The sequence below is a fragment of the Salvelinus fontinalis genome, chromosome 14 (assembly GCF_029448725.1).
Source record: "Salvelinus fontinalis isolate EN_2023a chromosome 14, ASM2944872v1, whole genome shotgun sequence".
Taxonomy (NCBI): Eukaryota; Metazoa; Chordata; class Actinopteri; order Salmoniformes; family Salmonidae; genus Salvelinus; species Salvelinus fontinalis.
Genome location: NC_074678.1, coordinates 43,813,021 through 43,884,426, shown reverse-complemented (window position 1 = coordinate 43,884,426; position 71,406 = coordinate 43,813,021). Strand labels below are relative to the sequence as shown.

The following is a 71,406-nucleotide window of genomic DNA, read 5'->3' as shown; positions in this document are numbered from 1 at the left end:
GCTCAAACTGTCTGAAACCGCCTCAGTAAATCTGACCTGCGTGCTCATCGTAGTCACCAGGGTCTTGACTTGACTGCAGTTCGACTTCAGAACCAACTTCAGTGGGCAAATGCTCACCTGGCACGCTGGAGAAGTGTGCTCTTCACGGATTAATCCCGGTTTCAACTGTACTGGGCAGATGACAGACAGCGTGTATGGAGGTTTGCTAATGTCAACGTTGTGAACAGAGTGCCCCATGGTGGAGGTGGGGTTATGGTATGGGCAGGCATAAGCTACGGACAACGAACACAAGAGCATTTTATCGATGGCAATTTGAATGCACAGAGATACTGTGACGGGATCCTGAGGCCCATTGTCGTGCCATTCATCCACCGCCATCACCTAATGTTTCAACATGATAATGCACAGCTCCATGTCGCAAGGATCTGTACACAATACCTGGAAGCTGAAAATGTCCCAGTTTTTCCGTGGCCTGCATACTCACCAGACATGTCACCAATTGAGCATGTTTGGGATGCTCTGGATCGACGTGTACGACAGCGTGTTCCAGTTCCTGCCAATATCCAGCAACTTCACACACCCATTGAAGAGGAGTGGGACAATATTCCACAGGCCTCAATCAACAGCCTGATCGACTTTATGCGAAGGAGATGTGTTGAAATTGTTATGTGTTGCGTTTTATATATTTTTTCAGTATAGATGCCACTGTTCCTGCTATACCGCTACACTTTTTTAATCCATTTTGCAGGTCTCTTGTGTTTGTTAAATAGATCACCCTCCCAAAAAAATGCAACCTTGGGTAGAAAACCAATAGATTTGGCTCATGAAGAAAATATATTGTGTGGTCACGATCACAATTCAAGCCAGTCCTGCATGAAAGCAAATCATTTTTTTGTTCTTTTACACTTAACATTTGTCCAGGAAATAGCCCATTTGTGTGTGTGATTTATTACCTTAAAAAGGGCTGGATTAGTTACTGTTAAACCATTCCTGGTGAACAAGCAGACCAGTGGTTACATCAGTTCAATGTTATGGTCTCTAATGATCTTCAATAGTAAACGTCCAAAACACACACTTTATAGTATTTTGCAGTTGTAATGGTATTGGATTGCGTTGGGTTCAATGTTGAATGTCACTAATCATAATACATGTAGAAATGTTTCCTGATCATGTTGAAAAACAGGCTGCCATGCAATTCAGTATTTTATTAGGGTTGTCACAACATTTTAATCCCTAGCCAATTTCTCCATTATACTTTTGGGCTTGTAGGAAAAGTCTTCATATGAGAATTGCATAGTTATATCCCTCTCAAAAAGCAGCCACTTGTTGGACTATTCAAGGAGAGTTGGGTTGAAGCATTAGGTTGCTATTAGTGCAAACTGGATTGCTTTAATAGAGGACTGGTTTGAATTGTGAGGATGACCACACACTTTTCGTAATGAGTCAAATCTATTAGTTTTCTACCCAAAGTTGCAAAGGAAATGTTGTGATCTATTTAATAAACACAAGAGACCAGCAACATGGATAAAATAATGTGGTGGTATAGCAGGAACAGAGGTATCTAGTGGTCAAAACCTGGTACTTTAACACTACTTTATGGTAAATAATGCAAGTGACTTCATTGACTAATTTCTCTGAACAGGGGAAAAAACCATCGCCAGATTCACAACGAATACATTTACATAGTATGGAGAAGCAAAACTCCAAGCCACAGCTTCATACTACTTGTCAAACATAGAGAACTGATACTGTATACTGGTTGTTGGGGTGGGATTGGTGTGTGTGTGGGGGGGGGGGGGGGGGGGGGGGTACCGTGGGTGGCTTTTGACCCCCCAAAAATGGATTCCTCTCACTCATTGGTAGGAAGAAGTTTAGTCCAAATCGGATGTTGAGTACTATTTTTATTAAATATCTGAATCCTATAAATTAAAATGGCCAATTTGGGTGCAATCAATTAGCTTAATTTTGCAGAGATCAAATTATATTTCAAGAAAATGTGTTTCAGGAATGCTAATTGTATCTGTTACTAATTACCGAAACGATTTCCGAACAATCTGAGATGGCGGGTGTCAAAATCCTCTTTGTTGTGCTTTTTGAAGTGGAAAGGCCCCAATGACAAGCTCATAAGCTTATTTGCTTGATTCAAAATTGCTACCTGTTTGTTGTTAGTGGCGTAGGAGAGGCCTATTCCCTGCACCCGGGGGCTGGTGTAGCCAGTGGGACAGGGGCCACAGCGGAACCCTGGAGAGGTGTTGAAGCAGCGCACACCCATGTGGCAGGGCTTCAGGACACACTACACACACAGGAGGAGAGCGGAGAGAGGGCAGTAATATACATGTTCAATATTTGAATTGGGATTTGCCATTGAGATAATCTAACAGTTGATTTAAAGAGTGACTGCCTTTTAAAAGCTACAAATCCATTTGAAAATGGCATATGTGGCAGCGATATGAGCCTGAAACAGTTATTCTAGTGTCAATATTGACTACATGGTGTAAATAGGATAATTTTTAGGAACATCTGTGCAATACAACGGATAAATGAAGGTTGTGTTTTGATTTGACGGTGTCCATTTGCCCGCTAACATGGGGTGAACAGCTGCAGTGATTGCTGTTTATCCAATAGCATAGACAGTAAGACAGACCTACCCAGCAGCTCCGACTTTGTTTACATAAGAAAACATGTTTTCTTTGCTTGAGAAATACTGCACCAAACACCTTAGTTAGATGTAAAATTGCACAACTTAAACATCCTCTGCAAAAACATCAAGATTAATTCCAGATTTCTTGAGTTATCTTAGAATTATTCTGGGGATTTTGAGGAAGTTAAATAGGCTTCCGCATTTACAGTGTGTCATGAGGGACAAACATCATTAACCAAACGTGGAATCGTCAGGAAACACACCGGCAAGACTGAAATCTAGTTTTTCAAATGAGCAACAGGAAAGCACACATGCCAATGCGGGTGTTCAGAGGCTCTTTAAAAACCAAACAATATACACAATAGTAACATGTACTGTGTAAATTATCGTATTTCAGTTTAGACCCACTACAGCAGGGTTTCCCCAGTGGCGGTGCGGGTGTTTTTATTTGGCCCCCCTGAGCAAAAACGAATAATTATGTTGTATTATTTGGGGGGAATTTTCATTGTTGGAGATAAAACACTGTAAAAACATCAGAAAATCAACTCAAAGTTGTTTTAATTTTGGAAACCTGTTCCCGAAATATTCCCACTCATAATAGAAAGACGGGATTGTATACAAATGTAAGCAAGGTTTGAAATTATTATGATTTAGTCAAATATTATATCTGTTTGGGCTTATGTTCCTGCCCCCCATCCATCCACTTAAGAAGAAAACAGCTCGCGGCTGATTCTAGTTCAGGGTTTCCCAATGTCAGTCCATGGGACCCGAAGGGGTGCACGTTTTGGTTTTTGCCCAGCAAAACACTACCACTTGTCTCCCGAGTGGCGCAGTGGTCTAGGACACTGCATCTCAGTGCAAGAGGCATCAATGCAGTACCTGGTTTGAATCCAGCTGTCATTGTAAGTAAGAATTTGTTCTTAACTGACTTGCCTAGTTAAATAAAAAATAAAAAAAATACACAGCTGTTTCAAATAAGAAACTAATCATCAAGCTTTGAATTTGAATCAGCTGTTTAGTGTTAGGGCAAAGACCAAAACATGCATCCCGAGGACCGAGTTTGGGAAACACTGATATAGTTGATGATCCCTGCACTACAGAATACTATGTGACATTTTTTGGATCCTGTCCTACCTCATCCACATGTGTGCAGTGGGTACCATTGCCCTCCATGCCCTCAGGGCAGTGGCCACACTTGATGCCCCCGGCGGTCTCAATGCACTTTACCCCCATGTGGCAGGGGTTAGGGTCACATGAGGTGCGAGGGGGACCTTGCATGCCTAGGTGGGAGAGGATGATACACCAACCATCAACCAAGTAGACCTGGAGCACTCTCCTGTAAAATGTCTCCATCTACTGCAGGTTGTGAAACATGTCATTTTCTATTTGTTTACATTTCCATTACAGATCCATTTACCATTACATATTCATATGTTTATGTATGTACTGTATATATTTAAAAAAGTACATGAGAGCACAATGGTATGATTAATGTACCATACTTACATACAATTGAGATAGCAATCATGCTGTTGATATTGATATATATGTAATGTACAGTGCCTTCAAAAAGTATTCACACCCCTTGACTTTTTCCACATTTTGTTGTGTTACAGCCTGAATTTAAAATAGATTACATTTAGATATTTTTTGTCACTGGCCTACACACAATACCCCATAATGTCAAAGTGGAATTATGTTTTTTTAATGTTTTACAAATTAATTAAAAATGAAAAGCTCAAATGTCTTGAGTCAATAAGTATTCAACCCCTTTGCTATGGAAAGGCTAAATAAGCTGAGGAGTAAAAATGTGCCTAACATTTCACGTAATTAGTTGCATGGACTCACTCTGTTTACTTAACATGATTTTTTTTATGACTACCTCATCTCTGTACCCCACACATACAATTATCTGTAAGGTCCCTCAATCGAGCAGTGAATTTCAAACAAAGATTCAACCACAAAGACCAGGGACGTTTTCCAAAGCTTCGTAAAGAAGGGCACCTATTGGTAGATGGGTAAAAAAAAAAAAGCAGACATTAAATATCCCTTTAAGCATGGTGAAGTCATTAATTACACTTTGGATGGTGTATCAATACACAGAGTCACTACAAAGATACAGGCGTCCTTCCTAACTCACATGCCATAGAGAAAGGAAACAAATCAGGGATTTCGAAATGAGGCCAATGGTGACTTTAAAAAAGTTATGGAGTTAAATGGCTGTGATAGGAGAAAACTGAGGAGGGATCAACAACATTGTAGTTACTCAACAATACTAAACTAATTGACATAGTGAAAAGAAGGAAGCTTGTACAGAATAATATTCCAAAACATGCATCCTGTCCTGGATACAAGTGTTATGTTTGGGGAAAATCCAATACAACACATTACTGAGTACAACTCTTCCTATTTTCAAGCATAGTGGTGGCTGCATCATGTTATGGGTCTGCTTGTAATGGTTAAGGACTGGGGATTTTTCAGGATAAAAAATAAACGGAAGGGAGCTAAGCACAGGCTGTAACGTCCTGACCAGAGTTCTTATGTGTTTTGCTTGTTTAGTGTTGGTCAGGACGTGAGCTGGGTGGGAATTCTATGTTGTGTGTCTAGTTTGTCTGTTTCTGTGTCCAGCCTAATATGGTTCTCAATCAGAGGCAGCTGTCAATCGTTGTCCCTGATTGAGAATCATATATAGGAGGCTTGTTTTGTGTTGGGATTTTGTGGGTTATTGTTTCCTGTCTCTGTGTTTGTGTTCTGCACCAGATAGGACTGTCTCGGCTTTCAAGGTTGTTATTTTGTTATTTGTTAATGTTCACCGTTTATCGTATTATTAAACATGTTGAACAATAACCGCGCTGCATTTTGGTCCTCTCCTTCATCCCAGGAAGAAAGCCGTTACACAGGCAAAATCCTAGAGGAAAACCTGGTTCAGTCTGCTTTCCACCAGACCCTGGGAGACCAGGCACACCTTTCAACAGGACAATAATCTAAAACACAAGGCCAAATCTTCACTAGTTGCTTACCAAGAAGACAGTGAGTGTTCCTGAGTGGCCAAGTTACAGTTTAGACTTAAATCTACTTGAAAATCTATGGCAAGATCTGAAAATGGTTGTCTAGCAATGATCAACAACCAACTTGACAGAGCTTGAAGAATTTTGAAAAAAATAATGAGCTAATGTTGCACAATCCAGGTATGGAGAGCTCTTAGAGACTTACCCAGAAAGACTCACTGCTGTAATTGCTGCCAAAGGTGTTTCTACAAAGTATTGATTCAGGGGTGTGAATAGTTACGTAAATTAGATATTTTTGTATTTCATTTTTAATAAATGTGCAAAAATGTCTAAAAACATGTTTATGATGGGTGAGAAAAAAAGCATCAAAGCAAAGGGTGGCTACTTTGAAGAATCTAAAATCTAAAATATGTTTTGATTTGTTTAGCACTGTTTTGGTTACTACATGATTCCATATGTGTTATTTCATAGTTTTGATGTCTTCACTATTATTCTACAATGTAGAAAAAAGTTAAAATAAGAAAAACCCTTGAAGGAGTAGGTGTGTCCAAACTTTTGACTGGTACTGTAATTATATATATTAAATATGTACATATTCATGTATGTACTGTTCTAAAAATACAGTAACTTTATTTTGTGCCTAAAAGAGCGCGACATTCAACTGGAATATCTACTTCTGCAGGCAGGCCAAGGCTACTCACCACAGGCTTTACACTTCATCACTGTGTTCTTCAGGAAAACAATATATTGGATCTGCATGGAGGTACAAATACACTATTAGTTCACATTATACTGTATGGGACCATTTACATCCTCAATGAAAGTTGCCCTATACGTCCAAACAGTGACTTTACCTGTTGCTTCAGCAGTTCTTTAATCTCAGCCAAGGCTTGATTCGTTCCCTTGATCTGACTAATGATTTCCCCATCTGAGTTCGAAAATGAAAAACATTTCACAACGCTTTATTAGCGATGGATGTGCACGCACAGCCATGTTTGTTTCATACATTAGCAATGGACAGATCATCTTTGAAAACATACTCCCACATGTATTCCTATTCCAGCACACTCTGTTTCAACCAAAGTCAAAGTAACTCAAGTCAGTAGACAGAATAGTAATTTCAGGTAAATGGGGTGTTATCATCATAGGTTGCCAAGATAAACTGAAACTAATGTCAACCTTCTCGTGTTGAAACTGAACGTCAGGCGGGTCACAAAGCTCCTGCTCGTACCTCATTACTCTTCCTGTGACATTGTCTTGGATGCACATCTGTGGCTGACGCAAGTCATCAGTATGCAATGTGTTGGGGATGCACTATGCAGATGTCCCTTTATAAAACAACATCATCCACTGCCTATTCATCATCTTTACTACCTGCACTACTATCCCCTTGCCACAAGAGCTGGCATTCCAAGACTATCCGTGGGCCTGAATCACATGGTTACAGAAATACAGAGACTAAGATCTTGTGGGTTTTGTGCCAAATCGTTTTTTTCATAGTGCTACAATACCAATTTTCTACAATATGGGATAATAAAGAATTTATTGACATTTATTTTAAAAAATGTCACACTCATTGCATCGTGAAAGATATAGAACAGGATCTTAGAAATAACAGAGCAGCCAAAGCCTGTGGTTTGGTTTAACAGTGGTTGGCAAGAATCATGGCAACGTCAATCAATTTAAGTCTTAATTTATGGACTCCTGTGGAAGTTAGATTTACAGGCCCTGGGGTCTGGGCCTTTCCAAGGAAGAGGTGTCCCAGATGAATATGATGCTGGAATAGCCTGGCATGTGGAGACTGTTGTGGTGCTCCAACAGAAACCTTCTAGATGTATTAATTGACCTGATGTATTAAACTGCCCAGGAATCTGTATTGTGTCTAAGTCTCCTGAGCATGGAGGAGAGGAAGTGTGGTCTTCCCATTAGGAGCTGCAATGTTTTCTGAATGAATTCCAGTGATACTGGCAAAGATACTGGCAAGAAAACACAACCAATGACACTATCAGGGTGATTTAGTTACATTGCCTGACCGACATGTCGCTCAACAGCATAAGCTGCCAATTTGTTTTTCAAAGTGTGAAAGTGAATCAACCCGTTGGCCATGTAGATGACAGGACTTACGAATTCAGCTTTGCGAAATGATGCTGAATTCATTTATTGTGTTCTATTTCAGGAATATGCTAAATCAAAGTAGTTACATTGAATTGGGATGATTGCAAATAAACTTTCCATTTTAGACTAATATTATCTGACGTGCCATTGACAAGACATTTATTTGACATTTATCACAGGTATAAAGTAGCAGACTTCCAAAAAAGTATTCTCACGCCTCTGAAGTTGGTAACACAAATTAATTAATAAGCATTAATAAAGAATTTAGTATTTCATTCATTGTAAACATTTAGATGCATTTATAAGCATTATAAAACAATACAATTCGTATGCATTTATAACATTTATAATCATTTATGAAGCATTTATTAGAATTCATAAATTACTTATTCATGACACTGTTATCATGGTGTTACCAGACCCACTTGAAATAACTTTTGAATCTCTCCAAACATTTTTGACATACATTTTGTGTTATGAAGTTTTTGTACTAAAATATTGATAGACATACCTCTCTGACCAGCTACAAGGTCACTGCTCACACTCAGCGAAATCACCAACACCAGAATCCGCAGCATGTTCTCATTTGCCCTTCGACGTCTCTACAGCGAAAGACAGGTAAGTGTATATGAAGTCCGGTGCCACTGTGTAAAGTCTGGTGCGGTTCGACCAGGTCCTTTATCCAAATTTGTCTTCAAGAAGAATCAGGGATGGCTCCTGTAGCAGGGTTAAGACAGTCTGAGAAAGAGTGGGATCTGGCTCCTCTGCTGCCTGCCTTTTTATACATGTCTCCTAGAGTGACATCACCTCCAACTATGAGGTCCTCTGGAAGCCTTCATTTAGGATTGTCCACGTAACACAGAAGCCCATCACTGGCCCAAAAGCATGGTCCTCTTAACTTTGTTTATTGATAATGATGATACACATACAAGGGTTGTCATTTTCTGATTGTAACCAGATTACAACCAACTGGTCTCTATTACAACCAGGTAAAGATATCTCTATAACACTTTATTTGGATAGTCCATCTATAAATGCTCTACAGACTATCAGTAACATTTCAACTAACTAACTAAATAACTAACTATCTACTAACCCTAACCCTTGCTCTAAACCTAACCTTCAACCTTATCCTAACCCTAATCTTAACCCTTACCCTAACCCCATTTTTAACCCACCCTAACCCTTATTCTAAACCTAACCTTAACCTTAGCAAGCAGTTGTTTGTCAACAGATAGATTGTTGATCGTATGACTATCTGGACTATCGAAATAAAATGTGACCGATATCTCAAACAGTATATACTGAGCATACAAACATTAAGAATACCTTCCTAATATTGAGTTGTAATCCCCCCCACCCCTCCCCCTTTGCCCTCCGAACAGCCTCAATTCGTCAGGGCATGGACTCTACAAGGTGTCGAAAGCGTTCCACAGGGATGTTGGCCCATGTTGACTCCAATGCTCCACACAGTTTTGTCAAGTTGGCTGGATGTCCTTTGGGTTGTGGACCATTCATACACCCTGAAAACTTTTTAGTGTTAAAAACCCAGTATTGCAGTTCTTGACACAAACCGGTGCATCTGGCACTTACTACCATACCTCGTTCAAAGGCACTTGTCTTGCCCATTAACCCTCTGAATGGTACACATACAGTACATGTACACAATCCATGACTCAGTTGTCTCAAGGCTTAAAGATCCTGTCTCCTCCCCTTCATCTACACTGTGTAACGATTTTCTTCTTCTTCTGACGAGGAATATGAAGGATCGGACCAAAATGCAGCGTGGTACGTGTCCATGTTAAATATATTAAACTGAACACTGAATACAAAATAACAACGGAGAAACAACGAAAAAATGAAACAGTCCTATCGGGTGACAAAACAGGAAACAACTACCCACAAACACAGGTGGGAACAACTCTGATTGGGAACCATACCAGGCCAAACACAGAAATACAAAACATAGAACAAAACATAGAATGCCCACCCCAACTCACGCCCTGACCAAACCAAAATAGAGACATAAAAAAGGAACTAAGGTCAGAACGTGACACACTGATTGAAGTGGATTTAACAAGTGACATCAATAAGGGATCATAGCTTTCACCTGGATTCACATGGTCAGTCTACAACCTGACCATCATATTGATGTCATTACAACCCGTTTTGCCTGCTGGTAGGCCTAATCAGTTTAGAAAATAAATAGGAAAACGATATAAGGGGAACCAATATGCAGCACGAACTGAAACTAACCATGCCTCAAGTTTTCAATAATCTAAAATGTTAGAAAATGAATTTGATTCATGAGTATGTTCCTGATCAGGTTGTCAATTGGGTACACCTCTCATGTACTGTGTCGTGTCTGTGACTATCATTAAATGTTATTTTATCAAATCAATTCTCTATGTGTAATTATTATCACGTGACTAAACTAATCATGTAAAGTTTAATTAACTAGGAAGTCGGGGCACCACGGGAAAATGTTTATACAGTCTCTATTTCCTGAATCGACACTTCAGATATTTTCATATCTTATTGAGCACAGTCTTGTATTAATGTATTATTACCTTATCAGTTCTCATTACTGAACGTCACAAACCATTGGATATCTGCACGAACCCTAGCCTCCAAAATGAATCAGCGATATACAAATTGGCTGAATTATTTATTTACTAACTAAACAAATCACAGAAATACATAAACAAACAATATAGTTATTGGTTACTAACACAGTGCATTGATAAGTCCCTAGTGGGCTAAATCGGTATGATGGCTTGGTAGACAATGGAAAGGGGTGGTAATCCTTTGCACATGAACGGCCGCTCACTCGAAAAGAATTAGCATGTATATATTTGCGCCCGTATGTCTTTGTTGTCTTCTCTGTTGGAATCGCCAGTCCGTCTGCTGGCAGTCAGTTCATCAGAGAGTCTCTGGTTAACTTCCCGAGAAGTCACAACGTCTTTCGTAGTTGTCACTTTCTCAGTGGCTCTGGATAGTGTCTGTTGTTATGGATACATCAGGCGTACAGATGGTCGTTCCATAGAATAGATGCTTCTGCGGTTGTCAGTATTCTCGTACTAGCCTTTCGTAATTTCCAGCTGCAGACTAGTAATGCTACGTCTAGGATTTGCTCTCATTCTGTAGTAATCGATAGTCTCAGAGTTTAACCATTTCCAGCCGTGAAGCCAACGCTACACGCTGTATGGTCTCCGTGGCCTATAGAGTTGTAGTTCTTAACCATTTCACATGTAGAGTCAGCTGCATGTTTTCTAGTCTGATGGCCGATAGAGTTGTAGTTCTTAACCATTTCACATGTAGCGTCAGCTGCATGTTTTCTAGTCTGATGGCCTATAGAGTTGTAGTTCTTAACCATTTCACATGTAGCGTCAGCTACATGTTTTCTAGACTTCTTAACCATTCGAGATATCTGGATTACCGTGGGTCTCTTTGGCATGAAATGTACATTTCCGCACGGGTGGTTTTATACTCTGGAGTAGAAAAGGGTGGTTCCATGACGCCTGATGTACTGTCTGGCTCATGGAGGTGTGGCCACTGACTAGTTAAACTTTATATGAAAATCCACACTCTCATTTAGAAGGCGAACTTCACATTGCATCTTTTCACAAATAGTTTCATATTTACTCATTCATTTTATCCAACATCTAGATGTAAATCTGATCATTGTAAAGTGTACACAAACAGAGATACAGTAATGTGGGTCTCATGTCTTTCATGAGGTCACCAAATGAAACAACTTCGTCATAACTGTCCCTTAAGTGTCCACGGACTACTCCCACATTCTCAAAAATAGAAATATTGTTTAATTATTCAAACTATTGATGTCCAAGGGTCTCTCTGTGTTCCACAGTTTACATTCCAATCTCGAACACGACAGAGCATAGGGGCAGAGTATTTTATGACCGCCATAAAACAGCCGACTTCTCACTCTCCTCCTCTACGAGAGAGAGCACGTTGAAGAGCGGACCCACTGTAACCGGAATCCTTCAGATCTTCACAGGAGAGTTATGACAACTGTGTACATCGCACCTTTTGTAAAAGGAAAAAGGGACTCATATCCATTCCATATTTTGCTTGAACCCTAATTTACCAGTGTCTGCATGGAAAGCTGAACTCATTTGCGTTGGTGGATTTGTGTGTTGTATTGTGTGTTGTCTTGTTTGCCAGTAGTGGAACTAACAGATGTTGGTTACATTGCAGTGCAGGCACCCCTGAGGTTTTGTGGTGCATACACCTTGACTGGATTTCATGACTTCCAGTACATTCATCCTAGCTCTCTCCCTAACCCTCAGCATCAGAGAAGCCTCCTCCTGGTCCCTCGCTGGAAAAGTAAATCAAGAATCCCTGAATTCTGTCTTCGCTACTGGATTGAACGCTTCAATGGTGATGTCGGAAAGGAAACAAAATGACACTACATTTGACTGTCAACTCTCTCTACAAACAGCTATCTGTCAGAGGGTAAATGAAAAGGGAAGGCTTGGTGTTGGTGAGGCTTGTAGGAATCTCTTTCCCAAGATGTTGACGTTTCCTTGTTTTTTTTGGACATGGACTCAAAGGTTGGCAGGAAACAAGGTGACGCATGACTCGTTCCCCCACAAGTCACCTTTGATGGTTGAAATCCAACTCTGGAAAAACATTGCTGTGTGTTTAAAGTCTTAGCTAGGTTGAATAAACTGAGAGTACACTGAATATTTCAAGATGTCCTCAATACACTGATTATACCAAACATCAGGAACACCTTCCTAATATTGAGTTTCCCTCAGAACAGCCTAAATTCATCGGGGCATGGACTCTACAAGGTGTCAAAAGCATTCCACAGGGATGCTGGCCCATGTTGACTCCAATGCTTCCCACAGTTGTGTCAAGTTGGTTGGATGTCCTTCGGGTGGTGGACCATTCTTGATACCCACGGGAAACTACTACTAGTAGTTACCTACTACCATACCCTGTTCAAAGGCACTTTAATCTTTTGTCTTGCCCATTCACCCTCTGAATGGCACACAATCCATGTCTCAATTGTCTCATGGCTTAAAGATCTCTCTTTAACCTGTGTCCCCCCCTTCATCTACACTGATTGAAGTGGATTTAACAAGTAACATCAATACGTGATCATTTCACTTGGATTCACCTGGTCAGTCAATGTCATGGAAAAAGCAGGTGTTCATAATGTTTTGTATACTCAGTGTAGCTCTCTTAGTAATGACTTTTGGTTTCAGTTGAAAAACAGCATTGTTTTCTGTATTTGAGATGTGATTGAGCTACATACAAAACAAGCTAACATTTCTATGAGGAGGGAAAATAAAGGGAACGCTTGTGCTTGGTCAGTGATCTCTTCTACTGCTGAGATAGTGGAGGCTGCTGATAGGAGGATGGCTCATAGTAATGGCTGGAATGGAGTCAATTGAACGGTATAAACCAAATGGAAACCACATGTTTGATACGATTCCATTGACTCCATTCCAGCCATTATTATGAGCTTTCCTCCACTCAGCAGCCTCCACTGTCTGAGAGGACTGTAAGGTCAGAGGTCAGGGGTTGTGGCCTTCTGTAAAGTTAATCAATGATGGTTCATTAGCCGTACTACAAAGGACAGGAAGTGGGACTAGGGCAAACAGACACAGAGGTAGCTTCAGGTTACAACACCATTTTGAGTTCAGTAGGACAACCCCTGAAGATGCTTTTGTAATGACACTGCAATTTTGAGTAAGTTCAACTTCTTTAGGGAAAAGTATATCAAGACATTTAACTTTCTCCTTAAATACCTGCATCTGTTGTGTCTTTTAAAAGGTTACTTGTTAAAAAATGTATTTCTGTTATTACCCTTTATTTTCTCAGGGAGTCATTTCATGTGTTGTATATGGGGACAGTGGCAGTTTTCCCTCATACTATTTAGCTCTGTCTGGTATTGCGACCCTCTCTTTTGTAAACAAAATGAATTGTAATTTTATATTGCACATTTCTGTATGAATGCCAGGCAGCCTCATACATTATTTTGTTTACTGTAACCATTAACAACATATCCCAATATTATAGTAAACCACTGAATCAAAAACTCTCATCACGTAAGAATTTTGACCTGCCTTTATTTATAAAGGACATTACTTTCACTAGTTTTCTTTGTAAAAAGCAGCCATAGATTATTCACATTATATTATTGTCTGATTGATTCTGTTGTCTGATCGTCTGATCTAGGGTCAGATTGTGCTTTTGATCCAATTTCTTTACATTACTGAAATAGGTCTGACTGGGTTTAAACCAAAAACATTTATAGCTAACAGCAGAAGCACTTGAAACAAAGGCCATCCTAAACAATCAAGTAACTTGCAGTACACTGTTCACCACATGCTGTTGCACACAGTAACAGAGATGTTCACAGAAGAAAAATAAATACATAAATAAATAAGTAGATATGTACTGGCTGGGACGATGATTTAAGTCTGAGACTTTGGTGAGCTATTTACAGAATCCCCATACAGTGTGATATGACATAGAAAGCACCATTTCCTTCAATAGAAAGGACCTAATTTGGTAAACATCAAACTGCACCTTTCCCCAGCAAGGAATGGGAGACTCCATCATGTCTAAACAGAAGGCTGGACCATGAGGGGAGATCAGATGTGTTTTGTGGATGGGGGGACCTTTTTCCCGTTCACTGGTGTAGTAGTTTGCGTGCTACTCTGCTTTCTTGGACTTCCTCTTGCGGGTGCCTTCGCCAAACTCCTCCTTGGTTTTGACTGGTGAGACAGGGGCGACAGGGGCAGCATGGTGCTCCTCCTCACCACCTCCAAGAGGGGAGCCAAAGAGCAAGTGGCACACCCAAGACTCGATGAGGACGAAGGGAGACCCGTGAGAGTGGCGGGCGGTCAAAATCACCTGAGTGAAATAGAAATCATAAGTGAGAAAATATTTACTTAGTTTGTGCCATTTCTAGTTGAGACAACTAAATTGCTATAGAGTAGGATCACTATCAAGTTTGTTTAATTGCTGATACTAATAGCAAACAATAGGACAGCAGTAAGGTTGAGATCAATTCCATTTAAAAATATGTTCAGAATATAAAGTGGATATTGACAATTATTTTCCATAAGGATTTCTGTTAATTAATTTGCACAATTTCTTGAGTTAAAGCATATTTGCCCCAAACCCTGCATAAACGTATGATGCACACTCTCTAGTATGGACTCCAGGACCTACCTTTGTAGTAGCCATGAACCCAGTGAAAAGACAGATGAGGGTGCTCTTGGACACGGGAAGCAAGTGTGCCTCCTGAAGTGTAAACAGAATGGCTCCATACAGACTGGCTTTAGTAGGGCTGGAGAGGGAAAATATTATGAAAATCAGACAAAGTCACAACATTTCTCTTGATAGAAAATATCCATTGATATACATTTGTCAGCTTTAAAACAGATAGTTCAGCCCAATTTATACATGTATGATCGCTTATAGATACCTAGAGAATCAGTAAATGCAAATACAGTTGTGTAACTACCTGATACCTTCAGAAGTTGTGGGTGTAAATATCAATATCAGATAATTTGCTGTAATAGGAAAACATTGTCTTGCTGTCAAAAACTAGAGCTGGGAACCCCCTAGGTCGTCCTGAAACAGCTTAGGTTTCTAACTAGACATTTTTTGAAAATCTTCTCCTGCTTGGGGAGGCAGCAACAAATGTCGATGGCTGACATCAACCACAGAGTCGTGAGGAAAATCAACTCACAATGACATGTTGAGGATTTCATTGGTCTCGGGCCTCCACACACCACGCAGCAGTTGCTCAAAATTGGAAATGAGAGCCACTCCTGACCCTGGGCGGATATAAATAGAAAGTAGATATAATTAGGACAACGGTCTGTATCTCGCTTCTTTACAAAATGGACACACACAAGGAAAGTCCTACAGGTTGCAACAGTAGCTATGGGGGGGAAGTGCAGGGAGACCCCAACCTTTGACGTAGCCGATGATGACCATGACGAGGAAGCCGTTATGGTAGGCATGATGGGCATGGTGCACGCCAGCGGCGATTTTACGAGTGCGGACAACCTCCTTTAAGGCTACCAGCACCAGCTTTACAGGCAGGAAAGCCACACATTTGTAGAACAGGTTAAGAGGGCAGAAAAAGACGAGGTACCTGTTGTTACATTTTAGTGAACAAGAGAGAAACAAAAGAGTAAATTTTAATAATGTTGCGGCAGTTTTTTTTACTTGACAACAACATTTCTAAATAATTTTGAAATAATTACTATCAATGTTACACCAAATTCAAGTTGGCCTATTTCAACAATCCTAGGCATATACAGACACAGGTTTGCACTTAAAAAAACAATAATGTATGTAGATAAGCACATTAACAATTTAAAGGATCTTACCAAATAGCGGAGGCTAGGAGGATGTGGCTGTTGTATTGAAAATAGTCCAGGGGGCAACCGCCGAGCAAAACGTCTGCTAAGATGTAGCTCCCAAAGCAGTAGAGCATAGCACAGAGCCAAGAGGCCACAGGACTCTTGCGAGCCACCTCTACTGACCCTGCAGAAGAATCAGGATTTAAATATATTCTCCACATGAAGTCAGATTGGTTACACGTTATAGTAACATTCATAAATAACCCATTAAAATGCTTCATAAATAATTTGAAATTTAATAAATTCTCATGACTTGTAATGCTTATAATGCTTATAAATGTTTCTGGACGTTAGTAAATTATTTTTTTATTTTAATAATATAAAAATGTTCATTTTTTCCCACAAATAAAATCCCCACACCAGATACAAACATACACATATGAACAACAACTTACAGACACACACAAACTTGGAGGTTAGTAAATCATGAACTACACATTTATTAATAGTTTATCAATTGTTTAATAATGCTTATTCATTAAAGTTATTATAAAGTGTTACCGTGTATGTGTGTGTGTGTACTATTATGTTTGGTTGGTTCTTCCTTAGCTCTCATCCCCACATCAAATGTATACCAGCAGTATACTATTATAGTAATGATCCACTCATGTCACTCCCACCATTGAGTGAGTTACTCAAGGGCAATGGTACAGTACACACCACACGAGAAAGTATCTGAATCGTTTTACTCATCCATTACTCAATTATTAATTAACTCTACTCATTTGTGTTACTGGGACGAGGAAAGAGAAATCAAGTCTTTCACTACAACCAAAGTCATTTTAAAAAGCCACATCTACTATAATGAGGTGCTTTAAACATCTATGGATCGTTATAACATTGTGGAGTAATGTGTGTCCCCCTAATGGGCACCAGAACTGTCAAGATCTAAAAATAGGTGTGATTCTGGGTGTAGGAGCGATTTGTCTGCTGTTTGACAGAAAACGGATCCAAAGAAATACACCCTAAAAATACACGCTGCTCTATTGCTTTCCTGCCTCACAACGCAACTGGCAGGCCTGACATACACCTTGACCCTTAACACCCCAGCCTTCAAACTCATTCATGAGGAACCAGGGAACCACTGATAACATGTGACTCAGAGATTGGTTTACATAGGTCTAGGAGCTCATGAGGCTTCATTGAACCATTACTGGAGAGAGAAAACACTTTCCACCTGTCTTTACTAAGATTTTACTAACATTTGGCCAAAAAGGCAAGGTAGGGAATGAGAGTATTTTAATACCAGGTTTTATAGACCACTATCATTTACTTGTAACTCGAAAATGTGTCAATGAGTAAATTAATAAAATATTGAAGTAATTTAAAACTTATTCCACAATGAACAAATGCAATTTCTTCATTCAGTGTACCTTTATTTGTGTGAATAAGGGATATCCAGAAGTGCAGAACAGTGCTGGGATTGTATTAGACATGTTCATTTCGAGGCCAACATAAGTGCTTTTGGACATATTTTTGGTCTCTAAGAGGCTTGGCTGAAAATATTCTGGAGTATTGTAAACTTCACCTTTGATTAATACAATGTCAATGAGGTCTTACAAACACCATTACAAATGGGCTGTGAACAATCCTACTCCGAAGCAGAGGAGACTTTCTGCAGTGTGTAGCCAGCCCACTGACATCTATTTAAGGACATTCTATTTATTGCATGGGGGCCAAAGCTTTGGTATGCAACGGGTCTCTTCAGATTTCATACAGGAGACAGACCCTTTCTGTTTAAAGGGTTAAATGTTGGGAAATGTGAGGTATTAAAGAAAACTGGATTAATCCAACTCCTGTAAGGGTTTCTTAATTCTTCTCTCAAAGTAGGCCAAGCTGCTGCTGCAAATGTTATTCATAGGACAAATTCAAATTCCTTTCAAGTTATCAAAAGTGTATTATGATTTCCATAGTAGGCCTATGTATAAATTAACAAATTAATGTTTGTATTGGTACATGTATCTATTAGTGTTATAATTTTGGGGGGTTGACAACCCATATAGCCTAGGTTATACCCTATTCAACGTTGACCTGTATTATTTCCATTAGCCTACCTAATTATAGGCTACTCAACCTCACAGTTATAAATCCATTACAACTATTGATTTCATTTTTGAACATGAATATATAGGAATAAAAATACCACTAACCTGGTTCATACTTGAGGTAGAGTATGGACACGATGTAATAAGCAAGATCAAAAACTGGAAACATTCCCATTTTTGAGAAAGTTTGGGCAATATCGCCCAAATTGAGGACTTCCAACACGTCCATGATTTAAGATTTATAACACTACCGCATGTATTTTATGACCACTGCGTAACTAGAATGTCAGTTGTCCGGCGACTCGCCACGAAGCTCCACGTCTTCACGAGTAAAAAGACTGTGACACTCAAGCCTTCCTATTAATATACCTCATCTGCACAGCCTTATAATTTGTTCTCGGCCGAGCGTTTTTTCTATTCCAGAATGTTTTATTTGTCAGCTCCCCATGTAATTCGTCGCTACTGTTGAAAAATGACAGATAGGCTTTTATTTTTGGGTCGCCAATTTTGATCAGATATGCAGCTATATACATTATTTAATCTAATATTTCAACGATAGCTGGCCTAAGAAAGATATTGACGATTTGCCATAGTGCTCTGCAAATAACACAGAGGCAGAGAGAGAGAGAGAGAAAGAAAGAGAGAGAGAGAGAGAGAGAGAAAGAGATGACACGATGCGCATGTCACTATACAGGTTTACGGTTTATTTTACGATAACACGTTTTTCTATAGGCCCAAATCGTGGGTTACCTAGCGTAATTGTATTGGCATTGGAACCTGATGTGAAAAATCAGTGCAGAATCGTATATTGATAGGCTAATAAAAACTATTACAGATTAATAATAATATTTGTATTGAGATAGTCAATTCCACCTGGCACCTGCTTCTGGTAGCCAACATTAAAGACATTTGCAGTAAATCGGGTAGAATAGGTTTATTATGTATTCTATTCATGTAACCTCGCTCATTTAGGATTGTATTTGTTTAACAAACTGGCCTAATGATGATAAATTAAGGGTCTGAAGCCTAATTTTATTCATCATATGCCTCCATAAGCCTATAGGGTGGCTGGAATCGTGTGTTCGCGTTGTAGTACATTTGACCAAGCCAAACCTATGAGATGTAGTTGTAGAAAGAACATATAGCTCTGCAGATTATGTGGTCCCAAATGTCTTTTCCATGAATATGCTGCGGAATGTGTTTATTGTGAGAAACGGTGCGATAGCTAGTGTAGACCTACACATTGGCGCACGGGCTTCCCTGGTGGCTAGAAAAACAGAATTTCATAATTGATTATTAAACTAGGAGTAAAAATCCTGTCAAAATAGTGCTGAATATAAAATAGGAGTCTATGGGCCTATGTCCAAAGCTGATTGTTTCCATGTATTACCCCCTACGTAGGTTGATTATATTTCCATGTGGCTGCCTACCCCTTTCAAAACGTTCTCTCTACTGAACATATTCCATGGGTGTAATCATTAGTCCAACCAGTTGCAAAACGGAACAATTTACAACTAAAACTGGAGTTTCTATTGGACCAATTCAGCTGGGTCCCTCCCCATTTTCTTCCGTATAAGAAACGTTTTGCAACCGAATCGGCGTATTGAATACGCACCAAGATTACACTTCAGCCATTCGACAATTTTTTACGATTTTCGCGGAAGTATAGCGCCTGTGATGTGGACAAAATGATCGGGGATTTCTTGATATTCGGGTAATGCTGGACTTTTTATTATGAAACCAAAGAAAACAACTACGTAATAAAGAGATGAATTCTATTTTAACAACGAGGAATGTGATAATAGTGGCCTTTTGTTTCAACCAGCCAGTGTGTAGTTTGATTGTTGTTGTTAGCAAGCTAGCTAATTTAAATTACAGTGTCGGGGAGTAGTGAACTAATGTAGTTCAACTATACTGAACACAAGTATAAAACGTAACATCTATAAAGTGTTGGTCCCATGTTTCATGAGCTGAAATAAAATCCCAGAAACTGCCCATAAACACAAAAAGATTGTTTCTCTCAAATGTTGTGCACAATTATTTTTTACATCTGTTGGTGAGCATTTCTCTTTTGCCAAAATAATCCATCAACCTGACAGGTGTGGCATATCAAGAATCTGATTAAACTGCATGATCATTACACAGGTGCACTTTGTGCTGGGGACAATAAAAGGCCACTCAGTTTTGTTACACAACACAATGCCACAGATGTCTCAAATTTTGAGAGAGTGTGAAATTGGCATGCTGACTGCAGGAATGTCCACCAGAACTGTTGCCAGAGAATTTAATGTTAATTTCTCTACCATAAGCTGCCTCCAACGTTGTTTTAGAGTATTTGGCTGTACGTCCAACCGGCCTCACAACTGCAGACCACGTGTATGGCGTCGTGTGGGCGAGCGGTTTACCTGATGTCAAAGTTGTGAACAGAGTGCCCCATGGTGGCGGTGGGTTTATGGTATGGGCAGGCATAAGCGACAGACAACGAACACAATAGCATTTTATCGATGGCAATTTGAATGTACAGAGATACCGTGACGAGATCCTGAGGCCCATTGTCGTGCCACTCATCTGCCGCCATCACCTCATGTTTCAGCATGATAATGCACTGCCCCATGTCACAAGAACCTGTACACAAGTCCTGGAAGCTGAAAATGTCCCAGTCCTTCCATGGTCTGCATACTCACCAGACATGTCACCCATTGAGCATGTTTGGGATGCTCTGGATCGACGTGTACGACAGCGTGTTCCAGTTCCTGCCAATATCCAGCAACTTCCCACAGCCATTGAAGAGGAGTGGGACAACATTCCACAGGCCACAATCAACAGCCTGATCAACTCTATGTGAAGGAGATGTGTCACGCTGCATGAGGCAAATGGTGGTCACACCAGATACTGACTAGTTTTCTGATCCACGACCCTACTTTTTCTAAGGTATCGGTGACCAACAGATGCATAACTGTATTCCCAGTCATGTAAAATCCATAGATTAGGGCCTAATGAATTTATTTCAATTGACTGATTTCCGATATGAACTGTAACTCAGTAAAATCTTTGAAATTGTTGCATGTTACATTTGTATTTTTGTTCAGTATAGTAATTAATAGGGGCGGCAGGTAGCCTAGAGGTTAGAGCGTTGGGTCAGTAACCAATCGAATCCCCGAGCTGACATGGTAAAAATCTGTCGTTCTGCCCCTGAGCAAGGCAGTTAACTCACTGTTCCCCGGGCGCCGAAGACGTGGATGTCGATTTAAGGCAGCCCCCCGCACCTCTCTGATTCAGAGGGGTTGGGTTAAATGTGGAAGACACATTTCAGTTGAATGCATTCAGTTGTACAACTGACTAATACATTGTTGCAGTAGCTTGGTGGTAGTTGAACTAAATTCAAATGTCTGTACTGTTTTCAGTAATTACTTTTTTTTGCCATGTAGTGGTGTAACTACTGGAACTTTACACTATCTTTTTTTTTGCAAAAATCAAATATGGGTGAAGTAGGCAAGAATTTCCTTTATTTTTCGGCATCAGACCTGCCTAATTCTCACTTGAAACACTTTTTGTGTCTGATTCTCACTTTTTGTGTTTAGTAGGCAAAAATCACACATCCTGTTAACATCTGACTACAGAGTGATCTGTTTTGCAATTTGCAGTCTGACATTTTAGATTTAGATATATTTTTTCACCAAGTAGTTTGTGAAAGTATTTTTCTCCTAAGTAACTTTATTTAAGTAAACTATACTTTTCTTACGGGTAGCTTTAGTGTAGCTTAAATTCTTTCAGTGTTAAGGAATTGGTAGCTTCGTAAGCTATATATTCAGAGTAGCTTTCCCAACACTGCTAACTTACCAGCAAAGCCTATGTGTGGCTGAGCAAGCCTAGCTAGCACCTTCTTTGCCAGCTCACTAACGTTAGCAAACTACAGTAGCCCAGTTTAGAGATAACTACCAGCTATCCTTGTTTACACGTACCTGACTTGCTTAATGCCAAAATTGCAGTTCTGTGCTGTCATGTGCTGTATTAAAAGTGATAATTTCCAACTATTTCTATGTCATCCTTTTTAGGACCTTACTCATGAACGCTGGTGCTGTGTTAAACTTCAAACTGTGAGTATGATACAATTTTTGTCTTGCGCTGAAGACATTGTGCTAGTTGTGCCTGGTAACACTAAACAGACAATAATGTTGGACTACATATTATTTTTACTAGCTCATCAACACAAGACAATCAACACTGTTCTCTATTACAGGAAGAGAAAGGAGTCACAAGGACAATTTGGAGATGAACCTCGCGGACCAACTACAGGTGTGTGATGCATTGTGGTGCATTAAAAAACCTCACCTCAGAAAACTTCACAGAGTGACTATTCATGAAAATGAAAGTAAGGACACTCAAGAGGTATGCATTGAGATAGATCATCTATTTTTAAAGAACATAGGCTGCAGTCTATGGCTGATGTTTCTGCATCGTTTTTACCCCGTCCTCTGAGCCTTTGAGTCAGGCTGAAGCACTTATTGGTACGCTGTATTGCACGGTGGTGCATGAACACACAATGAAGGTCTCTATAAATCGGAAATGACACCATGGCGTATTTGTTTTAGGTGACAACATCAGAGAGTTCCTCCTGAGTCTACGCTACTTCCGGATTTTCATTGCCTCATGGAACATATTCATGATGTTTTGCATGATTCTGTAAGTAGCTGCCATTTTGTAGAGTCTAATCTACTACTATTGTCATACTGGTATGCTTCTGTGCCTCACAAGGTATACCATATTGACTACAATGTATTGTGTATTAATTGCCCATGTCTATTACATTTACAGATTGTTTGGATAATGATCAACTTCGTTTTTGGATTGGGGGCCCCTGCAGAAAGAAAAAAAAACGTTTTTCAGTTGAGATTCGTGTCGGATCCTGTGACCTGTGACCATTATGTGCAATATCGCAATATTTTTGCGCTAGTTAGTTGTACCTGCACCAAAAGTACAGTATTTTAACTTCATAGCTTTTAGAAATAGGGAGCCAATTGGTTTTTCAGCCCTTTTATTTCCATGACTGACCTAAACTGGTTTTCATGGCTCTCTCATCCCACTGCAGCGATTAGCAATATGTTTGGAACATCTAATCGCAATAAAATCACAGTATCGAATCGCAATACATATTGTATAGGCATCTAAGTATCGTGATAGTATCGTATCATGAGGTCCCTGGCAATTCCCAGCCCTATTGCTGACCTGTTATCTATAGTCCTCCTTTTCTTCTAAAACTTGTGAATAGAATGAGAAAATATTTAAATCCACAACCATTTGACATGTTTGACTTACATAGGCCTTCTGATGTTAAGAGCATTCAGACTTAACTTTATCATTGCTTTGTTGCATACTTTTGTCTATGATCTAGTTTTGTATAATAAAATTTTACTCTAAAATGCACTTGGTGTTTTCATCCATACCCTTTTCATCTTTTCCTTTCCTAATTTAGGATTTGAGTAGTGTGTCATCTGATTTAGTGGTTCTCAACCTTATTTGGTTCCTGCACTCAATCACATTGTGCATTGTTTGACACACACTCACTCATCTGTATAAACATGTTAAACAAAATCATAAAACAGTTGTGTATCAAGTCTTGATTCATCAATTAAATAAATAAGCATATATAGGCTACACAGTACAGCTTTCAAATGTATTAGAATGTACCTGTTGGGCTTCATTGTTCGTGCTAAATGTATTGAATTAAGACAAATCTAACGTTTCAGATAAAGTGTTTGGTTACACATCCATATTGTAATAAGATAACCCAGTAATTTTACTGGAGGTTCACACAAAGAATATCAGATACATTCACAGTCGACAACGTACGACGTTTCTGTGTTACATTTCCCACGATGCACCAGGAGAGCGTTTTTCAAAAGCTCAGTGTTTTGAGCAGCAGAGAAACCGATGTTGAGAAAGGCCACCGCGTTGGCTGCTGCCAAAGAGGCAGTCGGGCACGAGTATTCGGAAGTTCCTCTATCTGGAGATACGTATTCATTGCGAAATGCATGAATACACCTTCAATGACAAATAAAGCTCCAAAAAATATGGGTCTTTATTTACTAGCACATCACCCGAAAGGCCTGTGAGTGTCTGCAAGTCACCCACTCGTGTCTAAGGAGGATTCCTCCCCCGTCAACTGATCCGCACGACTGCCATGCAATGACAGCGGCCACGGCAACTCCGCAGCAGATGAGAGACCGGCTGATGCAGGCCATCGATGGCCAAAACAATGTGAGTTAGTAATGCTTCCACGTATTTGAAGTGTCTCTCTCTGTCCACACTATTGCAATGATCCCTTACTGTGAAATCTTATGACGAACATCGACAGCGAACATTAGCTAGTTAACTAACTTGTCTTAGCTAACGTCGTTATCTAAACCAGTGCAGTGGTAACTAACGACGCGGCAGGTAGCTATCTAATGTTATCTAGTTGGAAGCCTGCTAGTAAACTAACTAAATCTAAGAGCTTGTTAGATAAAGTCAATACTAGGAACTTAGCTAGTTAACAGTAGTTAATTAACCCTGTAGTAGTTAGCTAGTTAACGTACACACACTGGAGTCTGGATTGAGCCCAAGCATGTTATATTTGGTTATCAACCTATTTTAGTTCTAATGATCATACATTTACGTTAGTTGGCTAGCTACCTGCCTGTCATTTAGCTAACTACTGTAACTAATTTAGCTAGCTAAAGTTGACATTTTAAACTAAAACTTAACCTTAGCAAATTTATTTTTTATTAGCTAGTTAACGTTATACTGTTCCGTAGCGACTGTTGTCGCTAACTAAACCAGAGTTAAACTTTGCCGTTACTTTAGCTAGGCCTAAGCATTGTAACTAGCTAGCAGGTTAACTGAAAGGATGATCTTACTACTCTAAACCCACCACCAAGGTCAGCAGCGTTTTGGAAATTAGTAGCCAGCAGATCCCAGCCGCTTGCCTGTATCTGTACTACTAGAGTCAGACAGGCTTCCTGTGTAGATTAACGCAGCCGCGAGATATGGCTAAGAAAACATACCTCAATCCAGGGATGAGAAATGCGTTGGACTCTGAATTGTGCCATTATCCCAATTGTACCACTGAGAATATTGAACGCCTGACAGTTTTAAAGTTATCAGAAAACTGTCCTTTTCATCCACTGTGTTAGGTAGCAGAAGCCACACAGCCATTTTGGATTGGCAGTGTTATCCAATCAGCTCTTTTGTTATTCAATGTGACGTGCCATTCCATAATGGCTGCTGTGCTGACATGAGGCCATCTGTCACAAAGGCTCACCGACTATCATGATATGTGATTAACAAAGTTCTCTTGAATTAAATGGCTGAGGCAACCAAAAGTGTTGTTAAACTCTTGAAGTGACAACACAGTACAAGGAAACTTGCTTTCCTCCAAGTCTGTTGGTCAAGGTGTACTCTTTGTAGCCTACAGTCTGTACCTGTCATCATAGGCATACTTAGCCCTTGATCACGACTCTGTTCCATTACAATACACATCATTGGATGAATGTGTCTTCTGTACAGGGGAGTTTTGTCAAGAGGCCCAACACTCGCATGCAAATAGTCTGGGTAGCCATTTGATTAGCTGTTCATGAGTCTTATGGGTTGGGGGTAGAAGCTGTTTAGAAGCCTCTTGGACCTAGACTTGGCGCTCCGGTACCGCTTGCCATGTAGTAGCAGAGAGAACAGTCTATGACTAGGGTGGCTGAAGTCTTTGACAATTTTTAGGGCCTTTCTCTGACACCGCCTGGTATAGAGGTCCTGGGTGGCAGGAAGCTTGGCCTGGGTGATGTACTGGGCTGTAAGCACTACACTCTGTAGTGTCTTGCTGAGCAGTTGCCATACCAGGCAGTGATGCAACCCGTCAGGATGCTCTCGATGGTGCAGCTGTAAAACCTTTTTGAGGATCTGAGGGCCCTTGCCAAATCTTTTCAGTCTCCTGAGGGGGAATAGGTTTTGTCGTGCCCTCTTCACGACTGTCTTGGTGTGCTTGGACCATGTTAGTTTGTTGGTGATGTGGACGCCAAGGAATTTGAAGCTCTCAACCTGCTCCACTACAGCCCCGTCGATGAGAATGGGGTCGTGCTCGGTCCTCCTTTTCCTGTAGTCCACAATCTCCTTTGTCTTGATCATGTTGAGGGGTTGTTGTCCTTGCACCACACGGTCAGGTCTCTGACCTCCTCCATATAGGCTGTCTCATCGTTGTCGGTGATCAGGTCTACCACTGTTGTCATCAACAAACTTAATGATGGTGTTGGAGTCGTGCCTGGCCGTCCAGTCATGAGTGAACAGGGAGTACAGGAGGGGACTGAGCACGCACCCCTGAGAGGCCCCCGTGTTGAGGATCAGCGTGGTGAATGTGTTGTTACCTACCCTTACCACCTAGGGTGGCCTGTCAGGAAGTCCAGGATCCAGTAGCAGAGGGAGGTGTTTAGTCCCATGGTCCTTAGCTTAGTGATGAGCAGGGTTGCACATTTTGGGGAATATTCAGAGGTGGAAACTTTCCGTGGGAATATATGGGAATTAACGGAAATATATGCAAATTAAAATTAATACCATTTAAATGTAGATGTTTTTTGCCTTGGATATATTTACCATATCATATGGAGACAAACGTAAACCTTTTACCTTTATAAGTAGACATTGGAAATGATTAAACCCTTCCAACAAAAAAAAAAACAATTTAGTTACGAATTGAACTTTAATTGAGTTGACTCTTCACATGGGATGATTTCACTGAACAACAAAAGGGACTATTGAATGATCCCCAATGATCCATCACATCTCCCAAAAACGTTTTCAACATGCATCTGTAAAATTATAGTCTAGAAACTAAAGCTTTGGTTGTCTTCCTCTCAGGCTTCCATGTCTTCTCCCTGGACCTCCTCAATGTCCACCTCATCAGACTGAGGGCTCATCTTTACTGTCACTTTCCAACCTTGTTGCGGATGGCTCGTTCTCAGGCTCAAAAAGGCCCAAATTTGCATGGATGGCCACCAATTTTTCAACCCTTGTATTGGTCAGCCTGTTGCATGCGTTGGTGTGTGTGTTCCCAAACAAGGACCAGTTGCACTCTGAGGCGGCTGATGTTGTTGGGATTTGGAGGATGGAGGCAACAGGGGAAAGAGCCTCAGATCCACAAAGTCCCTTCCACCAGGTAGCTGATGAGATATGTTGGCACGACTGCCATATTGCATCTCCGTCCCAAAGCCCTTGCTTGAAAGTGTACTTCGCCAGACTGCCAAGAACCTTGCCCTCATCCAGGCCAAGGTGGCGAGACACAGTAGTGATGACCTCTGCACCAGACAGGATGTTGATCTCTGCACCAGACAGGATGTTTTTTGCCAGCATACTTGGGGTCCAACATGTATGCTGCGGCGTGTATGGCTTCAGGCAGAGGTCTTCACGCTTTTTGATGTATTTCAGAACTGCAGTTTCCTCTGCTTGGAGCAACAGTGACGTGGGCAGGGCAGTACGGATTTCTTCTCTTACATCTGCAAGCAGAGTCTGAACATCAGACAGGTTGGCATTGTCTCCCTCAATCCGTGCAATGGCTACTGATATAGGTCTCAGGCTGCTTACCACTCTCTCCCAAAATACATAATCCAGGAGGATCCTCTTGATGGAAATGTCCATATCGGCAGACTGTGATATGGCCATTTTTTGGAGAGACTCCTTCCCCTCCAGGAGATTATCAAACATGATGACGACACCACCCCAACAGGTGTTGCTGGGCAGCTTCAATGTGGTGCTCTTATTCTGCTCACTTTGCTTGGTGAGGTAGATTGCTGCTTTAACTAGATGACCCTTCACATACCTTACCATTTCCTTGGCTCTCTTGTAGAGTGTATCCATTGTTTTCAGTGCCATGATGTCCTTGAGGAGCAGATTCGATGCATGAGCAGCACAGCCAATGGGTGTGATGTGAGGTTAGCACTCCTCCCCTTTAGACCAAGCAGCCTTCATGTTCGCTGCATTGTCTGTCACCAGTGCAAATACCTTCTGTGGTCATTGATGACTGCCTTCAGCTCATCTCAATGATGAGACCGGTGTGTCTGTCCCTTGTCTGTGCTCTTGTAGAATACTGATTGAGGGGTGGAGATGATGTAGTTAATTATTCCTTGCCCACGAACATTCGACCACCCATCAGAGATGATTGCAATAGTCTGCTTTCTCTATGATTTGCTTGACCTTCACTTGAACTCTGTTGAACTCTGCATCCAGCAAATTAGTAGATAAAGCATGTCTGGTTGGAGGGGTGTATGCTGGGTGAAGAACATTCAGAAATCTCTTCCAATTAGAGGTCGACCGATTTATGATTTTTCAACGCCGATACCGATTATTGGAGGACCAAAAAAGCTGATACCGAATAATCGGCCGTTTTTTATTTTATTTGTAATAATTACAATTACAACAATACTGAATAAACCCTTATTTTAACTTAATATAATACATCAATAAAATCAATTTAGCCTCAAATAAATAATGAAACATGTTCAATTTGGTTTAAATAATGCAAAAACAAAGTGTTGGAGAAGAAAGTAAAAGTGCAATATGTGCCATGTAAGAAAGCTAACGTTTAAGTTCCTTGCTCAGAACATGAGAACATATGAAAGCTGGTGGTTCCTTTTAACATGAGTCTTCAATATTCCCAGGTAAGAAGTTTTAGGTTGTAGTTATTATAGGACTATTTCTCTCTCTACGATTTGTATTTCATATACCTTTGACTATTGGATTTTCTTATAGGCACTTTAGTATTGCCAGTGTAACAGTATAGCTTCCATCCCTCTCCTCGCCGCTACCTGGGCTCGAACCAGGAACACATCGACAACAGCCACCCTCGAAGCAGCGTTACCCATGCAGAGCAAGGGGAACAACTACTCCAAGTCTCAGAGCGAGTGACGTTTGAAACGCTATTGGCGCGCACCCCGCTAACTAGCTAGCCATTTCACATCGGTTACACCAGCCTAATCTCGGGAGTTGATAGCCTTGAAGTCATAAACAGTGCAATGAAGAGCTGCTGGCAAAACGCACGAAAGTGCTGTTTGAATGAATGCTTACGAGCCTGCTGGTGCCTACCATCGCTCAGTCAGACTGCTCTATCAAATCATAGACTTAACTATAACATAATAACACACAGAAATACGAGCCTTAGGTCATTAATATGGTCGAATCCGGAAACTATCATCTCGAAAACAAAACGTTTATTCTTTCAGTGAAATACGGAACCGTTCCGTATTTTATCTAACGGGTGGCATCCATAAGTCTAAATATTCCTGTTACATTGCACAACCTTCAATGTTATGTCATAATTACGTAAAATTCTGGCAAATTAGTTCGCAACGAGCCAGGCGGCCCAAACTGTTGCATATACCCTGACTCTGCGTGCAATGAACGCAAGAGAAGAGACAAAATTTCACCTGGTTAATATTGCCTGCTAACCTGGATTTCTTTTCGCTAAATATGCAGGTTTAAAAATATATACTTCTCTGTATTGATTTTAAGAAAGGCATTGATGTTTATGGTTAGGTACACGTTGGAGCAACGACAGTCCTTTTTCTCGAATGCGCACTGCATCGATTATATGCAACGCAGGACACGCTAGATAAACTAGTAATATCATCAACCATGTGTAGTTATAACTAGTGATTATGATTGATTGTTTTTTATAAGATAAGTTTAATGCTAGCTAGCAACTTACCTTGGCTTCTTACTGCATTCGCGTAACAGGCGGGCTCCTCGTGAGGCAGATGGTTAGAGCGTTGGACTAGTTAACCGTAAGGTTGCAAGATTGAATCCCTGAGCTGACAAGGTAAAAATCTGTTGTTCTGCCCCTGAACAAGGCAGTTAATCCACCGTTCCTAGGCCGTCATTGAAAATAAGAATGTGTTCTTAACTGACTTGCCTAGTTAGATAAAGGTGTACAAAATTACAAATTTACGATTGTTATGAAAACTTGAAATCGGCCCTAATTAATCGGCCATTCCGATTAATCGGTCGACCTCTACTTCCAATACACATTGCCTTTGAGCGTCAGAGGTGAAACCAGTTGCATACACCGCTAAAGCAGGACATTCATCAGCATTTCTCTATGTTCTTCCATTGAATCAAAAAAACTTCTGATTCCAGGAGGACCATGAGCTGTTGCTATCGATAAGGTGTCTGATTTGTCATTTTCACATGGAATAGAAGTAGAGGAACTTTTGTCAGAGGTTGCTTGTTGTGAGCGCTGAGGGAACTATATGCACTTGGCCAGATGATTCTGCATCTTTGTTGCATTCTTCCCACATGATTTGGCACAGTATTTGCAAATGTACACAGCTTTTCCTTCTACATTAGCTGCAGTGAAATGTCTCCACACATCAGATAGTGCCCGTAGAATTTTCCTGTAATTAGAAAAAAAATAGTTACAAAACAAAACAAATACAATTCCATGTACAGATAAATAGTTAAGCAGTTAGATTAAACATCTACTTTGTAAGAAATATTTTCAAATGAAACGTGCATGGAAACAGGTGAATTAACACTCCTCACTTAGCAGGCTCAAGCAAGCTAAAACCCACAAGGTAGTAAAAACTAACTAGCAGAAATTGTTAACAAGTTAGAAATGATTTAAACACACTTTGCTGTAGGCTACTATTTACTAGTTAACAAAAAATCATGTATGTCATGTAATATGTTCACCCCACCTATTATTGTAATCTAAACTTACCAGAAAACATGTAGTCCTTCGCTCAGACAGTGTAGTATTGTGGTCTCAATAGCATCTTATTAGTGTGCATGATCTTGAATCAGCTGTACATGTGGTGGAAGAATGCACTGTGCATGCAGAGGGTTGCAATTCCATTGAATTGGGGATAGTTAAACTTCTTATTTTGCTAATATATGCATATTATTATTGAATCAAGTTTATTTTATATAGTCCTTCGTACATCAGCTAATATCTCGTAGTGCTGTACAGAAACCCAGCCTAAAACCCCAAACAGCAAGCAATACAGGTGTAGAAGCACGGCAGCTAGGAAAAACTCCCTAGAAAGGCCAAAACCTAGAGAGGAACCAGGCTATGAGGGGTGGCCATTCCTCTTCTGGCTGTGCCGGGTGGAGATTATAACACAACATGGCCAAGATGTTCATAAATGACCAGCATGGTCAAATAATAATCAGGAGTAAATGTCAGTTGGCTTTTCATAGCCGATCATTAAGAGTATCTCTACCGCTCCTGCGGTCTCTAGAGAGTTGAAAACAGCAGGTTTGGGACAGGTAGCACGTCCGGTGGACAGGTCAGGGTTCCATAGCCGCTGGCAGAACAGTTGAAACTGGAACAGCAGCAAGGCCAGGTGGACTGGGGACAGCAAGGAGTCATCATGCCCGGTAGTCCTGACGCATGGTCCTAGGGCTCAGGTCCTCCGAGAGAGAGAAAGAAAGAGAGAATTAGAGAGAGCATACTTAAATTCACACAGGACACCGGATAAGACAGGAGAAGTACTCCAGATATAACCAACTGACCCTAGCCCCCCCGACACAAACTACTGCAGCATAAATACTGGAGGCTGAGACAGGAGGGGTCAGGAGACACTGTGGCCCCATCCGATGATACCCCCGGACAGGGCCAAACAGGAAGGATATAACCCCACCCACTTTGCCAAAGCACAGCCCCCACACCACTAGAGGGATATCTTCAACCACCAACTTACCATCCTGGGACAAGGCCGAGTATAGCCCACAAAGATCTCCACCACAGCACAAACCAAGGGTGGGCGCCAACCCAACCCCTATTAGTATTGGATAGAAAACACTCTGAAGTTTCTAAAACTGTTTTAATTATGAATGTGAGTATAACATAACTCATATGGCAGGCAAAAACCTGAGAAGAAATCCAAACAGGAAGTGGAAATTCTGAGGCTGGTCGATTTTCAACCAAGATCCTATTGAAATTACAGCGAGATATGGATGAGTTTGCACTTCCTACGGCTTCCACTACATGTCAACCGTCTGTAGAACCTTGTCTCATGTCTCTACTGTGAAGGGGGGCCGAATGAGAGGGGAAATAGTCAGGTCTGCCATGACCTGACCATTCTTTGACCAGCAGGCCGTTTACTCTGGGCACCTCTGTGCACCTTTCATCCAAGATACTCAATACTGCCCCTGCAGCCATAAGAAGTTAACCAAAATATGCCACAAGACCTAGAATTGACTTGTGTATCCCACAAAAAAGGTTCACTGTTATAAGCTAACCTTTTCTGATGAATTTAAGCAAAATTCCCAGCCTTAACTCCCCATGGAAAATTTCCGGAAATTTAACGACCCTTTTTAACCCTAGTGATGAGTTTTGAGGGCACTATGGTGTTGAACGCTGAGCTGTAGTCAACGAAGAGCATTGTCACATAAGTATTCCCTTTGTCCAGGTGGGAAAGGGCAGTGTGGAGTGCAATAGAGATTGAATCGTCTGTGGATCTGTTGGTGTGGTATGCAAATTAGTGGGTCTAGGGTTTCTGGGATAATGGTGGTGATGTGAGCCATGACCACCCTTTCAAAGCATTTCATCGCTACAGACGTGAGTGCTACGGATCGGTAGTCATTTAGGCAGGTTACCTTAGTCCCTGTGCACAAGAACACTATGGTGGTCTGCTTGAAACATGTTGGTATTACAGACTCAGACAGGGAGAGGTTGAAAATGTCAGTGAAGACACTTGCCAGTTGATCAGCGCATTGCTCGGAGTACACGTCCTGGTAATCCGTCTGGCCCAGGGTATGTCATTAACCTGTTCGGGGTGCAGCCCGACACCGGTACACTTATGACAACATCCAGCTCAAAGTGCAGGGCGCGAAATTCAAAAGATATTTTTTTTTTTATATTTAACTTTCACACATTAACAAGTCCAAGACACCAGATGAAAGGTGCACATCTTGTGAATCAAGCCAACATGTCCGATTTTTAAAATGTTTTACAGGGAAGACACAATATGTAAATCTATTAGCTAACCACGTTAGCAAAATACACCACTTTTCTTACTCCATCAGTTTTTTACTCCATCAGTAGCTATCACAAATTCGGCCAAATAAAGATAAAAAATAGCCACTAACCAAGAAACAACCTCATCAGATGACAATCTGATAACATATTTATTGTATAGCATATGTTTTTTTCAAAAAATTTGCATATTTCAGGTATAATTCATAGTTTACATTTCAGCTACAATCAGAAATTGCACCGAAAGCAGCCATAATATTTACAGACACCAATGTCAAATACCTAATTACTCATCATAAAACATTTCTGAAAAATACATAGTGTACAGCAATTGAAAGACAGGCATCTTGTGATTCTAGACAATATTTCCGATTTATTAAATGTTTTACAGCGCAAACAAAATGTAGCGTGATATTAGCATAGCAGCAATAGCAAGAAAAACATGGGCGCCCACGACCAGTCAACATGCACGACAGATATATGAAATAACATCATAAATTGTCTCTTACTTTTGCTGATCTTTCATCAGAATGTTGAACAAGGTGTCCTCTGTCCAGATGAGTCGTTGTTTGGATTCAGAATGGCAAATTTCCACCTTCACTTAGCATTGGCACTTGCCAAGTGACACGGATTACTCCAAAGTCAACAAAGTTAGAAAACGGAACACGGCAAAACTCCCGAAAAAGTTTCAATAATCTGATTAAACTATATTGAAAAAACATACGTTACGATGATATGGTGACATGTATCAAATCAAATCTAAGACGGAGATGTTCGTCTTTCATAACCACAGCTAAACATAAGCCATATCCGTGTCCTCTTTCGCGCGCTCCAGAAACAGGATATGGACGGTCACGTCAAACAAAGATCTTTTATTCCACCTCAGACCAAGGTAGACACGAAATTTCTTCTCTCACTGCATCTTGACAACCAGGGGAAGGCGTAGGAAGTGTTTGTAGACTCCTACATCACACGCCCATGTATAGGCATGAGGTTGAACAGAGCATAGATTTCTGACATTTCACTTCCTGGTCAGGAAAAGTGCTGCAGAAGGATTTCTGTTTCACTGAGAGAAATAATACAAACGGTTTTAGAAACTAGAGAGTGTTTTCTATCCAATATTAATAATAATATCCATATTGTACGAGCAAGAATTGAGTAGGAGGCCGTTTGAAATGGGCACGATTTCACTGGCTACTCAACACTTTCCCTTGCAGCCAGAAGAAGTTTTAAAGCTTAACAAATTGTCAAGGAAAGGGGAACTACCAAGAAGCTATCCAAAGAGGCTCATTATATAAATAAATTGGCTAAAGGTGTGCGTCCCGCTGCCTGTAGACATGACTTGTTGGCGAACACCTTATTTATTTTCATACCGGTGGTACCCATTGGTCAGTAAGTGGTATGAACCACTATACATCCATTGAACCGTTAGGCCTATTCATTTAAGCCACTGACTATGGCTGTCAGTGTGGTTTAAAAAAAAAAATCAATTTGAATTTCTTGTTCGGAGTAAAAAGAATTCATGCTCATAGAGCCTTTATTTTCTCCGCAACACAGAAGTGACATAATTGAAGTTCATATTCTACAACTTGAACCCTACATGATTTGATTGAATTGTTGTATACACTCATCTGTCATTATACATTGAGTTTCTCTTACCATTTCCTGTCTCTTACTTTCATAGTTTTAACATGATTTGTTGTTTACTTTCCAGCAGATCTGCAACATGGTAGCTGTAATGGATGTAATTTCCTATTTGGAGAAATATCCCATCACCAAAGAAGCACTTGAGGTAGGTAATGCTGGGGACAAATGTGCATATGTCAGCTCTTGGAAATATGTTGCCAAGAGGGTGTTGTACTAAAAAAAAAAACTTCCTGTTCTTCTTCTAGGAAACCCGCCTTGGCAAGCTGATCAACGACGTAAGGAAAAAGACAAAGGATGAGGATCTTGTCAAGCGTGCAAAGAAGCTCCTGCGCACCTGGCAGAAGCTGATTGAGCCTGGGCATTGTGAGGCACAGTCCAAGGGGCATAGAGAGCCGCCGGGGGCTGCCAATGGTGGTAACAACCCCTGCCGGATGGATGTCTCCCCTCCAGCTGCCATCCCGCCTTCGGATAAAATGGTTTCGGAGCTCAAGAGTAGAAATGACTTCAACAACTGTTATTCCCCCAAAGCGGAAAAGTTGGGCAAACGAAAACGCAAAGGGGAGCAGAGGGATGGACAGCACCTACCAATGAAAAGTTCTAAAAAAACAGCCTATGGAAGAACACGAAACTCACGGCTGCCAATAAATGGAATTGGGGCCAGTCCCATGGCTTTTATGGACACACTTGATGCTCATTCTCATCCAAAATCAGACAAGGATGATGCTGATCATCTTGACAACGACAGACTCAACAAAATTCCCATCAACGCTGGAGAAAAACTTGCCAAACCTCCTAGCACTTCCACATTGCTCAAAACGGCCGTGTTGCAACAGCAAGCCAAAATGGACCTGGTTGCCTCAGGAAGGGGGCCGCATCAGCCCAAAAGCCCCCACAGCAACTCGTATAGTCCCAGAAGTACGAAACAGGATGTGGTTGTTAAAGTGTCTGTGCCAAAAGCAACAGCTCTACTGAGCCCTGCCCAGGGCCCCAGGGTTATGGACAGCGCTGGACTGGGGCCCTCTCCTTTGCCTTCTCCACAGCCTTTAACCTCATGTATCCAGGGTTCCCTCACTGTTGGGCCTCCGTCTGCAGAGTCCGCCCTTCATCAGGATGGACCGGCAGACGTGGACCAACGCCTTCAGCACAGTACCATGAGACCTGACTCTCTGCACAACTCAAAAGCCATGTCACGCAGCAAGGTGAAGGCGGAGGGCAATGTTGCTGCCACTAGCACAGCGAGAAAGAGGAGGAACAAATACAGGTCCAGAGACTACACAGTGAACTTGGGTGGGCAGCCCACGGAAGAGAGCACAAAACCATGTAGATTAAAAGACCGTAGACTTACGTTTGACCCTGTAACAGGGCAGATCAAATCCTGGACCCACAAAGAGTCTTACCCAGAATGGGAGGCTACAGTGGTGCCGGTCACACCAGAACCTCGGACAGAACTGCTCAAGCAGAATCAATATGCACAGAATACCCCTGTTACTCCCAGTCCATTCCAACAGACCAACTGGAAAGAGCTGTCAAGGAGCGAAATCATCCAGTCCTACCTTAACCGTCAAAGCAATGTGCTCACATCGTCTGGGGCTCAAACCTCGAGGGCACACTTTTTTATGAATGAGTACATGGAACATCATATCAAAGAGGCCAGAAAAACACACGTGCTGGTACCAAATATCCCTGACATGGACTTACCAGGGGTGAGCCGAGAGGTCATAAACGAGGACCTCGACAGAATACACAAAGAGCACTGGCCTGGGGTGAACGGGTGCCATGACACCAAAGACAACTGGTATGATTGGACAGAGTGCATATCCTTAGAACCACATGGGGATGAGAGCAAACTGAACATTCTGCCATATGTTTGCCTAGACTGAGAGTTTAATGAGCTGTGGTTTCTGAATTAAGAGGGATAAATGGCGCCTTCCTTTGCTCCCTTCTTGAGGGTTGTGTAAGTTTGGAGTGCAAAAAGGCACTTGTCGGTGGTAGAACCTGCTCACTCCTTTGCAGAGTTGGCGTAAGAGAGGCCTTGCTAATTGTGCTGTCTATAAAAAGCAATAGCTGATCAGTGTTCGATGGGAGACAGCTCAGCTGTAGCATCACTGAAGTTCTTTGAGTGGAAGGGTTCCATGCATTGTCTGCAAAATGCAAAGAGTTTAAGGTGCCCGGTAACTTTATTAAGGAACCTGTTTGGCAGGTACAAGCTGGCAAAGAGAATGAAATGTGTGGTTATCATGTATGCATTTATTTATCTGGACGTATTCTATTTTTTTGTTAGTTACATAAATGTGCAAAACAACTTTCATCAAAGTCACTTATTCAATCAGTTCTGCTTGTCAGATATGGTAAACCTGTGCTTTGCACATTTTCTCACAAAAAATGTATGGTTAACGCGATAGCAACATTCCATACCATAATAGAACTAGAACGGTTCTTGCCCGAACCTCAATTTATCTTAATATCCCAGGAAACAATTTGCTAAATTACACATTAAAAAAATTAGTTAATAGCATTTTCTTTTGCCTTTTTTCACCCCCTCTTGTTTCTAGGTTGTAAAATATGAATTCTAATTGCAAACCAGATGCAACTTTGTACTGTGAGGAAAAACAGAAAAATAAATTGTTTATATGCTGGAAATATACTTGTTACCATTCCTTTAGATATTGTTTGCCTTATGGAAACCAATGTGCTTCCTAAAATGGAGCCTTAGTGAATGTATAGAAATGTGCCTTTTGTGTTCAGTTGAATGCAGAAGAGAACATATTTGATACTTAGTCCTTTTTAAATGAACACATTGATACAGTATGTGTTAATAAATAAATACAACGCATAAATTGTGAATGTCTTTCTCCCTTTCACTGGAACAGTGTACCACAGGAGACTTATCTGTCCTGAGATGTTTGCAACAAGATGAGAGCCTCAGCAGTGGCTTGACTTTTAACCTCAACATCCATATTTTAAGTAGTTAAAGGAGTACTCTTTTCAGCCAGTCTTTCTAAAAGTAGTTTACAACATATCTGTGACTAAATATAATATTTATTGCGCTATCCAGACTATACATTTTGATAATTTCCCAAGTATCTCTCTCTGAGCCTCCTGGGATTAAGTAGGAGCCACTATCGCTCAGTACTTGGCAAGTGGAAATGTTTTATGTTGGGGGCCCATAAACTCTTTCGTGTGCAAAATAATTATTCAGAAATATGTCAAATAGACAAATGGATTTCCCAATATAATCAAAGAGAATACTTTAACAGTCAATGTGATTAGATTCCAGTGTTCAACTATCTACGACAACACTTTGGAGATTTATTTTGTCGTAAATATCGGTCTGGACTGTCAGGCATGTTTGTTTTGCACAATCTAAGGAATTAAAAAGCTGTCATTGTAAATAAAAATGTGTTAACTGACTTGCCTAGTTAAACAAGTTCATAATCCTTTGTTGCCAGCTACACAGCCATTGAGCTACAAAATATAACGTGAAAGAGTATTTAATGGTGCATGGTAAATATGTCTATATGAGCAGTAGTTTAAATATTTAAATTGTGAAATTATTTGGGACCTCTAAGGGGGGGTGACGCAATCAGCAAGAAGTAAATTGCCGCGTCCATGTGCTAGTTGGAATTATGGAACTCCGATTTGCTATCTGGTTGTAGTTATACACGTGCTGCGTTCAAAAACTTAAGTCGGACATTTCAGTGTTCTGACTAGCACATGAACGCGGCATTTATTCTCAGCGTTGTACGTAGCAGAGCCATATGACTGGTACGTAGTAGCTGCAAAGACGGAAGAGGAAACGAGACACCCCACTCCCTGTTTCAATGAAAGTCAACTAGACCAAGTTGCTATTGCATCCGTGTCTATGGGAGACACACCCAGTTAAGTAGACCGGAACTGACTTTTTTTTCCAATGGTAAACTGCCTGCGTGAACTGTCTTCATTTATCCACCATCTTTGGTAGCTGCTCCACGTCTCACTGCTGGCCTTGCATTGCCGCCGGTGAATCCGAACTGGAAGATGGCTGCGGTGGAACGTCCCCCAGTCAAGGAAGGGGTCCGGATAGCTTTACTCTGTTTCTGTTGGTACACTGTTAGTTCGGGAGGTAACGTCGTTAACAAAATTATTCTAAATGGATTCCCTTATCCTGTCACCGTTTCGCTCTTTCATATACTCTCAATCGTCGTCTTCCTTCCTACGTTGTTGAAGGCATGGGGAGTCCCGAAAACAGAAGTACCAACTATATACTACAAATGGTATATTCTCCCTTTAGCTTTTGGGAAATACTTCGCTTCTGTGTCGGCCCACTTCAGTATATGGAAGGTACCTGTTTCCTACGCACACACTGGTAAGACTTGTACGAGCTCTGAATCGTTGGTTGACGTTTTAACTAACGGAATGTTAGCTCGCAACATTAGCAAATATTTGTATAATGCTTTAGCTTGCTAGCAACGACATCAATTGCTGTCTTGTCCTGGTCAATTTAGGCAAGCTTTGTTTAAGTCACTTGACGATTAGCCAAGGAGCTTGCGTCCTCCCTTACTTACCAACATACTGGGTTTGTTTGAATACATTTTTGTTTGGGGGAGGGGCCTACCTCGACTCCTTCACTTTTGAAAGGAACCTCGGACTCCTACTCCTTCGAGTCGCTATACGTCGATAGGAAACGTACATTCTGAAACCCTTACATTGTACTTAGGTTTGTCCTCTGTTGCATGCCTTTCTTTGTTCGCTTAAATTGATGTTTTTTAATAAAACGTTAATCAAATACAACCACCGACTGTTTCCTCTTGCTGTTACTTTAAGATGGCAACTTGGCGCGAATGCGCATGTGCCAATTGAATCTCAACAAGGAAACGGTCGGTGCTTCACCTTTCCTGACTGGGTCGTCACTAGTTACCACAGCCACAGTCATAAATCATGGACATTTTTTAAACAATTTATCTTCTTTAACTTTAAAATCGGATTTTAAACCGAACCCGAATTTTAACTACTTAACTTTATGCCTAAATCTAACCTTAAATTAAGAACAAAAAGCAAATGTTTGTGTTTATGAATTTCTAGCCAATTTTGACTTTCTGGCCATGGTCACTAGTGGGAACCTGACAGCTCAGAAACGTGCCCTCGGCAACACTTCATGACAGTCCCTTTGTATTATACCATTCACTTCCTAATTAGCTAGGTACCTAATGTATGATGTAAGCCTTTATAAAGTTTAACTGTAACTCATTGCTTTCTTACCTCAGTAACTGACACGTATAGCTATGGTTGACGCAGGGTCATAAGGTTATGCTGCAATAAGTTCCACGTTTTGTGTTGACCAGGGGTGTATATGTGACGCATGAGACACAATGAGACTTAAACTCTTGGTGTGTAGCACAATCGCATGGGCTCCTAAGTCTTTAAACCATTGTATCTCAAAAGTCATGCTCCTTACCTTTTGTAACCTATGCTTGTCCAACTCAAGCCCTTGACCTCAATGTCAAGCACTGAACAGGATCCTTTTATCTATTTTCTTTGTTTCTTTTCACTCCACAGTCAAAGCCACAATGCCTATATGGGTTGTGTTGTTATCAAGGATTATCATGAAGGAGAAGCAAACCACAAAAGTGAGTAACTCAGAGAATTGATAGTGTACAAGCTGCTTTTAAATATATTTTGTCCAAGCAATGGTGATGTGGCACAATGTGAGCCTGTCTGTTGGCTCATATTACTGCCAGCCTTGCAGGTGTATTTGCAGGTCGCAGCGTTGAGGCAGGAAAAAAACGCATCCTGTTAACACTGCAAATAGTGCACAATAAAAAAGCTATTTACAGTGCATTCAGAAAGTATGCAGACCCCTTGACCTTTTTATTCTAAAATGGAATAAATCATTTCCCCCCCTCATCAATACCCCATAATGCGAAACAGGTTTTTAGATATTATTGAAAATGTATTGAAAATAAAAAACATACCTTATTTACATAAGTATTCACAACCTTTGCAATGAGACTTGAAATTGAGCTCTGGTCCATCCTGTTTCCATTGATCATTCTTGAGATGTTTCTACAACTTCATTGGGAGTCCACCTGTGGTAAATTCAATTGAATGGACATGAATTGGAAAGGCACACACCTGCCTATATAGGTTCCACAGTTGACAATGCATGCCATGAGGTCGAAGGAATTGTCCGTAGAGCTCCCACACGGAATTGTGTCTAGGCACAGATCTGAGGAAGGGTACCAAAAATGTTCTTCAGCATTGAAAGTCCCCAAGAACACGGTGGACTCCATCATTCTTAAATGGAGGAAGTTTGTAACCACAAAGACTCTTCCTATAGCTGGCCGCCCGGCCAAACTGAGCAATCAGGGGAGAAGGGCCTTGGTCAGGGAGGTGACCAAGAACCCAATGGTCACTCTGACAAAGCTACGGAGTTCCTCTGTGGAGATGGGAGGACAACCATCTCAGCAGCACTCCACCAATCAGACCTTTATGGTAATAAATTAAGGTTAAATAAAATAGCAGAGTGGCCAGACAGAAGCCAGTCCTCAGTAAAAGGCACATGACAGCCCACTTGGAGTTTGCCAAAAGGCACCTAAATGACTCTCAGACTATGAGAAACTAGATAATCTGCTCTGATGAAACCATGATTGAACTCTTTAGCCTGAATGCCAAGAGTCACGTCTGGAGGAAACCTGGCACCATCCCTACGTTGAAGCATGGTGGTGGCGGTATCATGCTGTGAGGATGTTTTTCAGCGGCAGGGACTGGGACTAGTCAGGATCGAGGGAAAGATGAACGGAGCAAAGTACAGAGAGATCCTTGATGAAAACCTGCTCCAGAGTGCACAGGACTTCAGACCGGGGCGAAGGTTCACCTTCCAACAGGACAATGACCCTCAGCACACAGCCAAGACAATGCAGGAGTGGCTTTGGCGACAAGTCTCTGAATATCCTTTAGTGGCCAAGCCAGAGCTCGTGAAGAGGGCACAACAAAACCTATTCCCCCTCAGGAAACTGAAAAGATTTGGCATGGGTCCTCAGATCCTCAAAAAGTTCTACAGCTGCACCATCGAGAGCATCCTGACTGGGGGCATCACTGCCTGGTATGGCAACTGCTCTGCCTCCCCCTGCAAGACACTACAGAGGGCAGTGCTTACGGCCCAGTACATCACTGGGGCCAAGCTTCCTGCCATCCAGGACCTCTATACCAGGCGGTGTCAGAAGAAGGCCCTAAACATTGTCAAAGACTTCAGCCACCCCAGTCATAGGCAGTTCTCTCTGCTACCGCACGGCAAGCGGTACCGGAGCGCCAAGTCTAGGTCCAAAAGGCTTTTCAACAGCTTCAAACCCCAACCATAAGACTCCTGAACAGCTAATCAAATGACTACCCAGACTATTTGCATTGCCCCCCCCCCCCCCTTTTACGCTGCTGCTATTCTCTGTTTATTTTCTATGCATAGTCATAGACTACGTGTACATATTACCTCGACTAACCGGGGTACATTGACTCTATACCAGTACCCCCTGTATATAGCCTCACTATTGTTATTTTACTACTTATTTGTTTTTTTTACTGATCTATTTTTTTTTTTTACTTCACGTATTTTTCTTAACTGCGTTGTTGGTTAAGGGCTTGTAAGTAAGCATTTCACTGTAAGGTCTACACCTGTTGTATTCGGCGCATGTGACAAATACTATTTTGTTTGACTTGAACCCAATCGAATATCTCTGGAGAGACCTAAAAATAGCTGTGCAGCAACGCTCCCCATCCAACCTAACAGAGCTTGCCTAACAGAGCTTGAGAGGATCTGCAGAGAAGAATGGGAGAAACTCCCTAAATACAGGTGTGCCAAGCTTGTAGAGTCATACCCAAGAAGGCTCAAGGCTGTAATCGCTGCCAAAGGTGCTTCAACAAAGTACTGAGTAAAGGGTCTGAATACTTATGTAAATGTGATATTTTTTTAAATACATTTGCTAAAATTTCTAAACCTGTTTTTGCTTTGTCATTATAGGGTATTGTGATGAGGGGGAAAAAACAATTTCATCCGTTTTAGAATAAGACTGTGGAAAATGTCAAGGGGTCTGAATACTTTCCGAATGCACTGTATGTGCCACAGCCATTTAGAGGGTGGGTTCAATGTGATGACATGTACCACAAACAAATTAGCAAAACAACTGCATGTGTATGGATGGTAATTGTTTCAACCATACTTTTTGACTTTGGCCTACTTTCTCTTTTGCACTCTTGTCCTGTGCCTGTCTCAGGTGTACGTATCTCTCATCCCCATCATCGGCGGAGTGCTTCTGGCCACAATGACAGAGATGTCCTTTGATGTATCTGGGTTAGTCAGTGCCCTGGCCGCCACACTCTGCTTCTCACTGCAAAACATATTTTCCAAAAAGGTATGTCTTACCAGTTGGCACCCTTTGAAAAGGACTATTGTTTGTGTTGTTAGATGATGGATACAAGTATAGCACATTTTGAACTTAGGAGGACCTTTGAATGAAGTATGTGTTTGAGCAGAGGTTGTAGAATAAGTTCAAGACGTTTTCCTTTTAATAGAATACTGTATTATTTGAAGTAAAAGCACTCCTTGCAATATTCAAGTGAAGACATAATAGACATCACTCATACTAAACATGAAAACACACAAAAGGAAAACTCAAGGGCAAGGCCTATTCGTATGAAGCCTTGTTAATCCTTGCAATGCATTTGCATATTACGTACTGTAGATGTGCTGTGTCATCTGTCCTACATTTTCCTGCTGTTTTTAAGTGGTCTCCCTTAAACCAATATTTGAGAAGGACATACACTCACCTGCCAGTTTATTAGGTACATCACCCCATTTATGAAAATTGATTTCTCCTACAGACAGGAGTCAGGTGGCCGTGGCTTGCTATATAAAGCAGGCATCGAGGCATTCAGTTACTGTTCGATTGAACATCAAAATGAGTGACCTAAGGGACTTTGAGCATTGCATGATCGTCAGTGCCAGACGCGCTGGATCCATTCTCAGAAACAGCCGCCCTCCTGAGCTTTTCACGCACAACAGTGTCATCAAAGATTTACAGAGGATGGTGCGACAAACAAACAAACATCCAGTCAGCGGCAGTCCTGTGGGTGAAAACAGCTCGTTGATGAGAGGTTGAAGGAGAATCGTGCAAGTTAACAGATGAGCCACAGACAGACGAATAATGGGGCAGTACAACAGAGGTGTGCAGAACGCATCTCGGAACACACAACTCGTCAGGCCTTGTTACGGGTGAGCCATTACAGCAGACGACCACACCGGTTTCCACTCCTATCAGCTAAAAACAAGTGAGCACGCGATCACCAACACTGGACAATTGGGGAGTGGAAAAACATTGCCTGGAACATGACAGCGAGTTCAGTTTACTTGATTGACCTGCGCACTCCCCAGACCTCAACCCAATAGAGCATCTTTGGGATGAGATGGAACGGGCTGTTCACAGCATAAACTAGATGGGTGTACCTAAAACTAGTCGGTGAGTGTATTTACCCCATAGCACATTACTCTGTGACGTGTTATGAATGACTTGATATTACTAACCCTGCAGTCAAATTACTGTAATAATTTGTAGTGTTAGACTTATATACAGGGATGTCTTGTTAATTACCAACTGCTTAGTTACCTGTCTCTCATACTTGTTGATGAAGAAAAGCATCCAACCGACAAGGAATTTGTGTGACCTCTGAATTTCTAACGATGTGCCTTTTGTCTTGATTTGAGGTTTATTTTTCTGCTCACTTGATTTCTAACGCCTCGATCAGTCAGATTACGTTTCGGTACACTAGAAGCACATTCATTTCCATTGGAACGCTGCGTTTACCTTGCAGCACTGCAGAGGCAGTTGCGGCGTGTTCTGTGCGGTGCATACTTTGGATTTATCCAGCGTATGCATCAAATTGTATACGTAGACTTGACAGAAATAGGAGCAGAAGGTGAATGTTAAACTTTTGTTGCACACACATTAACAATTTTGGATTACATAATGGAAAAGGTTTGACTGCATAATGTATTACGCAGAATTGATGCAATGACACTGTCGGTCTGATCGAGGCGTAAGGGCAACACAACAGTTGTTTTCTGCCTAAGAAATAACAAGGGCCATGAATGAATAACCATTTCTTTTTAGGTGCTGCGGGACACGAGGATGCACCACCTGAGACTTCTCAACATACTGGGCTTCAATGCTGTTTTCTTCATGGTGCCTACTTGGGTTCTGGTGGACCTCTCCTCATTCTTGGTTGAGGGGGATTTTGTGAGTTAAAAAAGGATAGGATACATTTTTCAGTTTTGTAAAGTATATGCGCAGGTTCATACATTACGCATCAACTAATATGGTCCAATTGTTGTCCAGCTTATAAGATAGTGTTTCATCTACTGCTTATAGTGTATGTCCGTCTTATATCCACATTATATATATTCACAAGTCTACAGGATGTCACACAGTATGTACCATAAGTTTGTTATCCATTTCCTTTGCTTAATCCTCAATATACCTTCACACACAACAAAATCTCTAGTATCCGGTTGCCTTTTGTTCAATTGTCACATTGAGACCACAACCTGGATATATTATATTTTCCTAGAAAGTCATGACTAAATCCATTGTTCTCTCCAAATATCCAAGTAATCATTTCCTCCCTCTGCATAACCCCTCCAGACAGGCATGTCTGAATGGACCGGCACCTTTCTTTTACTCCTCGTCAGCGGCTTTTGTAACTTTGCTCAGAACGTCATCGCCTTCAGCGTCCTCAACCTGGTCAGCCCGCTGAGCTACGCTGTGGCAAACGCCACCAAGAGGATCATGGTCATCAGCATATCGCTCCTGATGCTGCGTAACCCAGTCAGCTCCACCAACATCATGGGCATGATGACGGCCATTGTGGGCGTCTTCCTGTACAACAAGGTGACTCCCTCTGACACGCTTACATATACTTTTTTGACATTTATCCAGTCAATACAATCGCTTCTTTCACCTACGGTGGGTAAACCACTCGCATATCACAATTATTGCAATGTAAACCTTGAATATAGTCGCTATCTGCACAATCAGTGCTATTAAGAAAGAAGCGCATTTGTGCATCTGCATGCTGAATGCTGAGTTTGATTTAATTGTTAATCTATTTCATGAACTAAGTTTAATTAGATGTTGGTGACCAACATGTTGGAAATGTTCAGACACTATTGTACTATGCGGCGCGAAGTCTATAGAGCAAAATGTTTTTTTGTCATCTCAGATGCAAATTCTATAAATACCCAACATCCTATGCGTATACTCCTCACACCTTGCAATTTTGATATTTAAACTCACACGACAGTCTTACATTTTATTAAAAGACAACCAATTGTGCTTGTTGTCGCCATGGTGCTTGCTCTGCGCTGCATACGGGGAGGGGAGTTTCAGTGGATCTGTAAGATCCTCTGAATTCCTCCCCCGCTGAGGAAAATTTACATGCAACTTTATAACTACATAGAACTTTGTGAAATCACACAATGGTAATTTACATCAATGTGTATTTTTGTCATTCTTTGTTATATGCTATGCTAAGCTATTCACTTCTCTTCACTGCCAACAGGCGAAATATGACGCCAATAAGGAAGCTAAGAAGAAGCTGCTGCCCTCCTCCAAGCAGGACACAATGTCCTTTGACAATTTGGGACTGGACAAGACGCAGCCCAATGGTTCAGTGCCTTTCTCCCAAGGCTCAGACATTCAGTATGGTCGAAGCAACGTGCTGACCGACCACTTCCAGTACAGCCGGCAGGCCTACACAATGAACTACGGCGCCTCCAACCACCAGTATGTGGTTTAGGCTGGTGGATGCCTACATGGACATATTGTAAAAAGAAAGGAAGGCAAGTACTGTCGTATTGGCGGGAGAGGAAAGTATCAATCGCGAGTTGGCCAGCGTTTTGTCCCAAAAATGTTCTCCTAACATATTTTCTTCACCTCTGCGTGTTTTATTTATTTTGATATGAACACTTAAAGATAGTTCAGTCCAAATCAACGTTTGTCAGATGTTTTCAAACCTTTTAAAAGTAATCTGACATTGAGATAAGCCCACGTCAACTCTTGTAGATCAAGCTGTATGTCTCAATCATAAATGAATGAGAAAGATTGGCACCATCTAATTTCATCATTTTTTTATGGTGTCAATATTTCCAGTTAATTTGGGATTGAGGGATACCATTGGATCTACACAACAGATGGCTTGGAATATGGACTCATCTGACAAATGTTGATTTTGGAGTGAAGTTAAAGATGCAGTACAGGATCTGAAGCACATATTATACGATTTGAAAACGTTTTTTTGCAGGACGTAACATATCATACGAAATAGTTGACGTAGTCCACAATTTACGAGGACGCATTTTGGCTCGTGATCACTACTTTCAAAACTACTGGCTGAAATTTGCTTGCTGAGGGAAGGGATGTTGCTGTATTCTTTTTACTGTGGAAGCTTGCTAATGTGGTAATAATTGTTACTGTAGCCACAATGGCATAGGTCCAAATAAATTGAACAGAACTTTTACTATATATCAAAGACCATGAAATGTTTTGAATTAATTACCATGACTGTAATGCTTTGAATCAGGCTTGCACTCAGTTATATTGACCCCAATTTTATCAGAGAAGACCTGATAATTTTACACTTTTGTGTTTTTGCAGAGATTGGCAACATTTTGGTTCTATACATGTAAAAACGTTTGCCCAGAAAACATTTTCTTGTTGGTCTTTAACTAATGATGGAGGCATGGCATGAAAATGTATGTAAACGATCGTAGTTACAGATAAATTGAGAATCTTTCATTCTGTGGTTCCATATATACATTTTAGTTATTTAATCAATTCATATCTGATCTGGTAAAAGCTTTGTAATATGGGGTTACATGGGTCAAGTAACTGAGATGCACCTAGTTTTGTGGCAGACCAACTTGGATCAGGTATAAAAGTCAGTAGACTCCACATGCTTTTGCCGGTTTGTCATTTTTCTTCCCAATATTCACACTTAAAATCATCAGATTGAGGAATAGTAATTTAGCCTACAGGGAAGAGCTGTTTTTCAAAGCTAATGTGGAGCACCTGAACTAGTTAACTGGTTAAGGTTTGCACATTGTAGATAAATGAAAGATGTGACAGAGAGACTGTGACTAACTCTTGTGTGGAAGCTCTATTATAGTGTACAGCTGGAGAACGGATGGTAATAATGTTATTAACCCCATTAACTTAAACGTTATACTTGTTGAATATAAAAATCATATTCTTCTAGTCTACATTTTTCATTTGAGTTTGCTTGTTTCAATTTGTTGCAGAACATTCCAGCATTGTAAGTGGACAATTTCTTTGCTGTTTCCTAACTGCAGGGATGTTCGCTCTGACTGTATTTATTGCATGTCTAGCGACTAATGTATATTGGGCAGCAACAAACTACTATTTTGGGCAGCAACACATTTTTGCTGTTTACCATCAATACAAATAATAGCATTTATTTGGATATCTTCTACGGTATGTACTGAGTAGCACATAGTTCTGGTTGGCTGCACAGAGATGATCCAGGTGTATTTACACATTTGTAGAATTGTGTATGTATGAGCTTGTGTGGAATTCTCAGGTAGTTCCAAGCTTATTTCATATTCCATTCAATGAAGCTCCCGTATCATTTGGTTCAGTAGGTTTGGTCTGGTTACGTAATGAAATTCATACTGGCGTGGTGATTAGGCTATAGAGATTTTAGTACACGTGACTAACTTATGCCTGTTATCTGCATGTCCTCATGAATTTAGAGTTTTGAATTTACCTGTCATCTATTGGATAGTGTTAAAGTAAACTAATTTGAAGAAATCCAATGACAGTGGATAACTTCAATATTAGGATTTGATTTCACCTTGGCTTATAAAGTATGGAAGATCAAATGTTGGAGCCATGATTGGATTCTTCTAAATCCCATTTGTCACCTTCAATATGTAGTAAAATTTGAGCCCATTGTATTATTTTGCGACCTATTGTTTTTATTACTGTGCTGACATTCTGTTAAACTGTCTCAAGCTTTCCTCTTAAATCTATGGTTGAGTTTGTCACGTCCTGATGCGAGATGCCAAATGAAAGAAGCTACGTGGCTCAAGTCAATATTTATTGGTCGCTTACACACTTATCGCAGGTGCAGTGAAATGCTTATGTTTCTGGCTCCAACAATGCAGCAATATCTAGCAATACAATAACAATACACACATACACCCCCCCCCCCCCCGAAGGATTTTGACTCCTCTTAAAAGGCTTGTGTGACGCAGTAGCACAGAATGATGGAATCTGGTGTATATGTTTAATGTAAAGCCTAATATTTGACTGTACAGTAAGCTAAATAACATTTTGAACATGCGATTTAGAGAAACTATTTTCGTTAAATCTGGGATGGCATTTGAGGTTATGTCGTTATTTACTGGAATGAACATTTAGCTGTGTGGGGGTTTGCTTTGTAAAAGTTGTATAAATTAAATTTTTCCTGTTTTTAAAGGATCTTGAAAAACAGATTTTTTTTACTGAAACAATGTTTATAGATTTTTATTTATGGTGTCTAGGTACAGAAAAGTGTACATAAGTGCAACCATGCACAGTCTTGTCTGCTTACGTTTTTAGATGTAAATGTAAAAAGAATTAAATGCATTGTGAAATGAATATGACTTTCACTGACTTTGGACAGGTGGGTGCTTACATTGGTAAGTCCAAAATCCCAAATATATTACAATATACATTAAGTAATAATGTTATAGTTGACATTAATTCTAATGATATATTTTATGTTCAATAAATTGTTTTCAATTGTTTATAATAATCAGGACTAGTATGAACTTTAACTCAACTCTACAGCCTATCCAATGTAAAGCTAGTGCTACCTCGGATCAAGAACAGACTTATTTTTACGAGATCTCAATATTCCCCCTCCATTTCTTACTTTCAGGCACGTCATGGGTATTTGAATATTGCTTGGATGAGGACAATGGAGTACCACCATATGAGTCATACTACCCATAAATCATAGCAGTCAAATAAGGAAATGGTTCCAGTTTTTTCCCCACCATTTATTTTCCCATAGGGGATTTTAGAAGCTGTGTTTCTTATAGGCTTACCCTGGTGTGACGTTTTGATAACCGTGTAAATCTCTCTAGGACAACGTGATTTTTATCAACATATTCACCTGTATTTATCCCCCCAAAATGCTAATGTGGTTATCATAAAGAATTACAAATGCCATGTTGATCTGGACAAGATTGCCGAATCAAGGCAAAGGTAAGAATCTCTGGATTAACTATCTGTTAGCTAAATTTGGTAATGAATAAATTGGCAAAATGTCTTTAAATTGACCATTCTGTCTTGTGCAAGTTTTAAATTGACATATTGCTTTTTAGCAAAGGTGTCAGCTAGAGATGATGTGCAAGAGATTGCAGGGATTTGTAGTCTCGCATGATGTCCACTTTGATGCTAATTAGCATTTTCGAATTTGAGAGTAAATAAAGCCAAGCTCTATTGATAACAGTAATCTGGTCCGAGAGAGATTTACATGGTTATCACGCTAGGGTAAGTCTACATGAAACAGCCCTTTATTTTTTTTTAAGTGTTTCTAAAATTACCTGTTGAAAAAACAATTGGAACCATTTCCCTGTTTGACTACTAGGTTTTGTGGGTATTATGACACCTCCCCTGTGGGGCTCTATAGGGCTTTGTATTGGTAGAAATAGCTCCACATGTCCAATGTTAACTGTGCCATAGGGGCTAGGGCACAAGTCAAACTCATTCCACAGAGGGCCAAGTGTCTGCAGGTTTTTGCTCCTCCTTTGTACTTGATTGATGATATAAGGTCACTAATTAGTAAAGAACTCCCCTCATCTGGTTGTCTAGGTTTTAATTTAAAGGAAAAAACAAAAACCTGCAGACACTAGGCCCTCAAAGGAAGGAGTTTGACACTCCTTGGCTAGAGCTATGGACTTTCCGTCACATTTCTCTAACAAACTATTACACAAAGACTTGGGCTGCTCCCATTTGGAAAAGTAATATATGGCCTTATATATCAAAGAACGTGACATATTTGAAAATATGTATTTAAATAACGTACATTTCGCACACGCCTTACAAAATTCTGTGGTGAAAAAAGTACCTAATTGTCATACTTTAGTAAAAGTAAAGATACCTTAATAGAAAATGACTTAAGTGAAAGTCACCTGGCAAAAATACTACTTGAGTAAAAGTCTAAAAGTTTTTGTTTTTAAATATACTTAAGTATCAAAGTAAATGTAACTGCTAAAATATACTTAAGTATCAAAAGTAAAAGTATAAATAATTTCAAATTCCTTATATTAAGCAAACCAGACAGCACAATTTACTTTTTTTATTTTTATTGACGGATAGCCAGGGGCACACTCCAAAACTCAAACATAATTTACAAATGAAGCATGTGTGTTTAGTGAGTCCACCAGATCAGAGGCAGTAGGGATGACCAGGGATATTCTCTTGATAAGTGTGTGAATGGACCATTTTCCTGTCCTGCTAAGCATTCAAAATGTAACAGGTACTTTTGGGAGTCAGGGAAAATGTATGGAGTAAAAAATACATTATTTTCTTTAGGAATGTAGTAAAGTAAAAATTGGCAAAAAATATAAATAGTAAAGCAAAATACAGATACCACAACAACTACTTAAGTAGTACTTTAAAGTACACTGCTCAAAAAAATAAAGGGAACACTTAAACAACACAATGTAACTCCAAGTCAATCACACTTCTGTGAAATCAAACTGTCCACTTAGGAAGCAACACTGATTGACAATAAATTTCACATGCTGTTGTGCAAATGGAATAGACAAAAGGTGGAAATTATAGGCAATTAGCAAGACACCCCCCAAAACAGGAGTGATTCTGCAGATGGTGACCACAGACCACTTCTCAGTTCCTATGCTTCCTGGCTGATGTTTTGGTCACTTTTGAATGCTGGCGGTGCTCTCACTCTAGTGGTAGCATGAGACGGAGTCTACAACCCACACAAGTGGCTCAGGTAGTGCAGTTCATCCAGGATGGCACATCAATGCGAACTGTGGCAAAAAGGTTTGCTGTGTCTGTCAACGTAGTGTCCAGAGCATGCAGGCGCTACCACGAGACAGGCCAGTACATCAGGAGACGTGGAGGAGGCCGTAGGAGGGCAACAACCCACCAGCAGGACCGCTACCTCCGCCTTTGTGCAAGGAGGTGCACTGCCAGCGCCCTGCAAAATGACCTCCAGCAGGCCACAAATGTGCATCCTCCTCTCAGGTTAACAACTCTAACCATGGATTACAGTTTCTACTTTCAGGGTAAGGAGCCATATGACTGGCTATAAGGCGTAAAAAAGTTAATCCCTTAATTGAATGTATAAATCGGTCATTGCAAATAGTGCATTAATGGTCAAGGATTACTTATTAAACTGAATCTGATAAGCTTTTCACATAATAGTTTTTCAATTAAAAAAAAATATATATACAGTATCTCTTAATTTATGAGCCCAAACCCAACCCCTAACTGTTCTATGTGCTCTGTATCTTCTATTTGTTGCTTCCACCCACAGATGCTGGCAAGAGTGCTTCCCGGGTGTAACAAAGGGACAAGTGGGAACGGCTTACAACAATAAAATGGCTGATTTAAGAGGTAATGAGAGAAAAACATTTAATGAATAGGATGAAATTAAGTTTTTATTGTTTTGTGTTGTTTGTTCTAATGTTTTATTACCATGACTACAAGTATCACTGAAATATTGCAGGTAGTGTGACATAAGGGACATATACAGTGTCTTCAGAAAGTATTCATACCCCTTGACTTTTTCCACATTTTATCGTGTTACAAAGTGGGATTAAAATGGATTTAATTGTCATTTTTTTGTCAACGATCTACAACGTTTGTAAAAAAAAACGTGAAAAATAAACAAATATCTTGATTAGATAAGTATTGCCATATATTACTTTTTCGTATGGGCTGTTCATCTCTTTAACCTTCTCACAAAGTATACACATTTTTCGTCTGCTTTGAGGAAAACAACACAGAGTCGATGACATGGGCCCCCGCTGCTCATGAAGACTGGGCTCCCATTCTCTGTAGTCAACGTGAGTAGGACCTTCAAACATGTTAACCCTCGCAAGGCTACCAGCCCAGATGGCATCCGAAGCCGCGTTCTCTGAGCATGCGCAGACCAGCTGGCTGGAGTGTTTACGAACATTTTCAACCTCTCAATATCCCAATCTGTCATCCAACTTGCTTCTAGATGCCCACCATTGTTCCTGTACCCAAGCAAACTGAACTAAATTACTATCTGTCATCATGAAGTGCTTTGAGAGGCTAGTCAAGGACCATATCCTCGTCACTAAGCTCAGGGCCTCAGGTCTAATCTCCTCCCTGTGTGACTGACTGGCCGACCACTGTTGGTGAGGGTAGCCGCCCTGAAATGGTCTCACCACATCAACACCGGGGTGAAGAAGGCGCAACAGTGCCTCTACAACCTCAGGCGGCTGATGAGATTATGGAAGGAATTTCTACAGATGCGCCACTGAGAACATTCTGTCGGGCCACATCACTTCCTGGTCTGGCAACTGCACTGCCCTCAACCACATAGCTCTTCAGAGGGTGTTGTAGTCAGCCCAACGCATCACCGGTGGCCTGCACTCCAGGACATTTACAGCGCTCGGAGTCAAAGGAAGGCCAAGAAGATCATTAAGGATCTTAGTCACCTGAGCCATGGACTGTTTACTCGGCAACCGTCTAGCAGACGGAATCAGTACAGGTGCATCAGTGCCAAGACCCAGAGACAAAAAAAAACTGCTTCTATTACCAGGCCATCGGATTGTTGAACCGCTATCATCATGTATATCCCTGGCATAGCTCATTCTAATACTTCTACTACTGTACTTTGTATTTGGTTACACTGTTTATACATACTGCATATTTATTTATATACTGGATTCTTGACATAGCTCACTCTAATATATATATATACTGCTGTACATATCATTCTTAGTATATATTGTGTAAATTCTTCTGGTGGACAAATCTGATTTTAATGTCTATGGTACATACGTATAGATTGCATTTTGATTACTGTTACAGTGCTATTTGGGTTATTAATTTGATTCTTACCTACGTTTTTTTTTTTGCTGTACTTTTTTACAAATATTTTAATTATTTGATACTTGTTTGACATTTTACTGCATTGTTAGGAGCTAGTAACACAAGCATTTCGCTGCAACTGCTATAACATCTGCTAAACTGTGTATGTACGTGACCAATAAACTTTGATTTGATTTGTACCGGTACATTCCTTTAAAAGGAACGGGTGGAAAGTCCCTCCAGCCGCTTTCACCAATCCAATACTTTTAAATGCATGAGTGGAAGTGAACAAGTGCACACTTCTGGGTGAAGGGTAGAAAATAGGAACACAACCTAGGGGAACTAATCATCTCCCTGGGGATGAGTCCCTCTCTCTCCCATGACCTCCATGACAAAGTTCAATGCCTGTTTTTGAGAGTAACTGCAGTCGCAAGTACAGTTGCTGGACAGTGTTTAGAATTCAGTCCAAAGTTTTGAGAGAAACACTTGGACACATCCTGCTCCTCTGAGGTTGTTTACAACTCTGCAGAAGAGACATCAAAGTGTCTGATGTGAAATGTCTGTTACTTTGCGTTTGTTGCCCCTTCAGGGTATAGAGTAGATCCGGGAGATTAAACTACATCTTGTGCATTAACTGCCTTTGAGCTTGATCCATTAGCCCCTCAAGGGTCTATGGCACAGTAACCTAACGTAACAGGGACAGAATGACGCCTGACAGTGGGTTTTCACCAACAACGAATTCGTCAGGAGAAGTTCTTCCCCCTTTTCATTTTCAATGAGGGAACACAGAGAAATGTGTGGGAGATTGTGGGAAAGTGAGTGGCGAGAACGCTGCTAGCAGAGCGGTAGAAAAAGTTGAGCTCTGCTCTACTTTATGCAAGTTTCAAGAAAATAAAAGTATTGGCGTGATTCGTTGTGAAGAGGAGGCGCCACCTCTGGTCAAAACCCTATTTAAGTGAAGTCCCCACTTCCGTTTTTCAGGGGAAACAGAAGTATCCCTGAACTGGCAAAATCCGCTTTCTGCCATCACCGCTAAGGATGATGACACAGTGAATCTATCAACAAGGGTCTTGGTTAGTGCAAACAAAAACTAGATTTTTTGTGTTTTATACATATTTCCACACTATAAGGTTGGAATAATACTGTAAAATTGTGAAAATTATGTTAATGTCCTTTTAGTGTAAGAGCTGTTTGAAAAGGCTGCCTGACATTTCTGCCTGTTTGGGTGGGATGCAATTTTGGTCTGCCTGGTGACATCACCAAATAGACCAATAAGAAAGAGAGTTCGAAACCTTTCTGCCAATAGCTAGTTTTCCGTTTGAGCCTCCCCGCTCAGACCAATCCCAGAGAGTCCTAGCAAAATTCTTGCTTGAAGAACTGCTCTTTGCTAAGAAGTTATTTTTGTTAATTTTTGACCATTTTAATTAAAAACAATCACAGTAAGGTACTTAATTGTTATCCGGAAATTATTTGATATTGAGATAAAAACGGCTGCATTGGACCTTTACCCAAGTAATGAACAACCTCTCTGTGGCCACAATGGGGAAAAACAAGGGGTCATCTCAGGCCAACACTAGACAGGCTCAAAACCTGATCATTCTGTAGACCCACTCTTTGCTCATTGATATTACCAATGAACTTAAAAAGTCTGAATTGGTTAGCAGCACTAAACACACCTGGTGTTTATACAACTGATCTCTTTAACTTCACAATGTCATATTTATTGTTTGTGTAATACTTATACATGCTGTGATTGAGCCAAGCCAAATGCTTGAGCCCATAGTACTATCTATAATTGAACTGTTACATGGTTCATTTGTTTAATTAATCTACTGTTTTTTAAAGTTATATATTTAAAACAGGTGAATTGCCACCCATCATCAATTATATCGACAGAACACATTGTGAAACTGGATATCGGACAACTTGTGGGGAGTATTGGCAAGCTTTGTCCCCCTGGGTGACGTGGGCGCACTGGGCGACTGTGGCGGGCAGGTGAATTATGTTTTTTATGCAAGGCGCTTCACAGAGGTGTGAATACATGGGTGTTTGTAATGTCTCCTTGGTAGTGGAAAGTCCTTTGTGATGATTTTACTGGCAACATGGGTGCTTTGCCTTTGCGACTACTGTAAAACACTTTAGAGAATCTCTGAATCTTACGGAACAAAGTCCTTCTCAGGAGGATGTAGATCCAAGGGTCAAGGATGGCGTTGATCGAGGCGATCCGAATAGCCATCAAATCTGCATGTGAATTCTCTGCCCATGTTATCTGGTTAGAAAATACGCGTACCTACAGCAGAATAAAACGAGATGTTAGGTGTACTGCTTCCCTCTTAGGTAACCTACATGAAAGCATAATATTAAGACAAAACGTTTCTTACCACCAGCGGCGCTGAGCAACCTAAAACAACCACGGAGGTCACCATGAGCACCGTCATCATTTGCGCTTCCACACCGGAGGAAAGCGCTTTCCAGCGCGCCCGTGTGCTCCCTCTTGTAACTGGACTTTGTATTTTCCTGCGACGCATTATCAACAGAGTGCCACAAACGGCAAAGTTGAGTACTATCGTCATCAATATCAGTAAAAAACTCACACTGGCATATAAAAACGAATATGTTGCAGGCAGTGTCTTAACAGCCCTCCAGTTGATGAAGCACCACGTTTTGGAGGGCTGACAAATGCTTCCAGCCATGCCCATCACTGGGAGACAACAAAATGCAATGTTGCTGAGATAAATGCAAAACAAGCACTTGCGTGCAAAATGTTGGTCAATTCCCCATCTTTGGTAAGTGTAAGGGCAGCATATCGCGAGGTAGCGCTCAGCAGACATTGCGCATATAATACTTAGCCCAGCCACTCCGAAGAACAGCAACAAAAAGGAATGGAATTCACAAAGGTCAGTATTATCATATAACACATTTTCATTGAGGTAAGTTGCTATAGTGATTGGGCTGGCCAAACAAGTCCCAAGCAGATCCGTAACAGCCAAACCACAAACTAGGGCGAAGAACGCGGAGGATTTGCGCTCCTGCTTAGATCCAGAAAGAGCGGCTATTGCTATTATATTTCCAATGACACCAACTGCAAACATTAATACGGGTACAGCCATCGCTTCTGCTGTCTTGTCAGGCAACGTATGTGTAGAGGAATTACGTGTATCGTTCATGTTTCCAATCCAGAAGTAGGCTATCAAATGCACGCTATTTGTTCTTTTTTAGATAGCCGTTCTTTAGGCTACTTCATAAGTCCATTCAAATCCAAGCAGATACTGCGACAGATGTTTGTCTTGTAAATTCCACGTTTCATGTTTGCTGTTGTTCAATAGCCTAAATTGTCCTCAACCTCGCCAAATGTCCAGTGGATGGAAAAACATGAAAATGCTCTCTTGACTCATATACCCAGCGGGGCGTCTGTGTTGATGTCAACGTCTCATCAGCAAAACCCAGACTGTAGATGGATGGTAAGAAAGAACACTGTATCCTTTTAATGTCCCATCATAACTAACAGTTGTCACTTGACTCGCCAAAAACCTGCGTAATCTCCGGTGCCCCCCTGGGTCAGTATTAACTAAGTTCTCGAGAAAAACCTTTAGGCTTCCCCTCAACCAGCCATCATGAGCTTGTTGATTTTTTTTCTCACAAATTATGTGATTTATTTGTGATTTCATTTATCTCATAAATAATTTATTGAAAGGAGTTGTTCTCTTGGTTTTATCCATTCAAATGTCGCAACTTCCAAATTGTGTAAATACCTTGAAGTTAAATGAATAATTAACTATGCAAAAAAACTAAAAAACTAAAAACTAAGCTTTGTCATGGTAGCTACCCAGTAACATGAACACAGTTTATACAACGCCCGAGTCTCAGCTGTGCACCTCAACCAAAGATGACTGTAAATGGTAGTGAAGTGACATCTATGATGGAAGGAGACAACGTGAACGATGCCAGTGCACTTAGTGCTGTCTCTCTCCCATGCCACTTCTCCATTATTGGATGACTAATTATGTGTTTAGATGGGGCCCCATGACCAAGGGTGAATGTCTCAAACACTTGTTAAAAGACAGAATACAACACCTCTGAGAGGGATGACTTCACTGGCACATAACTAACTCTTATATACAGTTTATATCAGCAATACACGAAAGTGGCAGGCCTAGCCATAGCACTCAAGTTGGCCTTTTGTATACTGCTCACTCAAGTATTAAAAAGCTGGGTACCACACTGTGGGTCAAATCGTGTTATCCTACACACCTGATCTAAGCACCCAGTGGAATTCATAAACAGCCCAAACATTTTCAAATTCACCTCAGAACACTTTCTCCTTTAACTGGAAAAAAAGACTTGTATGACAGAAACATAATGTGATGAATGTTTAAGCTGTGACTCTCATTAAAATATGATTTTCTCCTAAAATACCCAGCTAACACATAACGTTCTGAGAACCATCAGTTTCTTAGAGTTTGGTGAAAGTGTGGTTGTTCTATAGTTGTCTATAGTTTGCATACAACCTTCTCACAACTTTCTAGGAATTGTGCAGGTTAGTTTCTTGGCTTTAGAACAAACATTCTTATTTTCTTGGCATCAAATCCAATTTTATTTGTCACGTGCCGGATACAACAGGTGTAGGTAGACCTTACCGTGAAATGCTTACTTACTAGCCTATAAGCAACAATGCAGAGTTGTTTTTTTAAGTAAGAAAATATTTGCACAAAAATACAAAATTTGATATTTTTAAGTAACACAATATCGAGGCTATACCGGTAATTGAGGTAATATGTACACTTCCTGTAACGGCTGTCCTCGCTGACAGAAGAAGAGGACCAAAACGCAGAGTGGTTAGTGTTCATTATTTAATGAAAATAGACTGAACACTTCAAAATACAAAACAACAAACGTGACAAAACCGCAAACAGTCCCGTGTGGCACGAACACTGACACGAGATACAACCACCCACCAAAACCACGTGAATCACCGGCTGCCTAAGTATGATTCTCAATCAGGGACAACGATTGACAGCTGTCTCTGATTGAGAATCATACCCGGCCGAACACAAACATCCCAACATAGAACAAACACCTCGACAACCCACCCCAACTCACGCCCTGATCAACTAAAATCATACAAGAGAAAGGAAAAACAGGTCAGGAACGTGACACTTCCGTTCAAAAGTTTGGTGTCACTTAGAAATTTACTTGTTTTTGAAAGAAAAGCAAATTTTTTATCCATTAAAATAACATCAAATTGATCAGAAATACAGTGTAGACATTGTTAATGTTGTAAATTACTATTGTAGCTGGAAACAGCTGATTTTTTATGGAATATCTACATAGGTGTATAGAGGCCCATTATCAGCAACCATCACTCCTGTGTTCCAATGGCACGTTGTATTAGCTAATCCAAGTTTATCATTTTAAAAGGCTAATCAATCATTAGAAAACCCTTTTGAAATTATATTAGCACAGCTGAAAACTGTTGTGCTAATTAAAGAAGCAATAAAACTGACCATCTTTAGACTAGTTGAGTATCTGGAGCATCAGTATTTGTGGGATCGATTACAGGCTCAAAATGGCCAGAAACAAATCATTTTCTTCTGAAAATTCTGAGAATTTTCTTCTGTGCCTTTTGTACCTAGACTTGGTATTTCATTACTTTAACAGAGTGTTTCCTAAAAGTTCAAACATGGTGACAATTAATTTACATTTTGGTAATGTTCTATGAACATTCTCCAACTGGTTTGACATTGGGAATGTTCTCAAATAGTTCAGAGAACGTTAGTTAACAAACAATGTTCTTCTTTGGGAATTTCAGTCCTTCAGCATAACGTTTCCTACAGGTTTCCTAATGGTTCTATTTAAAGTCATGTTCTCAAATAGTTCAGAGAACAATATAATTTTTTTTTATAAAAACCACAAGAAAACTTTAGTAACGTTCAGAGAACTTTCTAAGGATGTTATTAAAAAACATACATTCTGTCCTCAGGACGTTAAAATCCCAGTGCAGTCAAAAACATGATTTCCCTGTATTTTATATATATTGCCACACTATGATGTTGGAATAATACTGTGACATTGTGAAAATTATGATAATGCCCTTTTAGTGTGAGAGCTGTTTGAAAAGACCGCCTGAAATTTCAGCCTGTTTTGATGGGATGGAGTTTGGCCTTCCATGGTGACATCACAATGCAGTAAATGAGTTAATAGACCAATAAGAAAGAGTTCCTAACCTCTCTGCCAATAACAGATCATTTTCAGTTTTACCGTCCCCACTCAAACAACAGTCTCAGCTAAATTATTGCTTGAGAAATTGCTAAGAAGCTATTTTTGAACATTTTAATTGAAAGCAATTACAGTAAGATCCTTAATTGTTACCCAGAAAAGGCTGCATTGAACCTTTAAGAAAAGTGTACATAAAAAAACACAAAACTTTAGTAACGTTCAGAGACCATTTTAAGAATGTTATTTAAAACATATACAGTGCCTTCAGAAAGTATTCACACCCCTTGACTTTTTCGATTTAATATTGTGTTACAGCCTATATTTAAAATAGATAAAATTGAGATTGTGTGTCATGTCCAGTCAATAAGTATTCAACCCCTTTGTTATGGCAAGCCTAAATAAGTTCAGCTATCACGGTCGTCATAATGAGGAGACCAAGGCGCAGCGTGGTAAGCGAACATAACTCTTTAATAAAAGAGAGAACACTGAACAGAACTAAACAAAACAACAAAACGAACCGTGAAGCAATATGGCTAGTGCAAAACAGGCAACTAAACATTGAATAACAACCCACAAAATACCCAAGGAATATGGCTACCTAAATATGGTCCCCAATCAGAGACAACGATAAACAGCTGCCTCTGATTGAGAACCAATCTAGGCAACCATAGACATACAAACACCTAGACTAGACAAACCCCTAGACATACAAACACCCCTAGACAATATAAAAACTAAACAAACCACCCTTGTCACACCCTGACCTAACCAAAAAATAAAGAAAACAAAGATAACTAAGATCAGGGTGTGACATCAGCAGTAAAAATGTGCTTAAAAAGTCACATAATAAGTTGCATGGACTCACTCTGTGTGTAATAATAGTGTTTAACATGATTTTTGAATGACTACCTCATCTCTGTACGCCACACATACAATGACTGTATCTGTAAGATCCCTCAGTCGAGCAGTGAATTTCAAACACAGATTCAACCACAAAGACCAGGGAGATTTTCCAATGCTTCGCAAAGAAGGGCACCTATTGGTAGATGGGTAAAAATATAAAAAGCAGACACTGAGTATCCCTTAGAGCATGGTGAAGTTATTAATTACACTTTGGATGGTGTAAAAATACACCCAGTCACTACAAAGATACAGGCGTCATTCCTAACTCAGTTGCTGGAGAGGAAGAAAACCACTCAGGTATTTCACTGAGGCCAATGGTGACTTTAAACAGTTGCACAGTTTAATGGCTGTGACCAACAATATTGCAGTTACTCTGCAATACTAACCTAAATGACAGAGTGAAAAGAAGAAAGCCTGTACAGAATGACAATATTCCATAACATGCATCCTGTTTGCAATAAGGCACTAAAGTAAAACTGCTAAAATGTGGCAAAGAAATTAACTTTACGTCCTGAATACAATCAATCAATCAAATGTATTTATAAAGCCATTTTTACATCAGCAGATGTCGCAAAGTGCTATACAGAAACCCAGTCTAAAACCTAGAGAGGAACCAGGCTCTGAGGGGTGGCCAGTCCTCTTCTGGCTGTGCCAGGTGGAGATTATAAGAGTACATGGCCATTTAAGGCCAGATTGTTCATCAAGATGTTCAAATGTTCAGAGATAACCAGCAGGGTCAAATAATAATCACAGTGGTTGTAGAAGGTGCAACAGGTCAGTACCTCAGGAGTAAATGTCAGTTGGCTTTTCATAGCCGAACACTCAGAGGTTGAGACAGCAGGTGCGGTAGAAAGAGAGAGTCGAAAACAGCAGGTCCGGGACAAGGTCCGGGCACGTCTGGTAAACAGGTCAGGGTTCTCTAGCCGCAGGCAGAACAGTTGAAACTGGAGCAGCAGCATGACCGGGTGGTCTAGGGACAGCCAGGAGTCATCAGGCCAGGTCCTTAGATCTTCAGGGAGGTGAGGGAGCGAGGGAGAAAGACAGAATTAGAGGGGCCAAACTTAAATTCACACAGGACACCAGATAAGACAGGAGAATTACACCAGATATAACAGACTGACCCTAGCCCCCTGGCAGATAGACTATTGCAGCATAGATATTGGAGACTGAGGCAGGGGTGGGTCGCGGGACACTGTGACCCCATCCAACGATACCCCCGGACAGGGCCAACCAGGCAGGATATAACCCCACCCATTTTACCAAAGCACAGCCCCCACACCACTAGAGGGATATCAACAGACCACCAACTTACTACCCTGAGACAAGGCTGAATATAGATCTCCTCCACCGCACAAGCCCGAGGGGGCACAAAACTGGACAGGAAAATCTGTGACTCAGCCCACTCAAGTGATGCACCCCTCCTAGGGACGGCATGGAGGAGGACTAGTACAGTGACTCAGCCCGCATAATAGGGTCAGAGGCAGAGAATCCCAGTGGAGAGAGGGGAGCCGGCCAGGCAGACAGCAACGGCAGTTTGTTGTTCCAGTGCCTTGCCGTTCACCTTTGCACCCCTGAGCAGGACTACACTCGATCATAGGACCTACTGAAGAGATGAGTCTTCAGTAAAGACTTAAAGGTTGAGACCGAGTCTGCATTTCTCACAAGGATAGGCAGACCATTCAATAAAAATGGAGCACTATAGGAGAAAGCCCTGCCTCCAGCTGTTTGCTATAGAAATTCTAAAGAATAATAAGGAGGCCTGCATCTTGTGACCATAGCGTACGTGTAGGTATGTACGGCAAGACCAAATCGGAGAGACAGGTAGGAGCAAGCCCATGTAATGCTTTGTAGGTTAGCAGTAAAACCTTGAAATCAGCCCTAACCTTAACAGGAAGCCAATGTAGGGAGGCTAGCACTGGAGTAATATGATAACATTTTTTGGTTCTAGTCAGGATTCTAGCAGCCGTATTTAGCACTAACTGAAGTTTATTTAGTGCTTTATCCGGGCAGCCGGAAAGTAGAGCATTGTAGTAGTTTAATCTAGAAGTGATAAAAGCATGGATTAGCCTTTCTGCATAATTTTTGGACAAAAAGTTTTAGATTTTTGCAATGTTACGAAGATGGAATAAAGCTGTCCTTTAAATATTCTTGATATGTTCGTCAAAAGAGAGATCAGGGTCCAGAATAACGCAGAGGTCCTTCACAGTTTTATTTGAGACGACTGTACAACCATCAAGATTAATTGTCAGATTCAACAGAAGATCTCTTTGTTTCTTGGGACCTAGAACAAGCATCTCTGTTTTGTCCGAGTTTAAAAGTGAAACATTTGCTGCCATCCACTTCCTTATGTCTGAAACACAGGCTTCCAGGGTAGGCAATTTTGGGGCTTCACCATGTTTCATCGAAATGTACAGCTGTGTGTCTTCCGCATAGCAGTGAAAGTGTACATTTTATTTCCGAATGACATCACCAAGAGGTAGAATATATAGTGAAAACAATAGTGGTCCTAAAATGAAACCTTGAGGAACGCTGAAATGTACAATTGATTTGTCAGAGGACAAACCATCCACAGAAACAAACTGATATCTTTCCGACAGATAAGTTCGAAACCAGGTAAGAACTTGTCCGTGTAGACCAATTAGGGTTTCTAATCTCTCCAAAAGAATGTGGTGATCAATGGTGTCAAATCAGCACAAAGGTCTAGGAGCACAATGACAAATGCAGAACCTTGGTCTGACGCCATTAAAAGGTAATTTACCACCTTCACAAATGCAATCTCAGTGCTATGTTGGGGTTTAAAACCAGACTGAAGCATTTCATATACATTATTTGTCTTCAGGAAGGCAGAGAGAGGAATGGGAGATTCGATATAGGCCGATAGTTTAAAAAATAATCCCGGTCGATATTTGGCTTTTTCAAGAGAGGCTTTATTTGGTACACATCCGGTGGATAGGGAGCCATTTATTTTGTTCAACATAGGAGGACCAACCACAGGAAGTAGCTCTTTCAGTAATATAGTTGGAATATGGTCCAGTATGCAGCTTGACGGTTTAGAGGCCATGATTATTTTCATGAATGTGTCAAGAGATACAGGATTTTAAAAACTTGAGCGTCTCCATTGATCCTAGGTCCAGGCAGTTCTGTGTAGACTCAGGATAACTGGGCTTTGGAGAAATACGCAGATTCAAAGTGGAGTGTGTAATTTGCATTCTAATGTTCATGATCTTTTCATTAAAGAAGTTAATGAATTTACCACTGCTGAAGTGTTCTTATTCACCTCAATTAGGTTGGAAAAATAAGATGATTGAGCAGCAGTGAGGGCTCTTCGATATTGCACGTTGTTGTCTTTCAAAGATAGTCGGAAGACTTCCAGTTTGGTGGAGCACCATTTCCGGTCCAATTTTCTGGAAGCTTGCTTCAGGGCTCGGGTATTTTCTGTATACCAGGGAGCAAATTTCTTGTGACAAATGTTTTTGGTTTTTAGGGGTGTGACTGCATCTAGGGTATTACACAAGGTTAAATTAAGATCCTCAGTTAGGTGATTAACAGATTTTTGTACTCCAACATCCTTGGGTAGATGGAGGAAGTCTGGAAGGGCATCTAGGAATCTTTGGGTTGTCCGAGAATTTATAGCATGGCTTTTGATGATCCTGGGTTGGGGTCTGAGCAGATTATTTGTTGTGATTGCAAATGTAATAACATGGTGGTCCGATAGTCCAGGATTATGAGGAAAAACATTTAGATCCACAATATTTATTCCACGGGACAAAACTAGATCCAAGGTATGAGTGTGGCAATGAGTAGGTCCGGAGACATGTTGGACTAAAGCCACTGAGTCGATGATGGCTCCGAAAGCCTTTTGGAGTGGGTTTGTAGACTTTTCCATGTGAGTCACCAAAAATGTGTATATTATCTGCCATGACTACAAGGTCCGATAGGAATCCAGGGAACTCTGTGAGGAACAAAAAAAAGTGATTGAGTAGGCTGCATAGATTTCATGACTAGAAGCTCAAAAGACGAAAACGCTGTCTTTTTTTGTTGTTGGTAAATTGACATTTGCTATCATAAATGTTCGCAACACCTCTGCCTTTGCAGGATGCGCGGGGGATATGGTCACTAGTTTATCCAGGAGGAGAGGACTCATTTAACACACTAAATATAACAAGCATGAGACATTTTTCAGTCAGGCCAATCACATCAAGATTATGATCAGTGATTAGTTAATTGACTATGACTGCCTTAGAAGTGAGAGATCTAACATTAAGTAACCCTATTTTGAGATGTGAGACATCACAATCTCCTTCAATAATGACAGGAATGGAGGAGGTCTTTATTCCAGTGAGATTGCTAAGGCGAACACCTCCATGTTTTGTTTTGCTCAACCTAGATCGAGGCACAGACATGGTCTCAATGGTTATACCTGAGCTGACTATGCTGACTGTGCTAGTGGCAGACTCCACTAAGCTGGGAGGCTGGCTAACAGCTTGCTGCCTGGCCTGCACTCTGTCGCATTGTGGAGCAAGAGAAGTTAGAGCTCTGTCTATGTTCATAGATAAGATGAGACCCCCCCTGCAGCGAGGATGGAGTCCATCACTCCTCAGCAGGCCAGGCTTGGTCCTGTTTGTGGGTGAGTCCCAGAAAGAGGGCCAATTATCTACAAATTCTGTCTTTTGGGAGGGGCAGAAGACAGTTTTCAAAGTGTTATGTTTGGGACAAATCCAACACATCACTGAGTACCACTTCATATTTTTGAGAATAGTGGTGGCTGCATCATGTTATGGATACTGTATGCTTATCATTTGCAAGACTTGCACTTTTGTTTTATAAAAATAAATGAAATAGAGCTAAGCACAGGCAGAATCATAGAGAAAAATCTGTTTCAGTCTGCTTCCCAACAAACAGTAGGAGACAAATTTAATAACCTAAAACACAAGGCCAAATATACACTGGGGTAGCTTACGAAGACAACATTGAATCTTCTTGAGTGGCCTAGTTACATTTTTGACTTAGGGTGCGTTCGGAAAAATCACTGGCTATCTACTCAGATTTAAGAGTACCCTTGTCTGAGTGTGCCAGAGCGCAGAATAACTGCTGAATTTACAAATGCTCAACACCCGTTGAATATGGCCGGTGTCAGTAAACGTCTGCATATAAGCGTAATTAAATTGTTGCCAGCAGCACAGCTACAGTCACCAACACTCTGGATAACATGAAAACAGCCTAGCCAGCTCCGCTATGGTGAGTAAAATGGTCAGAGTGAGGTGTTCTCTCATTTGTTACTGGAAGTAGCTAGCCAACATTAGCCAATTAGCTTGGGTGCTTGACTGACGTTGTGAGGTCAGAACGCTCAGATCAACCCTAGTCCTCGGCCAGAGCGTCCAGTGTGCGCTCTGAACGCTCCAAGAGCGAAACGCTCTGAATATACTAATGTACAATCTGACAACACTCTGAATTTACGAACGACCTGAACGAACTCTGAGCACTCTCTAGGACTCCGGATAGAATTTACGAACACGCCCTTAAATCGGCTTAAAAATCTATGGCAAGACTTGAAAATGGCTGTCTCGCAATGATCAACAACCAACTTGACAGAGCTTGAAGAATTGTTTAAAGAATAATATGCAAAAATTTTACAAAATATTTCTGTATTTAATTTCAATAAATATGCAACATTTTCTAAAAAACATGTTTTCACTTTGTGTTTATGGGGTAATGTGCGTAGATGGGTGAGAAAAAATCAATTTAATCAATTTTGAATTCAGGCTGTAACACAAAAAAATGGAAATAAGTCAAGGGATATGAATACTTTCTGAAGACATTGTACATTCCATTCTCATCATCAACAAAACTCTCTCTATCCTGTATCATGTTAAGTGTGTACAGGTGTTGGCTGCACCGACTAATTGGCCACACCCAATCTTAATGAGTGCTTGTTTCCTTTGAAATGGGGTTTGTTTGAATAGACTAAAATTAACAGTTTTGTTTTTGTAAAAGAACTAGCTAGCTAGCTCCATGCTGGTGGTGCCGTGGACTAATTCCATGCCGAGAGAACAGAACATTATTGGTTCGATTCTCATTGACGCTGTGTCACACGCAAAAAATGTATATGCTTGGAGTTCAGGAAAGTTAACCCAAAATAAGATAGCAGTTTAATTAAAAGTCTTATTGAAAAATTCAGTGAAGTTTTAAAGGAAGTTATTCAAAAACCAATAACCTTTCATTTCTGTTCTCAGAGGATAAATAAAACCTCCCAGGAAAACTTTCAAAGAACCAGAGTAAAATGTTCTCAGAACCTCCCTGCAACCTAAAAATAAACGTTCCCGAACAGGCAAAAAAAATACTTTCAGTTTTACTGGTCAGGAAACGTATGACTTCATTCCCACAACTTGCAAGGAACCAAATGTGCAACCCACAGCATGTCTTGTCATTGGTTTTTGACATTTCCCACATCACAAGCATGTAGTTCAAGAGCTCAATTCACTTTGCTCTGTTTACTTAACCCATATTATGTTTACTTAACTGCTATACATTATAATTATGTATGAAATAATGAGAAAAGAAGACTTCCAGAAGGATTTCTAGGAAGTCGGCCAGCCAGGAAAATGACATTGTAGTCTCTCCACTAGCTTGATTTACAGTAATACTTCCTGCAAAGCACTCGCCTCAGACATGCTCTCCATCTCCTACTTGGTATAATGCTATGAAGGAGGTTATGCGTGTTCAAATGGTTAAAATAAGTATCCTAATGTCATTCATTGACGTTGTTGTTGTAAAGCAAGCCTCTACTGTTATTTTAAAAAGATTATCGTAAATGTAAATATATTTTCAAAGTTTGTATTATATAAACATAAGCTGGGCTACTGATAACTTGCTAGTCTTTTTTTATATACTGTAATGTGTCATGTAAATTTCCTGGGAGCGCTGTAAACTCTTGGGCTTGTTATAACTTATAATGACATATTATGGGCCATGTGTTTGAAGGTTTTTTGAAGACTTCTTACATTTTCATCATATTGACTGACCAGGTGAATCCAAGTGAAAGCTATGGTCGCTTATTGATGTCACTTGTTAAATCTACTTCAATCAGTGTAGATGAATGGGAGGAGACAGGTTAAAGAAGGATTTTCTAAGCCTTGAGACAATTGAGACATGGATTGTGTGTGTGTGCCATTCAAAGCGTGAATGGGCAAGACAGAAGATTTAAGTGCCTTTGAAAGTGGTATGGTAATAGGAGCCAGGCACGCAGGTTTGTGTCAAGAACTGCAATGCTGCTGGGTTTTCCACACTCAACAGTTTTCTGTGTGTATCAAGAATAGTCCACCACCTAAAGGACATCCAGCCAACTTGAAACAACTGTGGGAAGCATTGGAGTCAACATGGGCCAGCATCCCTGTGGAACACTTTCAACACCTTGTAGAGTCCATGCCCCACTGAACTGAGGCTATTTTGAGGGCAAAAAGGGGGGGCTGTTCTTAATGTTCAGGGATGCTGTTATTAATGTTTTTTACACCCATTGTATAGTCATACTACATGTAGGCCTACGTGTCTTTTCTTTACGGTTGCTCTACAGATCAGATTGTTTCATCTGAGTGGTATTTACTGTATGTATACCAGTATGGTATGGTGTTTAGTTTAGTATTCAAAATTAACCATTTGCATGCCATTTCATGTACTGTCAGATGGATAATATTGTATTCTGTATAGGGAAAGGGGGATACCTAGTCAGTTGTACACCTGAATGCATTCAACTGAAATGTGACTTCTGCATTTAACCCAACCCCTCTGAATCAGAGAGGTGCGGGGGGTTGCCATAATCGACATCCATGTCCACTGCCTTGCTCAGGGGCAGAATGAAAGATTTTTACCTTGTCAGCTCGGGGTTTTGATCCAGCAACCTTTCGGTTACTGGCCCAACGCTCTAACCACTAGGCCACCTGCCTACGGCCTACCTGCCTTATAGATCTCCCTAGAAGAATTTGCATGCGCTGATACTGACCATTGTGCTGTGTGGGCTCATAACCTTCCTAACTGTAACCACACCCCTAACCTGATGTCGAACCTAAACATGAGTTAAAACTGGACAGTAGATTTTCATGTTCATAGATTTGCATGATAAAGCCAATTTTAAGATGTCACCACCACTTGAAATTGATACCGTCACGGCTGCTACCGCATTACGCACTCATGCCATCATCATTACGCACACCTGTCTTCCCCCTGTCACGCGCATCAGTGATTATTGGACTCACCTGGACTCAATCACCTCTGTCGTTACCTTCCCTATATCTGTCTGGTTCCCCGCTCTGTTCCCTGCTTCTGCATTAATGTTCATATGTCCTTGTATACCCGTGTGCTGACAATGTTTCTGTCCAGTTACCTGTCTGTTCCTATTAAATGTTTGACTCCCTGTACCTGCTTCTCATCCCCGGTGTCAGTCCTTACAGATACAGTGTTCAGACCCCTTGACTTTTTTCACATTTTGTTACGTTACAGCCTTATTCAAAAATGTATTCAATTGTTTTTTCCCCTCATCAATCTACACACAATACCCCATTCAAGCCAAAGAGTTCAATCTTGGTTTCATCAGACCAGAGAATCTTGTTTCTCATGGTCTGAGAGTCCTTCAGGTGCCTTTTGGCAAACTCCAAGCAGGCTGTCATGTGCCTTTTAATGAGGAGTGGCTTCCGTCTGGCCACTCTTTCATAAAGGCCTGATTGATGGAGTGCCGCAGAGATGTTTGTCTGTCTGGAATGTTCTCCCATCTCCACAGAAGAACTCTAGAGCTCTGACATTTTTTGGTACCCTTCCCCAGATCTGTGCCTTGACACTATCCTGTCTCTTTTCTCTACGGACAATTCCCTCGACCTCATGGCTTGGTTTTTGCTCTGACATGCATTGTCAACTGTGGGACCTTATATAGACAGGCGTGTGCCTTTCCAAATCATGTCCAATCAATTGCATTTACCACAGGTGGACTCCAATCAAATTGTAGGAACATCTCAAGGATGTTTAATGGAAGCAGGATCCATCAGAGCTCAATTTCGAGTCTCATAGCAAAGGGTCTGAATACTGATGTAAATAAGGTATATATATATACTGTATATATCTTGTGGCAGACCAGGGGGTTTGGTCAAAACGTTTACACAGATCAGACACGGACAGAGTAGGATTAGCTCGGTTTCAAGGGTGTTTATTTGAATAACAAACCAAAAGAAAAGAATAGGTCTCCCCCATGAGACCCTCTCCGGGATGCCATCTTCTGGGCTCCGTGTCTTGCTGTATCCTGTGGTGAACAAAAATGTAACTCCCTCCTTTTACCTCTGGAACTGTCCCCAACTATAAGGGAGTAACCTTTCTACCTCCAGTCCCCTCTCCTGTGTGCTGCCCTTCTGGCAGCTTTATGGGACCCGTCCAGCTGGTGAGCAATCAGCCCTTGATTACTCACCAACCACAATCAGCTCTAATTAGTCCTGGCCCGAGAGACGTGCACGTCGAGACCTGGCACGTCCAGCAGAGGGAGCCATCGCCTCACCTCGACGAGTCTCCCCCTGGTGGCCTGCTGTATGCCCCCCCCCCCTTAGCTCTGTCTGGGAGGGGTTTGTCATCAGTACGACGTATGTCTCCCTTCTCGATAGGGCATCCGCGTTTCCATGCTTCGCCTCTGACCTGTGCACAACAGAAAAAGAGAAGCGTTGAAGGGACAAGAACCACCTGGTGACCCGATCGTTTGTGTCCCTTCCCCTGGCCATCCAGACCAGGGGAGCATGGTCAGTGACCAGGGTGAAGTTGGTACCTAACAGGTAATACTTGAGAGTGTCTAGTGCCCACTTCACCGCAAGACACTCTTTCTCAACAATAGAGTACTTTTTCTCTCTGGGTATCAGCTTTCAGCTGATGTACATGATTGGGTGCTCCTCCCCATCGTGTATCTGGGACAGAACGTCCCCTAGTCCCGTGTCACATGCATCCGTCTGGACCAACATCGGCAGCTGGAAATCGGGCGTTACGAGAATCGGATGGGAGCACAGCGTTTCCTTCAGGTGCCTGAACGCCGCTTCTGTCTCGTCTGTCCATTTCACTGTTTTCGGGAGGCGGGCCCTGGTTAGATCGGTGAGGGGGGAAGCTATAGCCGCAAAGTAGTGGATAAACCGGCTATAGTATCCTGCCAGTCCCAGGAAGGACTTGACCTGTGTCTTGGTACGTGCAACGGGCCAGTCACGTACCGCGTGAACCTGCCTCTCCTGGGGCTTGACGTTCCCCTGTCCGATCAAATACCCCAGGTACTCCACCTCCTC

The 71,406-nt window shown here is 40.9% G+C and overlaps 6 protein-coding genes across 7 annotated transcripts in view; 3 read left to right on the top strand and 3 right to left on the bottom strand.

Moving 5' to 3' along the window:
- The window catches only part of LOC129810937 (thrombospondin-4-like), a 14,880-nt gene extending 12,037 nt beyond the window's left edge, over positions 1-2,843 (bottom strand). The window contains exons 1-2 of the mRNA XM_055861948.1: positions 2,649-2,843; positions 2,156-2,293 (exon numbers count right to left, since the gene is read on the bottom strand). Coding sequence (XP_055717923.1) covers positions 2,156-2,272 — 117 coding nt within the window. The 5' untranslated portion in view covers positions 2,273-2,293; positions 2,649-2,843. The remainder of the gene's footprint in view (positions 1-2,155; positions 2,294-2,648) is intronic.
- Positions 2,844-13,851: 11,008 nt separating this feature from the next.
- Positions 13,852-18,871, bottom strand: LOC129810936 (trimeric intracellular cation channel type A). Its single transcript, XM_055861947.1, has 6 exons — positions 18,335-18,871; positions 16,152-16,308; positions 15,729-15,913; positions 15,503-15,590; positions 14,980-15,097; positions 13,852-14,658 (listed from the first exon to the last, which is right to left on the bottom strand). The coding sequence occupies exons 1-6, from the start codon at positions 18,456-18,458 to the stop codon at positions 14,458-14,460; spliced, it is 873 nt and encodes a 290-aa protein (XP_055717922.1). The 5' UTR covers positions 18,459-18,871; the 3' UTR covers positions 13,852-14,457.
- A 948-nt stretch (positions 18,872-19,819) lies between these two features.
- Positions 19,820-23,653, top strand: LOC129810935 (small integral membrane protein 7-like). The gene is made up of 5 exons (XM_055861946.1): positions 19,820-19,943; positions 22,285-22,326; positions 22,470-22,525; positions 22,822-22,912; positions 23,045-23,653. Exons 1-5 carry the CDS (start codon positions 19,918-19,920, stop codon positions 23,055-23,057), a joined length of 228 nt encoding a protein of 75 aa, XP_055717921.1. The 5' UTR covers positions 19,820-19,917; the 3' UTR covers positions 23,058-23,653.
- Positions 23,654-24,116: 463 nt separating this feature from the next.
- LOC129810932 (mediator of RNA polymerase II transcription subunit 26-like) lies at positions 24,117-38,244 on the top strand. 2 transcript variants are annotated; one of them, XM_055861942.1, is made up of 3 exons: positions 24,117-24,487; positions 34,939-35,013; positions 35,114-38,244. In XM_055861942.1, the coding sequence occupies exons 1-3, from the start codon at positions 24,416-24,418 to the stop codon at positions 36,746-36,748; spliced, it is 1,782 nt and encodes a 593-aa protein (XP_055717917.1). In that variant the 5' UTR covers positions 24,117-24,415; the 3' UTR covers positions 36,749-38,244. The 2 variants fall into 2 exon arrangements, with proteins under 2 accessions (XP_055717917.1, XP_055717916.1); XM_055861941.1 differs by having other exon boundaries at positions 34,936-35,013.
- Positions 38,245-38,663: 419 nt separating this feature from the next.
- LOC129810933 (solute carrier family 35 member E1-like) lies at positions 38,664-49,549 on the top strand. Its single transcript, XM_055861943.1, has 6 exons — positions 38,664-39,213; positions 40,404-40,474; positions 43,112-43,249; positions 45,005-45,130; positions 45,536-45,781; positions 46,452-49,549. Exons 1-6 carry the CDS (start codon positions 38,886-38,888, stop codon positions 46,686-46,688), a joined length of 1,146 nt encoding a protein of 381 aa, XP_055717918.1. The 5' UTR covers positions 38,664-38,885; the 3' UTR covers positions 46,689-49,549.
- A 1,724-nt stretch (positions 49,550-51,273) lies between these two features.
- LOC129810934 (prostaglandin E2 receptor EP4 subtype-like) lies at positions 51,274-57,445 on the bottom strand. Its single transcript, XM_055861945.1, has 2 exons — positions 56,374-57,445; positions 51,274-56,282 (listed from the first exon to the last, which is right to left on the bottom strand). The coding sequence occupies exons 1-2, from the start codon at positions 57,157-57,159 to the stop codon at positions 56,016-56,018; spliced, it is 1,053 nt and encodes a 350-aa protein (XP_055717920.1). The 5' UTR covers positions 57,160-57,445; the 3' UTR covers positions 51,274-56,015.
- Between the last annotated feature and the right edge of the window lie 13,961 nt (positions 57,446-71,406).

Bases quoted from the DNA above. Each gene is read 5' to 3' on its own strand.
- LOC129810936 (XM_055861947.1), bottom strand. From the start codon at position 18,458: ATGGACGTGTTGGAAGTCCTCAATTTGGGCGATATTGCCCAAACTTTC. The intron at 16,309-18,334 runs GTTAGTGGTATT...ATTCTTCTGCAG, and splicing joins CTACCTCAAGTATGAACCAG to GGTCAGTAGAGGTGGCTCGC. The intron at 15,098-15,502 runs GTGAGTTGATTT...TTCCCTCTCCAG, and splicing joins GAAATCCTCAACATGTCATT to CCCTACTAAAGCCAGTCTGT.
- LOC129810935 (XM_055861946.1), top strand. From the start codon at position 19,918: ATGATCGGGGATTTCTTGATATTCGG. The intron at 19,944-22,284 runs GTAATGCTGGAC...CATCCTTTTTAG, and splicing joins GGGGATTTCTTGATATTCGG to GACCTTACTCATGAACGCTG. The intron at 22,526-22,821 runs GTGTGTGATGCA...TATTTGTTTTAG, and splicing joins ACCTCGCGGACCAACTACAG to GTGACAACATCAGAGAGTTC.
- LOC129810932 (XM_055861941.1), top strand. From the start codon at position 24,416: ATGACAGCGGCCACGGCAACTCCGCAGCAGATGAGAGACCGGCTGATG. The intron at 24,488-34,935 runs GTGAGTTAGTAA...TTTACTTTCCAG, and splicing joins CCATCGATGGCCAAAACAAT to CAGATCTGCAACATGGTAGC. The intron at 35,014-35,113 runs GTAGGTAATGCT...TTCTTCTTCTAG, and splicing joins TCACCAAAGAAGCACTTGAG to GAAACCCGCCTTGGCAAGCT.
- LOC129810933 (XM_055861943.1), top strand. From the start codon at position 38,886: ATGGCTGCGGTGGAACGTCCCCCAGTCAAGGAAGGGGTCCGGATAGCT. The intron at 40,475-43,111 runs GTGAGTAACTCA...TGCCTGTCTCAG, and splicing joins AGGAGAAGCAAACCACAAAA to GTGTACGTATCTCTCATCCC. The intron at 43,250-45,004 runs GTATGTCTTACC...ATTTCTTTTTAG, and splicing joins AAAACATATTTTCCAAAAAG to GTGCTGCGGGACACGAGGAT.
- LOC129810934 (XM_055861945.1), bottom strand. From the start codon at position 57,159: ATGAACGATACACGTAATTCCTCTACACATACGTTGCCTGACAAGACA. The intron at 56,283-56,373 runs GTAAGAAACGTT...ATTCTGCTGTAG, and splicing joins GTTGCTCAGCGCCGCTGGTG to GTACGCGTATTTTCTAACCA.